Here is a 70301-nt window from a genome sequence, read left to right as displayed (position 1 = left end):
TGGAGAGCATCATCCGGGATTAAGCATTCAGTTGTTAGAGACAAGAAAGCTGTGATTGGGGAGGCGACGTCAAGATAACCGAAGCTGAAGAAAACCATGGGAGTCTGTGATTTCTCAGATGGTTGTTGGCAGCTGTCCTACTTGGCTTTCACCGTCATCTTGGCAGAGCCTAGAATAACTTGAGAGGGGAGTTTCAGTTGGGCCACTATCCAGATCAGATTGGCCCACTGGCGTATCTCCATAGGGGATGCACTTAATTGCTAATTGATGTAGCACAGAGCCCATCCCACTGTGCGCAGCACCATTCCCTAGGCAGGTGGTCCTAGGCTGTATAAGAGTGCTAGCCATGGATGAGACTATACGTGAGCAGTGAGCAGCCGTCCTCTGTAGTTTCTTTCCCAAGCTCTTACTTGATTTCCTACCCTGACTTTTCTTGACGATAAAACTGTGATGTGGAAACATATGCCGACAAACCCTTTGTTCTCCCAAGTTTTTCTGGTCAAAGTGTTTTATCACAGCACCAGACAGGAATTACAACAGTAGTTGAAGCCAAGGTAAGGGACAGAAGAAGGAGGCAGTAAAAGCCAAGTCAGGGACTACCTCTCACACTAGGAAGAGTTGGAAGTCTGAGTTAGTTTGAAAAGCTCCAAACACTTTGCACTAATAATACGGGGAGACCAAGAAGATGCTTGTGCTGCCTGAAGGAGATGGAAGTGGATGTACACTTGAGACCATGTGAGAGAGAAATACATGATCCAAGGTGAAATGTGTACAGAAGAGAGAGAGAGAGAGAGAGAGAGAGAGAGAGAGAGAGAGAGAGAGAGAGAGAGTTTCGAACCTGTGGGTGCTGGCATTCAAAATGTCACAGTGAATAGTCAGCTCGCATGTAGGCGTGTGTGAAAGACACAGACTAGGGTGTCCCCGGATAATTGTCATGAGTTGCACCCTGTGTTTGCCGAGTTCTGAACTGCATGGTTCCCTCCAGCATGGCTATGGGTACATATTGTAGGATGTCACAGTGCTACCGAAGTCATCATGAGTGTAAGAGGCCTTGGTATCTCCCAAAGGAGTATGGCATGTAAAGGTAGGGTGTGCAGGTAGGTGAACTTGGAATCCTTAAAGAAGTTGGTCATCGAGCGACTTGTCTCCGCCATGACAGGGCTGTGTGACCTTTGAGGACGTGGCTGTCTACTTCTCCCGGGCAGAGTGGGAGTTCCTGGACGATGCTCAGAGGCTACTGTATCTCGATGTGATGCTGGAGAACTTTGCGCTCATAACCTCCCTGGGTAAGGCCCTGGTACCCACCCCCGTGTGCTCATTTCCCTCTTTTCTCCATCTCCAGACCATTCTGCAAACAGGCTACGGGCCCTGTTGCCTTCCCCGCTTCCTTGGTAGATGCATTATGAGTGCCAGCACTGAGCTGGGTACATTATCCTCAGCAGCCCAAACAATTAATGCCCCCCCAAAAGATTCATTGAATGCTCTAGGCAACAAGAGTCCCGCAATCAAAGCTATAGTTCCCACTTGGCTTAGTCTCTCCTTGGCTGAGTGACTCTTCACACCCATATTTATTTATTTATTTATTTATTATGTATACAGTGCTCTGTCTGCATGTACACCTGCAGGCCAGAAGAAGGCATCAGATCACATTATAGATGGTTGTGAGCCACCATGTGGTTGCTGGGAATTGAACTCATGACCTCTGGAAGAACAGTAAGGGCTCTTAACCGCCGAGCCACTTCTCCAGCTCCTACACTTTTCTTTTTTGTTGTTGTTGTTCTTGTTTTTGGTTTTTGGGTTTTTTGTTTGTTTGTTTGTTTGTTTTTTGTTTTTGCTTTTGTTTTTGTTTTGGGGGTTTGTTTGTTTGTTTGTTTGTTTGTTTGTTTATTTTCGCTGCTCCACTTTCTTATCTTTCTACCTGCCATCTCTTTACAGCCGCCTCTTCCAGGAATTGGCAAGCATTGTCATAACTGATATCTGTGTGGACCATGAGCTCTTCCCAGACCTTCTTCTAGGCTATTATTTGCAAGACATTTTCATTCCCAATGATCTTCCGTGTACTGAATTGCTCTAGACCACTTCTAGTCACTCATGCATCCTGTTTTTCCTCAAGACTTGCATCATGCTGTTCACATGTACTTACACAACTGGGATTACGGGGAGACTTCTGGTTTTCTCACAGGGTGACAGGCAGTAGGGGTCTCACGGGAAGCGTGGCCCTCACGAGTGGCAACTAAGGCAGAAAATAACATCAGAGTTGTGTCTAGATCTCCCCCAGAAACCTGTGATACAGCAGTGTTTTGACATGCCACTAGCCATGTCCCATTTCTGTCTTTTCTTGACCATATTCAGTCTTTGCCTGTAGTGACAATTCTGGAATTTTGCTTTCTCTAAAAACAGAGAAGCATTATAAAAATATGTTTTCATTTTAATCCCAGATGTGGGGATATGGGCCTGCCTCACGGTAGGTGACTGTGATTGGCCTCATGCTCTAGCGGAGGCATGGTTTTGCCAGCTGTGGATAGTTTCTGTGCTTGTGCGAAGTTTGGAATTCTGGGAACTTTTCAGAGGTCATATAAATGCTAGATCCGTCAGGCAGTGGTGGCACACACCTTTAATCCCAGCACTTGGGAGGCAGAGGCAGATGGATCTCTGTGAGTTCGAGGCCAGCCTGGTCTACAAAGTGAGTCCAGGACAGCCAAGGCTACATAGAGAAGCCCTATCTCAAAAAAAAAAAAAGAAAGAAAGAAAGAAAGAAAGAAAAAGAAAAAAAGAAATACTAGATCCCTGATAGGCATGGTGGGTGGTTGCTGGTCATTCAGGGGAATTGTTTGTGGTCTGGTAGTAGTCCCAATCAAAGAAGAAACAAGAAGAAAAAGTTAGATTCAGAAATCTCTCTCTCTCTCTCTCTCTCTCTCTCTCTCTCTCTCTCTCTCTCTCTCTCCCTCTCCACCCCCCCATCTTTCTTTCTCTCATACGTAGTGATAGAAAGTGTAACCAGGAAGAAGTGTTGGAAAAGGAAAAACCCAAAAAGTAGCAAAGTCCAGCTACGTCTTCCTGCTCCACCTATTCCAACCTTTCTTCTCCGCAAGCAAGTATCATTTGCCCCCCTTGTCAGTATTTTCTAACACTCATCTCTGCTTAATGTACCCTGTGAGCATTTATTGTGGCATAGCACCACAGACTTCCACAGCTGTAATTCTCTAGACCTCAACACGTAAAGCATGGTACAAGTCTACTCTTGTCAAAGGAGCACGTCCAACGGGTGTATTGTTGAACTGTATGGTGATGTAGGCTTTTAAAATATTTGTGAAGATTACTTGCATTGTGTCTGACCAATGAGGAGGATGTTTGTGGGGGTGTTTGCACAATGCTAAAAACCAATTCTGCAGTGCAGCAGGCACTGCGGGGCTGCATTTTTTATTCTGTCAGGCATATGAAGTGTGTCTCATATTTTTTAAAGGCTCAGTCTCTTTGCTTCGAATCCCAGCTGCAAATTGGATGCCCAACATATTCCAGTTCTGCCTATGCAACTAGAAAAATTTAGGGTTTAGCCGGGCGGCAGTGGCGCACGCCTTTAATCCCAGCACCCGGGAGACAGAGGCAGGCAGATCACTGTGAGTTCGAGGCCAGCCCGGTCTGCAAAGTGAGTCCAGGAAAGCCAAGGCTACACAGAAAATTTAGGGTTCTCCCAACACGTCTCTAGCTTAATAATTTTCTAGAAAAAAAAACACACAAAACATAGAAAAACGCTGTCGTGGGGCATGCAATTTAAGAATTTCAAGAGAAATAGCTCCATAGGCAAAGATCTGGGCAGAGGTCCAGCAAGATGGCTCAGCAGGTAAAGACATCTGTGACCAATAGGGTGTTCCAGGTTTGATTCCTAGGCCCCACGTGGTAGAACTATATAGCTAACTCCCAAAAGTTTTCCTCTGGCTTCTACATTAAAAAGTGGAAGTGGGGATAAAGGGAGAAGGAGAGAGGGAGGGAGGAAATATTATTTGGGATGAAGGTTTGGCAGCTTTCTGTCCTCTCTGGACACACCACTCTTGCAACAGCTCACTATAGTCATCAACCCAGAAGTTCTCTAAAGATTTATTTATTTATTTATTATACATAGTGTTCTGCCTGCATGTACACTTGCAGGCCACAAGAGGGCACCACATCATGTTACTGATGGTTGTGAACCACCATGTGGTTGCTGGGAATTGAACTCAGGACCTTTCCAGCCCCGGCCCCAGATGTTTTCTAAACCAGGTCATGTGGTGGCTTTTATGAAGGTCTCATAAATGGCATAAAGGCATGATCGATCTAATCATTGCTCATAGCCGATTAACCGGCTCCACTCCTCTCCTCTCCCAGGGAGCAGTACCGGGCTGAAATTAGAATCTTTCTGTCAAATCTTGGAGTTTTCCAAGACTTGTCCACAATGGGACTCACACACAAGTGGTTCTAGGATGTGGTTAGCCCATTAGCACACAGAGGCATTTTAGGATTAACAGTGGGCGCAACTAGGCTACTCAACAGAGAAGCAGTGGAGACAATCCACCATTTATAAGTTGTATTCTGTATAAGTTTTAACCCTTGAAAGCCTGGCTTTAACTTACTGTAGGCCATCGTTTTAGTAGCACGTGTACTAGAAATACTAGAAGTATGTAGTCGTGATGTGCCTAACTCAGTATCAACCTTTAAACGGGGACTTCGTTGGGTCCATTCTGTTGAGCCAGTTTTGTATCTAAGACCATCTAAAGGTGTTACTTCTTCTTCTTCTTTTTTTTTTAAGATTTATTTATTGCATTTATTGCATTTATTTATTTATTTAGTGCTTTCTCTGCAGAAGAAGGTATCAGATCTCATTATAGATGGTCGTGAGCCACCATGTGGTTGCTGGGAATTGAACTCAGGACCTTTAGGAAGAGCAGCCAGTGCTCTCAACCACCGAGCCGTCTCTCCAGCCCAGGTGTTACTTCTTAAACTAGCATGAATAATTTTGGTGGACTTTGGAAAGGAGTACGGCGTTGGTGGTTCAGTGTCTGGCCCTAAGACAGAACACAGGAGTATATTCGTGGATATATAGAGAAATGTAAATTTTTTTAAGATTTATTGATTTATTATTTGTATAGTATTCTGTCTGCATGTGAGCCAGAAGACCAGAAGAGGGCACCAGATCACATTATAGATGGTTGTGAGCCACCATGTGGTTGCTGGGAATTGAACTCAAGACCTTTGGAAGAGCAGTCAGTGCTCTTAAACTCTGAGCCATCGCTCCAGCCCTAGAAACATGATGCTTTGCGATGCTTTGCTTTGCTTCGCTTCGCTTCGCTTTGCTTTGCTTTGCTTTGCTTTGCTTTGCTTTGCTTTGTCTTGTTTTGTTATTCAAGGCAAGGTTTCTCTGTGTAACAGCCCTGGCTGTTGTGGAACTCTCTTTGTAGACCAGGCTGGCCTCAATAAAAACATGATTTTTATTGTTTCTAGATTACTTTCCCCTCTCTGTATTAGTTAGTCACTCTTATCCTGGGTGTGGTGGCACATGCTTTTAGTCCCAGTACTTGGTAGGCAGAGGCAGACAGATCTCTATGAATTCAAGGCCAGTCTGCTCTACATAGTGAGTTCCCGGACAACCAGGCCTATGTAAAGAGATCCTGTCTCGGGCTGGAGAGATGACTGCTCTTCCTAAAGGTCCTGAGTTCAATTCCCAGCAACCACATGGCAGCTTACAACCATCTATAATGTGATCTGATGCCCTTTTCGGGCTTGCAGGTGTACATGCAGGCAGAACATTGTATACATAATAAATAAATAAAGAAAGAAAGAAATGAGATCTTGTCTCAAAACAAACAAGCAATTGGCCACTTTTAAAGGAGTGAATGAGACCGTCTTCTTAGCTAGAAGCATTTATTTTTTTAAGGAGGTTAAAACATCATATATGGAGAAAAATAATTTTTTAAAAAGCATCATTGATAACCCCCACTCATCGTTCCCATGACTTTCAAACACATTTCTCTTCTTTCAGATTCTTGGCATGAGTCAAAGTATGAAGAAAAACCTTCTGTACAAAGTATTTGTGTAGAAATATCACAAGCCGGAACTCCGAAGGCAGGTTTACTCGCTGGAAAGACTCTCCCCGGTGACATCTGTGTTCCTGTCTTGACTGACATTTTGCATCTAGATGAACTACCCGGACAAAAACTGTCCTTTCTAGAAGCCTGTTCAGTCCTCCGGGGCCAAAAGCATGAAAACGCCAAGAATTCATTCAAGGGACATGGGGATGGTGACTCCCTTAAGAAACACTGCATAACCCATGAGTCGGGGAATCCCATCACCTGTAGAAAAGTCAGAAAGGACTTCCCAGCTAGATGGGAGCTTCTCCAGTCCTGGAGCAGTCCCAAAGATGAGAAGCCAAGCGAAGTCACCAAGTCTGTGGAGGCTAACAGTAGAAAAATTCACTTTAAGTCACAAGAATCCCAAAAACCTTCCAGCCACAAACTCAAGCTTGTTCAGCACCCGAGGGTACGCATTGGAAAAACGGATCCTGAGCTTAGCGCCTGCCGACAAGGCTTGGAAGATAAATGCCCATTCTCGCCAACCCAGAGAGTTCACACTGAGGAGCGGCCTTATCGGTGTAGTGAATGTGGCAAGTCCTTCAGCCAAAAGGCCACGCTTACCACACACCAGCGACTTCACACTGGAGAAAAGCCATACGAATGTGGCGAGTGTGGGAAGTCGTTCAGTCAAAGCTCCAACCTCACTGAACACTCTAGGGTTCACAGCGGAGAAAGGCCCTATGAGTGTGGGGAGTGCAAGAAAGCCTTTGGTTGTAAGTCCAATCTTGTTCGGCATCAGAGAACTCACACGGGGGAGAGGCCCTACGAGTGTGACAGGTGTGGGAAATCGTTCAGGCAAAGCTTCAGTCTTGTTGAGCACCGTAGAACTCACAGCACGGCAAGGCCGTATGAGTGCAGCCGGTGTGAGAAATCCTTTAGCCAAAAAGCCACCCTCATTATACACCAGAGAGTTCACACCGGAGAAAGGCCATATACGTGTGGGGAATGTGGCAAATCCTTCAGCCAAAGCTCGAACCTTATTGACCACTGCCGAATTCACACTGGAGAAAAGCCTTACGAGTGTGGGGACTGTGGGAGATCCTTTAGCCAAAGAGCTACCCTCATTAGACACCAGAGAGTTCACACCGGAGAAAGGCCTTATGAGTGCCAAGAGTGTGGGAAACTCTTTAGGCAAAACTTCAGCCTCATTGAACACCGTAGAACTCACGCAACGACAAAGATTTATAAGTGTGGCCAGTGTGGGAAATCCTTCAGCCAAAGAGCCACCCTTATCAGACACCAGAGAGTTCACACGGGAGAGAGGCCTTACGAGTGCGGGGAGTGTGGGAAAGCCTTTGGGTACAAATCCAAACTTGACCGACATCAGAGGACTCACACTGGGGAAAGGCCCTATGAGTGTGCCGAGTGTGGGAAATTCTTCCGGCAGAGCTACAGTCTTGTTGAGCACCAGAGGACACACACTAGAGCAAGGCCATATGAGTGTGGCCAGTGTGGAAAGTCCTTTAGCCGGAGGGCCGCCTTTATCAAACACCAGAGAGTTCACACCGGGGAAAGGCCTTACACCTGTGGAGAATGCGGGAAAGCCTTCAGCCGAAGCACCAGCCTTATTCAACATTGTAGAATTCACACTGGGGAAAGGCCCTATCAGTGTGACCAGTGTGAGAAATCGTTCAGGCAAAAGTCCGTCCTCATTCAGCACCAGGTGGTCCACACTGGAGAAAGGCCTTATGAATGCACCAACTGTGGTAAATCGTTTAGCCAGCGTTCGAGTTTCTTTCAGCACCAAAAATGTCACAGCGTAGGGAAGACTCAGGAAGGCAAAAAAGGTAGGAAGCTCCTTAACCCTACGTCCAACACAGCCCCCCGAAAATGCACATTTTAGAAAGGCCTTAAAGTAACAGGTAATCTTTCACTCTTAACTGATGAGCTGAACATTTTGTTTGTTTGTTTGTTTGTCTCCTTATGCTGCTCTGGCTGTCTTGGAGATCACTGTGTTGACCAGGCTGACCTCAGGCTCACAGAGATCTGTCTGCCTCTACCTCGCAGAGCTGGAATTAAAGGCATGCGCCACCACACCCAGCTAAAATGAGTTGAACGTTTTGTTTTGTTTTGTTTTGTTTTGTTTTGTTTTTCAAGACAGGGTCTCTCTGTGTTAGCCTTGGCTGTGCTAGACTTGGCTGGCCTCAAACTCACAGCCATCCACCTGCCTCTGCCTCCCGAGTGCTGGGATTAAAGGTGTGCACCACCGCGACCGGCATGAGTTGAACTTTTTGAGCGTGCCATCTGCCACCATGTAAACGTCATCGTCATCATAAACATCTGGAGGGGTAAAGTGCCCCCCAGGCACACGGGAACTGCCCTTCAGCAGTTCTCGATAGTCTCCCTTGCCCAAATTAAATCACTGCCACATTCTTTCACTGATAGCTTCCCAGTCTTAGCACCATCAGCATATATGTACGTGTACCTCCAACATGCCTGCACTCCCCTAAAGCAAATTCTCCATAGCCTGCACCATATAGGTGACATATTTCCCTTTTCTGACTAAATATGTGTGGGTCTGTAGTTTGGCTGCTAAGCAGTAGGTTTGTGGGGGAAGGCTTGCCTTCATTTAAAATCTTAGCCTAGCATTACTGTGGAGAAATGCTGAGTGAACATATCAACTGGCAACAGAGCGCTGTTTAGCCAATCAGCTGGCCAGAAGGACAGGAAGTGGAAGGCGGGACTTCCTGGAGGGGGGAAAGGAGTTAGACGGTTGGAAGAGGATGGTGGGAACTTGACAAGGACCAGCCCAGGGGTCATAGTGGCAAGTGCTTGGAATATATGTATGTTATAAGGTTTAGAGTAGTTTGTTTAGTTTACAAGGAGATTAGAATCAGTTCAGACTCTGCCCAGCAAAGTGCTGGCAGCTTTAAAGTACGTTTCAGTCTCCCTGTGTCAGTTATTTGCTTTGTAGGCCGAATGGATACAAATTGCTGTAACACATTACTCTTTGTAGTTAAGGTTGCCCTCTCTCGCTCTTCTGACTGTGCATGGTTCTAACCGATACTTGCACACTTCAGCTCACTAACCAGTAGCTTTCTGGGTCACATCGGTCTGCTTTGTGCACTAATGAAGATGTTATTCCCTCATGTACTTTTAAACACCGGGTACTGCTTGTTGCCTTCGATGAGCAGACTCCTAACATAGGCCCAGTTGCTATGAAAAGCAGGACCGGTTTTTTGTTTGTTTGTTTGTTAATGAAACCCTCACTTTGTGTACCACAGGACAGTCGTGGAGTTTAGTTTACATGGCCAGCCCAGCAGCTCCTTGTATTTGCTCCCACTGTAGGAGAGCAACACTTGCTCTACACCTAGTCTCAAATCCCAGTGACCCTGTATCTTGAGCAAATCACCGGCCACCACATCTTTATGCCTTCCGCTTGAAGCCCTTGGGAAGACATCCTTAAACTTGCAATTCTCCGCCTTGCTTCTTGGACGTCCCCATAAGTCTAGACACATTATACAGACAAAAATACAAGGGAGTTGAATGAGATTTCCGTAAAGAAGGAAGAGCTGATGACCTTTTTTTTGGTTGGTGTCTAGCTTTGGTTTCGTCTGGCATATGTTGTTCTTCTTGCCTTAGATTTTATCAGCCCCCACTGTTCCCCTCCCCCCCCCCAGCTGCTGTAAATCTATCCTCCCCTGGGTTCAGGGAAGAATGGAAAAAAAACCAACGGACTGCCAAACAGGGCTTCCAGAAAATCGAAGATTAAGCCTTTTCACTTTTAGCCACGTTTAAAAGGATTTCCTTATGTAAAATTGAAATATGCTTACCTGTAAATATTAAAAGTGTGTATGTTTTAAAAGTTGATTACCCATCTAAGCCCATAAAGACACTGTGACCTCAGTAACCAATATTCAGAAGTTATTGTGTTTCTGTATAATTCCCCTGTTGTCCCAGGCTTTCAGGTACACAACGTTTTCCTTTTTTATTTTCTGATTTTATGTGTATAAGCATTGTGCCTGTGTGTGTGCCTGTGCATCACATGCATGCCAGGGAGAGGGCATTGGATCCCCTAGGATTGGAGGTGTGAGTGGTTGTGGGCCATCACGTGGATGCTGAGAAACTGAACTTGAATTTTCTGCAAGAGCATCGAATGCTCTTAAGCACTGAGCCAACTCTTCTAGCCTGATCTCCGTGTTTTAACTGGATTGTTTGTAGTCTTTTTAACTATTCTGAGCAGCGTCATAATATGCTACGTTTAAAAAAAAGGGTTTTACATAAATGCAGGTAGTTTTATACGGACTGAAGAGTTTGTATTAACGTATTTAGGGACATTTTTCACAATAATTGAATAGGTCATAAACTTGAAAGAATGAAGGAGGGGTCACATTGCAGCATGTGGGAGGAGAAAATGGAAAGGGGAGTGGTGTAATTTCAATAACAAAAATAAAGTAAAATAATCATTTTTTAAAAACCAGGATTTTAAATTTTGTTTTATATGTACGAATGTTTTTGCTGTACATTAGTATGTTCACCAAGTGTGTACCTGGTACCTGCAGAGATCAGAAGAGAGCCACTATACGGGTGCTGAGCACCAAACCCAGGGCCTCTGTAAGAGCAGCAGGTGTTCTCAACTGCTGGGATGTCACTTCAGCCACCATAATGCATTAACTTTTTCTTGTGTTGTTGACAATAGGTGATCACTTTTAGGTTCATTAAAGTTACTGATATGAACCATTTTTTTCTGAGAAATATTATTTTATCGATGTGTCCTTCTTTATTCATATTAATAGGCAGGTAAGTCATTTCCAGTTTGGTGCGGTTAACAACCGAAAGGCCACAAAGATTATGTACGTGCGGTTTTTAAATCTATCTGTTTATCTCCTTTGCTGTGACTTAACACCCTTGTAACAGCAACATCAGTGTGTGCACACTAACACGGTTGTCCATTCTTTTGTTTGTTTGTTTGTTTGTTTTAAGTTTGTCCACCCTTGACAAAGGTAGTCCTTTTGACATGGGGAACTGCATATAATGCCAGCTCATTTGGGGTTTGGTTGCATTTCTATGATATTCTAGGATAACGTATGTTGACATTTTCATCTGTTGTGTCACCTGTATACCTTTTTTCATAAAATGTTAATGCCATTTGTCTACATGTAATGGATATTGACTGATAATCCCTTTATTTCTAAAAAGTAAGAACCATATATAAGAAATGTAGTAGAAAAAAAAAAGAAATAGAGTAGAGTAGAACTGTACTTGGTTTTGGGTCATATGAATAACTTTGATAAATGAATTAATTGTTTTGAGATACTGAAAGAATGTTTCTCAACATTTTATAATATAATAGTAACAGCATAGGCATATTAATTTTTAAGTTTAAAATGCATTATTAACATTTTCAGCAAATTCTTGAATCTAGCAATTCAGTAAAAACAAACCATTCTTATTATCAGTTTTCCTGATGTGTGTGTGTGTGTGTGTGTGTGTGTGTGTGTGTGTGTGTGTGTGTGTGTATCATCCTACTGTGGACTATAATGAAATAATCACAAAGTGACAGTTTGGGGGATTCATACCCTTTTCTATTAGAAATAGCCTAACTTACAAACATGTTGACATGTGGGTGTATTTCCAGCACGAAGAGGATCATGTAAGGACTTCAAGGCCATCACAAGCAACATAGTGATACCATCTCTAAACAGGTAAAACAGACCTAACGAAATTTGTTTCACACAAATTCTACCTCTATAATGTGTGCTATAGGTGCCTTGCCACATGCTTCATTTTTCTCATTGCTATGATAAAATACCCGACAGGACCTACAGGAGAAAGGGATGGGTTTGTTTTGTTTTGGTTTGGTTTGGTTTTTTTTTTTTTTTTTTTTTGGCTTACAAGATTCAGAGGATTTCAGTCCGTTACAACAAGGCGTGGCTGAGCGGCTCTGTGAGAACAGGAGCATCTTGGGGATGTCCAGGCAGAACAGTATCATCTGGGCATGGCAGGATCATTGCATTCATGAATCCCCCAGCAGCTACACCTACCTGCACAAGGTTAAGCCCCTCAGTATCCCTGCATGAAGGGAGAGGGGCTTAGTAAACCCCACAGAAGACTTATGGCCTGTTGATAGTTATTGGTAGGAGAGAGTCGGATTTTTTTTAGAAGCGTGTCCTCTGGTAGGCCAGCCATGCTCCAGTGGATGGCCCTACACCCAAATGTGTGTGTGTGTGTGTGAGTGTGTGTGTGTTCAGTACAAACTAGACTCTGCGAAACAACTCAAACCTTGTGTTCTAACCTCAAATGATACAGCATGCACGCGCACGCGCACGCACACACACACACACACTAAATAAAAAATGTACAGTACATTCCCAGGAGGTCTTCTCGTGGCCAGTGAGCCTGCTTCCTCCAGCCTTGATGCTGAAGGCCACTCTTGGCCTAGGTCCCAATTCTTGGCCACTGTCTTAGGGGAAAGACACTTGTTTCCATCACCCAGCAGGATGAGCTGTGGAGAGTGCAGTGTGTTTCTTGACCCCATCACCTTGTACATGGAATGACTCTCACTTCAGTCCTGAACCCTCAGTGTGAATTCCTACTACCCCACTTCCAGGAATAAAACCTTAAACATGTCTCCCTTTGCAGCCATGACCAGAAGATAGAGACATTAACTTTTTTTTTTCCCCTATGAGTTGAGAAAACTGGAACAAACCAATGGGAGTGTTGTGTGTCTCTCTAGTGCCCAGCTTAGCCTGAATCTGATCCTTGGATCTCGTATTCTGTCTCAGCCAAGCTCAGCGACGGAGGTGGAAGTAGAGATTGCAGCTCTGCTAGGCTGGACAGGTGCCAGGGCAGGCTCAGGTGGAACAAAAGGAGCCACATTGTAGCTGACAACAGCAAATTTGTCAGCCTGGCCATTTAGGCCTGTGAGGTGCCTCTACGAGTGAAGATGGCTGCAGCCAAAACAAACAACCTGAGTCAATCCCCAGAACCCACACGAATGTGAGACACCTCCTTATGAGCTGTTTAGCCTCGAAGCCCCAGAGTTATCCAAGATTACATGCTTCTGGCCCCAAACTCTGAGATCCGCCTGCCTCTGCCTCCCAAGTGCTGGGATTAAAGGTGTGTGCTATTACGACCAACTGGTTTTGTTTTAAGGAGGGTCTATCTATCTATCTATCTATCTATCTATCTATCTATCTATCTATCTATAGACCTGGCTGGCCTGGAACATAAACTCAGAGATCTGCCTGCTTTTGCTGAAATTAAAAGCATGTACCACCCCTCCCATTGGAGTCATTTATTTAAAAAATATTAATCTGTGTGTATTTGTGTGTGCATGAATGGCATCTGGGTGTACAAACCTGCTCCCACAGCAGTGCCTTCTTTCTTTGCCAACATAGACCCCCTGCGCTAAAACATAAGACAGACAGTGGAAATGCCAAGTCCCCTATGTTGCATATATTAAATATTATGCTGCATCAGTGAGAAAGGTGCTTAATACAGCCCTCATAGCTATCAGACCTCCTTTGAACTGTGTCTATTATAGCGCAACCGTCTTGGTATTTTAAATTTTCATTTTCTGTCCACTTTTTTTTTTTTTTAATTATGTATGCCAGGTTCTGCCTGCATGTTCACCTGCAGGCCAGAAGAGGGCACCAGATATCTTCATAGATGGTTGTGAGCCACCATGTGGTTGCTGGGAATTGAACTCAGGACCTCTGGAAGAGCGGACAGTGCTCTTAACCTCTGAGCCATCTCTCCAGCCCCACTTCTTTTCTTTTTTTTTTTTTTTTAAAGACAAGGTTTCTCTATGTTCCCTTGGCTGTCCTGGAACTCCATGTAGATCAGCAGGTTGGCCTCACAGTCACAGAGATCTACCTGCCTCTGCCTCCCAAGTGCTCGGGATAAAAGCTTGAGCCACATTACCCCCGGAAATAACTGATATTTTCATTTCCATTTGATTTTAAGAATTTATAAATTTTCCTCTTGATTTCTTCAATGACCCACTGGTCACTCTAGAAGTGTCCAATCACCTTTTTTTCCCCCTATAGTTTCTAGATTTTCTTTTTTTGCGGGGCTGAGAGGGGGTAAAAATGGGGTTTCTCTGTATAGCACCCCTGGCTGTTCTAGAACTCACACTGCACGCTGGTCTCAAACCACCTGCCTCTGCCTCTCAAGTGCTGAGATTAAGGGCCTGAGCCACCACAGCCAGGCAGCTTCTAGATTTCCACTTGCTGTTGACATATTCTCTCACAATGATATGAGTAGGTAGAAGTAGTAGTTTGAATGTTTTATATTTGCTAAGACATAACTTACAGCCTACAATGTGATATATTATGTAAAACACTCCGTGGGCTACTGAAAGATGCCATCAATGGTTGTTGCTTGCAATATATTTTTATGTGCATGGGTATTGTGCTTATGTCTGTCTGTGCACCATCCACATGTAGTACCCATAGTGGGCAGAAGAGGGCGATAGATTCCCTTGGCATTTCAATTACAGGAACACTGTTCGTTGCCATGTGGAACTGAACCCAGGTCCTCTGGGAGACCCCTAATCCTAACTACAGAGTCATCTCTTCAGCCCATTTGCAAGAGTCTGGAGATCTATTACAATTTAACTCTTCACTTTGGTTTTTTTTTTTTTTTTTTTTTTTTTTTTAGGTGACTGATGTTCTCATGACACTGAGATAATGAAGCCACCCACTATTGATGTGTCTGTACTTACTTATCTGTTCATGTCTAGCTATGTTTATTTTAGAAATTGTTAAAAAGGAACACCTCATGACTTAAAGATGTCAAGATGTGAGGGAGACCATATGCTGCTCTTGCAGAGAACCCAGGTTCCATTCCCAGCAAACACTGTGGTTCATATAACCATCTGTAACTCCTGTTCCAGGGATCCAAAGCCCTTTTTGGGGGGCCTCATAGGCATCAAGTATGCACTTAGTATACATTTATATGTACAGCCAAAATACTCACATATTAAAAAGGGGTGGCTGAGAGATGGCTCAGTGGTTAAGAGCATGCCTGCTCTTCCAGAGGTCCTGAGTTCAATTCCCAGCACCCACATAGTGGCTCATAACCATCTATAATGTAATCTGATGCCCTCTTCTGGCCTGCAGGTGTACATGCAGGTAGAGCACTGTATACATAATAAATAAATAAATCTTTTAAAGAAGAAGAAGAAGAAGAAGAAGAAGAAGAAGAAGAAGAAGAAGAAGAAGAAGAAGAAGAAGAAGAAGAAGAAGAAGAAGGAGAACCAAACACCTAAAATATACAGGCTGCACTCCTACATGAGAGCATAAGGTGCAGCCGGGCATGGTGGCACATGCCTTTAATCCCAGCACTTGGGAGGCAGAGGCAGGCGGATCGCTGTGAGTTCGAGGCCAGCCTGGTCTACAAAGTGAGTCCCAGGACAGCCAAGGCTACACAGAGAAACCCTGTCTTGAAAAACCAAAAAAAAAAAAAAAAAAGAGAGAGAGAGAGAGAGAGAGCATAAGGTGCTACACAGAGTTTGTCCTCTACAAAATGAGGGACACTTAGGCACATGATGGTCATGAAGACTGTACAGCAAACAGTCATTTATTCCAGGAACTGAAACACGCAGTGAAAAGAAAAGAAAATGTCTGATTTTTAAATCAAGGACACTTTGATCCTCTCCCATTCAAACTCAGTAACATGGAAATTCCACTCCACACTGGTGCAGCCAAGAACACGGGGCCACCTCTTCTTGTTAAGTTCCCCAGGAAACATTAACTTCTTAGGACTTGGAAGGTGGCAATAATCCTCATCTGGTCGCAGTGATCTTACTTGATGAGTAACTTGCCAATGACTGGCTCCCTCACCATGGCTACCCTTGGGACTTCTGTTCAAAGTCAGGTTCACAGGGGCTGGAGACATGGCTCAGTGGTTAAGAGCACCGCCTGCTCTTCCAAAGGTCCTGAGTTCAATTCCCAGCAACCACATGGTGGTTCACAACCATCTCTAATAGGATAGCCAGGCGTGGTGACAGGTGGATCACAGTGAGTTCGAGGCCAGGCTGGTCTACAAAACGAGTCCAGGACAGCCAAGGCTAACACAGAGAGACCTTGTCTCAAAAAAACAAAAAGCAAAGTCAGGTTTACTCTTAAGGCTGAACAAGACTGGCTGATGGCTGCAGCGTTCTCTCCCGTCTCTGCATTCACAAACCTATCTGGGTTCACAAACCTATCTGGGTTGTGTGTTTGTGGCTAAGAGGAGCCGACCTTTGCTCACAGGCTTTCCCACAATCCCTGGGTCCACGATGCCTCACGGCACTGCGGCCTCCTCCGTTAAACACGGGGGAAGTGTGGGGGAAGGCTTCCCTACACTAGGGAACATTCTCTTGCGTGCAGATGGGAAGATCACGAAAGAGATTTCTCACGTTCACTGCACTCGAGACTTCTTTCGGTGTGAATCTTCCGGTGTCTAGAGAGTCCGGTCCTATAGCAGAACACTCTCCCGCATTCTTTGCACTCACGATGCTTGGCTGCCGTGTGGAATCTCCGATGTTTAAGCAGGCTGTACCTCACAGTGAAGACTCTCCCACACACACTACTACACTTAAAGGCTCTTCCTCGGTTGCTAACTTACTGGTCTGTCACAGGTGGCAAGTTGTTGTTGTTGTTTTTTTAAACAACACTTCCCAGATTCATGACATTCAGAAGGTCTTTCCCCAGCATGAGTCAGACATGATAAACAAGGCTAGATTTCCTTTTCCGAAACGACTTTCCACATTTTATTTATTTTTATTTTATATATATATTCCCCCTGCACTTCTACGGCTTTTCTCCAGTGTGAACCCGGTAATGATATAAAAGGCTGGACCTGTTCATGTACGATTTCCCGCACTCACTGCACGTAAAAGGCGTTTCTCCTGTGTGAACCCGCTGGTGAGCAACGAGAGGGAGGAAGCAGTTATGCCTGAAGGTTTTGCCACACTCGCTACATCTGAAAGGCTTTTCTCCCGTGTGGACCCTGAAATGCTTAACGAGAAAGGTCTTTTGGCTGAAGGATTTCCCACACTCGCTGCACTCAAACGGCCTTTCGCGAGTGTGCACCCGGGCGTGGTAAACGAGGCTGGATTTTTCCTTAAACGCTTTCCCACACTCGCCGCAACTGTAAGGCTTCTCTCCGGTATGAACTTGAAAATGGCGCGTAAGGTTCGATCTGGTCATATAGGACTTCCCACACTCACTGCACGTGAAAGGGGTTTCTCCTGTGTGAACTCGCTGGTGAGAAACGAGGGAGATATTATGTTTGAAAGCTTTGCCACACTCGCTGCACCTGAAAGGCTTTTCTCCGGTGTGGATTCTGAAATGCTTAGTGAGAAAGGCTTTTTGGCTGAAGGACATCCCACACTCGCTGCACTGGAACGGCTTCTCTCCCGTGTGTATCATCCGGTGCCGATTAAGGTGAGATGTGCTAGTAAAAGTTTTGCCACAGTCACTGCATAGGCAGTTCCTCTTCTCACCCTGCGCGGCCTCTCCGCCCTCGGTGCTCTTGGTGGCCGGCTCCCCAACAGTGTAAGTCACCTGATGCCTGAGAAGACTTGAGGGAGTCTGGAGGATGGTCACATTGTCTGTGCTAAGTAGGGGTATGTCGGCACAGCTCAGCATTTGCTCTTGGAGCCTGGATGAGGCGAGGTCTCCTGCAGACAGACTCTGCTCAGAAGGGGACGCTTCACCCTCCACTTTGATCCAGCAACCTGAACACAAGAGAAATGCCGATGAACGGCACGCAGACTGTCGAGTGGCAGGCGACAGCACATGTTACTAACAGTCATCTGAGGATTCTCACACAACAAGGGGGCCAGTTCGGGGCAGTAAGGGCCCCGTTGCCAAGCTGAATTTGTCAAGTTTATAGGTTCTAGGGACCTCAGGGGCAGCAAGACCACAGGCACAGAGTGAAGTCATAGGGAGGAGTGCTAGGAACCATAACCCTGTCCTCAGCAAGTGGCTCTCTGCATGTCTCCGCCCTGCAGGATGCAGTGCAGAAGGCTGTCCAGGACCATCAGACATGGTATCTGAAGACCCTGCATTTCAGGACTGCCCTGGGAAGAGCCACACTAACCCAATAAAGGACAACCCGCGCCTCACAGTGTTGCCAGGGAACAGGCAAAAACAAAACAAAAAAATGTACCTGTCCATAAACATGGAGTCAGGAATCTCAGTGCAGGCACAGAGAGATCTCCACAAGACCTCGCCTCAGTTACGTCAGGAATCCCAGAAGTTATAAGTCCTAAAGTAAAAGGATAAAAAAATCATGAGCTGTGTACTTGGACCGAGTGATGCAACGCACACAATCGGCAGGAACAAGGCTTAAAGGGAATAACGCTGCTAAAGTGTCTTGAAAACAAAACAAAACCACAACAAAAAAGTCCCACCCAATAGTGAGCCCACCTACCAGTGCCACAATTCCTGCCACATGTGGACACAACCTGTATCACCTAGAAGTACCAGAGTCACAACAGTGCCAAGGATTTACAGTGTCATCGGGTCACAGAGAAGCCCTCAGGATTAAGACTCCTTGACTCTAGGCTGGACGTGGTTGTGCAAGCCTTTAAATCACAGTGCTCAGAAAACAGAGCAGGACCGTCTTGCCGAGTTAATGGGAGAGCCAGGCCTACATTAGAGTCGGACACAGCTAGGGCTCTTAGATAGACCTTGTCTCAGAGTACACACAACCCCCAGAAAAACCCTAAGCCCAGACTGTGCGCTTTTTGCTGCAATTGAGAGCATCAGGGCTACGGTGAGACAAGGCTGTTGTGAACCTGTATTTTATACTCCAGGACAGGGGAAGAAAGACGTGGTGTTCAGGGGCCAGCTTTGAGAAGGATGCAGCTCAAACAAGAAAGATCTAGCGGGGGGGAGGGGGTGCTTACCCAGTGAGGACACGAGTGTGAAGATGTCCGTCATCACAGTCTGGTACAGGAGCCTCTGAGAGTCATCAAGCAGTGTCCATTCCTCCCAGGAGAAGTACACAGCCACGTCCTCAAAGGACACGCAGTCCTGCATAATGAGGAAAGCTGAGTTTGAACGCAGTCTCCTTGACAGGGACTCTTGCCATCCTCAAGACAGTCCCTCCCACTTAGCCTCCTACTTCAGAGGGTACCAGGCTCTGAAGCTATTGATACCCAGTCTGTCCTCCAGGTCCCACCGACCGCTGTGTGCAGCACTCAGCACAACAGGCGAGTGGACATGGTGCCTTAGTTACGTTTCTATTATGGTGAAGAGACACCACGACCAAGGGGCCTTATAGAACAAAGAGTTTATGGGGCTTACACTGCAGAGGGTGAGTCCATGACCCTTACAGCTGCAGGCATGCACGGCTGCAGGCCATGCACTGCACTGGAGCAGCAGCTGAGAATTTACATCCTGATCCACAGGTACCAGGAAGAAAGAAAGCTAACTGGAAAAGGCAAGGGCTTTTGAAACCTACAAGCCCAACCCCAGGGACACACCTCCTCCAGCAAGGCTGTACCTCAAATCTCCCCAAACTGGTCCACCAATGGGGACCAAGGATTCAAGCCCGGTAGGGGGGCATGCGCATTGAGACCACCACAGCTGGAGTCAATCCAAGCTGGAAGGATTCAGAGAATTCACATGGGCTCCTCCCAACCATCTGTCTCACACAGACCATATCCGGGTCACTGTTGCCACTGTGTCCCTGGCACGAAGGCCAGGAAGCCATCTCCACAGCAGCATACACGTCAGTCAGCACACTGAACCTCCATTTCCATCTCCCTATGTGGGCCCCACCCTCAGCCACCTTGCTCCCCAACCTCCCACCTGCCACTAAGTCCAGTGGTCCTCATGCACCCCTGAGGATCTTTCAGCATTCCCAACCCATCCCACTTCTAGGCATCCCTCCCCTTTTGTCATCACAGGAACCTCAAGACCTCTGCATCTTAAGCCAGGAGCTGCCACAGATGGGAATCTGGCCATGTCATCCCTGCCCTGGGTGTGGGGACCTTTCATTCTGAGCACCTGCCAGGAAACCCAATGGAGGACAGAGAGATTCCCAAGCAAAGAGTCCCAGGACACCACAAAATCTCAGGGGTCACTTAGGTGCCAACTGAGGAGTATGATTTCTGGGCTCCCTCCCTCCGCTTACCTCTTCCTGGTTGGCAGGTTTCACTGAATACTGGGAAACCTGTAGAAAAACAAGGCTGTAAGGAACAAGCAAGGGTGTTGGGGTCCCCAAGGTTCATCCAAGTCTCGCCTCATGCATGCAGTCAGGTACACCCAACTGCCCCCTGGTCTCCATCCCTTAATTGTGTCCTTTACTAGCTGACCTTGGACAACAGTCATCATCACCATCACCATCATCATCATCACCATCATCACCATCATCGTCATCGTCATCTCTTCAGTTTTCTGCCTGAGGATAAGAACGGCAGCCTGTCTTTGACTACTGTTTTACTGCTGTGAAGAGACGCCATGACCAAGGCAACTCTTATAATACAAAAGAAAGCATTTAGCTGGTTCCTAGCTTAATTTTGGAGTGTTTGTCCATTGCAGTAGGAATCTCATGTCTGTATGGAAGCATCACCTGTCAATAAAATGCTAACAGCCTATCAGCTGAGGCAGGAAGTAAGGAGGTGGTATTTCCGGGGGGAGGGGCAGGAGGAGGGAGAGAGAAAGATGAACTCTAGAGATAGAGGTGGAAGATTCTCCCCAGGATTCTGAAGAAGATGGACGTATGAAACTGAGCAGAGGTAACCCAGCCACGTGGCAGAACTCAGAACAGAGTAAATGGGATATTAGTTATGAGCAGGTCAGGGAACATGCTTGGCTATATTGGCCTAGGCTTCTGTAAATATACTTAAGCCTCAGTCGCTATTTCTGGAACCAGGGCATGGGTGAAAACACAAGTTACAGAAAACCCTTATCTATAGTCCATGATCATCATGGTGGCATGTAGACAGGCATGGCACTGGGGCAATAATACCTGAAAACTTTGCATTCTGATCTATAGGCAGCAGGCAGACACACACACGCACGCGCACACACACACACACGCACACACACATACACGGATACACACGCACACACACAAACACATGCACACACACATACACACACACAAACACACGCACACACACATACATGGACATACACACACACACAAACACATGCACACACACGCACACACACATACACGGATACACACGCACACACACAAACACACGCACACACACATACATGGACATACACACACACACATACACGGACACACACACACACACACACACACGCTGGATCTAGTGTGGACTTCTGACACCTCAAAGTTCACTCCAAGCCACACCCTTCCTCCAACAGTACCATATCTCCTAATCCTTTTAATCCTTCTCAAACAGTCCCACTCCCTGGTGTCTAAGCGGTCAAATATTTGAGCCTAAGGGAGCCACTCTCATTCAAAGCAACACAACTCCCTACTCCAAAAAGAGAATCATAGTGTCAAACTCAGTCCTGTGAGTTCAGTACTTGGTAGGAGGGAGCTCTTCCCTGTGAACGTGACTAATGCTCCTGTCAAAAGTTTCACAAACACACGTTTTCAAAATGTATGGGTTTATCTACCCACATTTAATTAAGACTTTGGTATTAGCCAGGCATGATGGTGCAAGCCTTTCTCCAACATCTGCAAGGTAGAAGCAAGCTGACCTATGTGAATTTGAGGCCAATATGGCCTACACAGGCCAGCTTAAAGTCACATAAGTCTCAGCATGGGAGTGGGGATGGGACGTGATAGCTAACACAGTAGACTTTACTCAAATGCCAAATGCCAATACATAACTGTAAAGTACTTTAAGTAATATATTTTTTTTTAATCCATGCCCTTCACAGACACTCCCCCAGGGTCTATTTATTTATTTATTTTTAATTTTTCTTCACAGCTACACTTGGCTCAGCAGCAAGTTCTGACAGCTGAGTTTTTAAAATTCAGGATAGTTGGCTCAACTGTTTAGGGCACTTCCTCCTTTTACAGACAACCAGAGTTCAGTTGGCAGCCCTATCCCCAAGGAGAACCCACAAGAAGGCAGATTCCTGTGAATTTGAGACCAGCCTGGTCTAAACAGTGAATTCCAGCCACGACTAAAAATAAATGAAATAAAATAAAATGAAAATGAAACAAAAGGCCCTTTAATCTCATCACTCAGGACTCTGAGGTAGAAGGATCTCTTTGAATTTGAGGACAGCCCGGTATACACAGAGTTCCAGGGCAGCCGTGGCTATATTGAGAGACCCTGTTCTAGAGGGGAGGTGTGGAGGAGGGGGGCAGGACAAAGAGGAGAAAAAAACTTAAAAAAAGATTTGAACACTCCAACCCTTGCATGAGTCCACAGGATTTACCCAAGGATTCTTTGTTTTGTTTTGTTTTTTAGTTTTTCGAGACAAGGTTTCTCTGTGTAGCCTTGGCTGTCCTGGACTCACTTTTTTGACCGGGCTGGCCTCGAACTCACAGTGATCCAGCTGCCTCTGCCTCCGGAGTGCTGGGATTAAAGGTGTGCACCACCACTGCCTGGGGCTTACCCAAGGATTCTTAAGTCTCTATCTACATCCATCTTAACCCACCCCATCCCAATATTTCCTGGGGACGCTTGGAAACCCGAATAGATAGAACCTCTCCTCTGTTCAAATCTTCCATGGCCACTAGCAGTCTCCACAAACAAAACTCAGCACCCTAGGTGTCTCCACAAACAAGACTCAGCTCCCTGGGTGCACTGAGCCCTTTTCCCCTATACAATGCCAGCAGGGGTCACTCCAGGGCTCCAGTCTCTGAGCTCAGGCCCGCCCACAAGCCCGGGGAGGTACAGCCCACCAGACGCGGTGAGTCAGAGGGGACTGCTCAGATGTCAAGAACCATTATCTCGTCCACTTGGCATCCTACAGTCGGGGGGGACATGGGCGCCTGCCCTGTTGGCTCCCGACCCACATCTCAGCGCTCTAGAACTCAGGTAGGTGGGCGATCGCGAGGCACTCACCTGGGGCAGGGCTCCACCCGCAGCCTCCACAATCACCATCGGACTCCACAGGATCGTGGGGCCCTGGGACGCCGCCATCCCTGCTGGAAGAAGCCTGGATCAGATCACACGGGTCGTCGCAAACGTCAGATCGGTCTCCCTGACGGGGGACAAATGCTTCTAACGTTCTGGGTTTCCTCCCATGGCCAACGCAGATGAAACCTGTTTTCTGTGAACCAGACTGACAGATCCAGAAAGTTTCAAAGAAGCTCCTGCAGGCATAAGCCAAAAGTCCCGCCCAGCGTCCCTTTGTCGTCACCAAAACGCCCATTTCATTGGCTGATCTTGGTGCAATGTCTTCTGGACAATGTAGTTTCAGACGGGATCCAGCGCCAGGAAATGGGCGCACCTGCCCAAAGAGAGCAGGCGACTCAGATTGGTGGGAGGAATGTTGTAAGTATAGATGTACCAACATTTCCTTGATCTACAAGGCCGGACTTGCTGACCCAATCCTAAATTACAGAACTGCAAGCAGAGGCAGGTGGATCTCTGGGATTAGAACCCAGCTTGTCATAGTGAGTTCCAGGCCAGGCAGAGAACACTGGGGAGAGTCCCGAGTAAACGAGACCCTAAGACGAGCCATTGTAAGGAGAAGGGGGCAGGAAAAATGGGAGAGAAGCCACCTACCAAGAGGGGCGGCCTGGGGCCAAGAGACTGGCATAGCCAAAAATGGCCGAGTTACATAAGGGCCAGAGGCGCTGGGAGGAGGAAAGCCAAGCTGGGCTTGAGAGCTCAGGGAAAGGGGGGCGTGGTACGCCAGGCAGCGGGGCCCCGTAACTGTGGAGACAGAGGGATGCTGGGAGAACTTAGCAGCCAGTGTCCGCTTTGACATGTTAATGAACACCTCAGCCTTGGTCTTTGTGTGAATCATTCTTGCGGGTTCTTTTTGTAAATAAAATGCAGGAGTTACTTTGGAGGAAGAAAGGACATATTTATAATCGAGCATTCTTTTCGCCACTGATCTCTAGAATTCACTCTTCTCGTTTTTTTTACACGTCGCCTATAACGTCGTCACAAGTAACTTCTCTGTGGTGCACCCCCATGCTAAGGGAATTTGGAGTTGCAAAACGGGATTCATTCAGCTCAGGAAATCACCTACTGTGGCACTGAGGGTGCGCTTCAGAGGGAATGGCTCGACTCGAGCCGCAGCTTCCAGGGAAATGTGGACACTGGTGCACAGGTCACCGTGACCCTGTCTATAAGGAGTCCCTTCCCGTTAACTCCTTACATGCTGATTCCACCTTCCATCTCTGCAACTGTCCCGACCCCCGTGACGGCTTGTCTGAACTACATTACCCAGAACAGACTGGGCAGAAAGGCAGGAAAGTTGGTGGGAGGCGTTGGTGCATGCCTTTAACCCCAGTGGATCTTCGAGTTTGTGGCTAGCTTGGTCTACGGTCTAGTACAACCAAAGCAACACAGAAAAAAACCTGACTCAAAAAAGAGGAGAAAAGGGAGGTTTCCAGAGATAGAACCTAGACAGGTGTGGTGTGTCTGGTTCTGTGCCGTGGGTAGAAACCTCCCTGTTAATGAACCTCTTTGGGGCAGTCAAGTCAGCTGTGCTGGGGACTCTGAATAAGGTGACACATAATCCCTGGCTTACCTGATTGTTGCAGCACCCTGGGGTGGGTCTTGAACCTGGATATAGAGCTAATGTTCCTAATAGCGATCCAGTTTGCATAGTTCCATTTTTATTTATTAAATTTTCTCTTTTGTTTTTTTTGGGGGGGGGGGGGGTGTTTTGTTTTGTTTTTTGTTTTTTGAGACAAGGTCTCTGTCCTGGACTCGCTTTGTAGACCAGGCTGGCCTCGAACTCACAGCGATCCGCCCGCCTCTGCCTCCCGAGTGCTGGGATTAAAGGCCTGCACCACCACGCCCGGCTTTAATTTTTCTCTTTTAAAGATTGCGTTTGCTGGGGTTGGAGAGATGGCTCAGTGGTTAAGAGCACCGCCTGCTCTTCCAGAGGTCCTGAGTTCAATTCCCAGCAACCACGTGGTGGCTCTCAACCATCTATAATGTGATCTGATGCCTTCTTTGGCAGATAAAGCACTCATATACAATAAATAAAATCTTAAAGATTGCATTTGCAAGCCAGGCTCGGTGGCGCACACCTGTAATTTCAGCGCTCAGGGAGGCAGAGGCAGATGGATCTCTGTGAGTTCGAGCCCAGCCTGGTCTGCAAAGTGAGTCCAGGACAGCCAAGGCTACACAGGGAGACCTTGTCTCAAAAGCAAAACCAAACAAAAAGATTGCATTTGCAGCCAGGCAGTGGCAGCCCACATCTTTAACCCCAGCACCCATGTTGTAGTTTCTGGCAGATCTCCCAGTTCAAAGCTACCCTAGACTACAGAGGGAATTTCAGGATATCCAGGGATACACCCAGAAATCCTGTTTGAGAGACCAGAGAGAGGGAGGGAAGGGGAGGGGAGAGGAGGGAAAGGGAGAAGAGGGGACGGGAGGAGAGGAGAGGAGGGGAGAGGAAAGGAGAGGAGAGAGGTGGCAAGCACCAAGGCAAAAACGATCTAGTTCTAATCTGATTTTGTTATGAAAATAATAAATTCATGAGCTTTAACTCAGTTCACAGTGTGTGTGTGTGTGTGTGTGTGTGTGTGTGTGTGTGTGTCCATCCCTGCACCTGTGCAAATCAGAGTTATAATTGGCAAATGTCAGTTTTCTCCTTCTACCATGTGGATTCAGCCGGTTAACTAGTTACTTTCTCCCTTTAAGCCATATCGCCTTCCGTGGATTCCCACCTTGCCTGGATTCCTACCTTGCCTGGATTTCCACCTTGCCTAGATTCCCACCTTGCCTGGATTCCCACCTTCCCTGGATTCCCACCTTGCCTGGATTCCCACCTTGCCTGGATTCCCACCTTCCCTGGATTCCCACCTTCCCTGGATTCCCACCTTCCCTGGATTCCCACCTTGCCTGGATTCCCACCTTCCCTGGATTCCCACCTTGCCTGGATTCTCACCTTCCCTGGATTCCCACCTTGCCTGGATTCCCACCTTCCCTGGATTCCCACCTTCCCTGGATTCCCGCCTTCCCTGGATTCCCACCTTGCCTGGATTCCCACCTTCCCTGGATTCCCATTCTAGACAAGTATGCACTAGAGCAGTGGTTCTCAGCCTTCCTCATGTTGTGGTGACCCCCAACCATGAAGTCATTTTCATTGCTACTTCGTAGCTGTACGTTTGCTAGTTATGAATCATAATGCAAACATCTGTGTTTCCTCATAGTCTTAGGCAACCCCTAAAGCGAAAAGTTCGTTCGAGGCCCTGCAAGGGCTTGCAACCTACAGACGGAGAACCACTGTGCTAGAGTATTATACCCTCTGAAGATGATTTGACTTTTGGTTGGCGTTTTGTTGTTTTTGTTGTTGTTTGAGACAGAGTCTCTCTATGTTAGGCCCTGGCTGTCCAGTCTGTAGAACAGGCTAGCCCTGAATTCAGAGATCTGGTGGGGCTTAGTTGTTTAATTTTTGTTTGGGATTGTGCGTGTGTGTGTGTGTGTGTGTGTGTGTGTGTGTGTGTGTGTGTGTGTGTAACTTGAGGGTGCTGGTAAAAAGGTGAGCCACCACACCCAGCTTAGTCATTTCTTCTTCTTCTTCTTCTTCTTCTTCTTCTTCTTCTTCTTCTTCTTCTTCTTCTCCTTTTCCTTCTGCTTGGAGAATGCTGGGATTAAGGGTGTGCACAACCACACCCAAACCCAACTAGTTGCTCTTGCAGAGGATGTTCATTTGGAGTACACACCATTTGTCACTCCAGTTCCATGGCATCTGATGCCTTTTTCTGGCTTCTACAGATCCCCCATGAGTATGCCGCATACACATACATGCAGGCTGACACCCATGCATATAAAATCAAAATAAATATTAAAACCCGATCTGTTTTTGTTTGTTCCCGTTAGGCTTGAGAGGAATGAGAGGAGAGGGAGGGTCTGGTACAGGTAGGACATCGCCCACTGGCGTAGACACCTTTATAGGCAGTTCTGACTGGTGGGTTCAGGGTATAAGGATTCTGGAGTGTGCGTATGGAGACCTGGCTGTTGGCTCTGTAGGCCTTCATGGCCTTTCCAAGGCCAGTCAAACAGCAAGAGCAGCCTATCTGTGCCTGCTGAGCCTTACACAGAGGAGGGATGGTCCCCTACCCCTATCAAACAATCCTGTGGCTCAGAGTAGTGCTCACTCCGGCCTCTCCCAGGTGTCCTTGTCTCTGGCTATGCTCCCCCATATATCTACAATAAACCTTTTCCTCCACCATCCCAAGAGCAATCAGCATCCTTTCCTATTTCTTTCTTTCTTTTCATTTACTTACCAAGTACATGGCACATGGGACTGAGTTGGACACATGGATACTTCTTTTAGTGCAGGCGTGACATTTTTAGCCCTATGTTCCAGAGGATAACATGGAAGGAGGGTCTGCTGCCTTGTTCAAAAAGCACACAGCAAGAAGCCTCAGTTAGCTATACCAACCTGTTTGGATGAGAAAGGGCTTGGATGGTCTTTGGTTATTCACAGCCTTATTTTACCACAGGTTCCGTTGTTGTTGTTGTTGTTGTTGTTGTTGTTGTTGTTGTTGTTGTTTTCAAAACAGGGTTTCTCTGTGTAGCCTTGGCTGTCCTGGACTCCCTTTGTAGACCAGGCTGGCCTCGAACTCACAGCGATCCGCCTGCCTCTGCCTCCCAAGTGCTGGGATTAAAGGTGTGTGCCACCACCACGCCCGGCTACCACAGGTTCCTTTTAATGCAAAGACACTTACCAGCCATGAAGAGACAAGAGGAGGGTACCCCCAGGAACCCACACTCCTCAGTTTCCACTTAAGTTACCTCTGGTGCTGCCATGTTCTGTCGCTCTCTGTGTGCTATTCTCCCAGTTTTTTCATCTGATTTCCACGGAAGTCAATCACAGAGTGTAAGGCCAGTCAGTCACAGCAGGGAACTGTATGAAGTGGTTCCCATTTACAGCAACCCCTGCCTTGAGATTCATAGGTATTAAAGTTTCTGTGGTATCTGGGCGGTGGTGGCGCATGCCTTGAATCCCAGCACTCAGGAGGCAGAGGCAGGCAAATCTCTGGGAGTTCGAGGCCAGCCTGGTCTACAAAAGCGAATCCAGAACAGCCAAGGCTACACAGAGAAACCCTGTCTCGAAAAACCAAATAAATAAATAAATAAAGTTCCTGTACTGAACTCCATTTATTTATTTATTTATCTATTTATTTTGGTTTGTTGAGACAGAGTGCTTCTGTGTAGCCTCGGCTATACTGGATTCACTTTGTAGACCAGCCTGGCCTTGAACTCACAGAGATCTGCCTGGCTCTGCCTCCCTGAGTGCTAGGATTTCAGGCATGTACCACCGCTCCATGGTGAACCTTTAAAAATGCCTGGAAGTGACGAATTGGGGATGCTCAGACCAATGTTAGGTGTCCATTATGTGGGGGGGGGGGGGGGACAAAAACTAGAAGCATAGATCAAGAGTGAAACAGTAGCCTGAGCCGTTGGACCTTCTACACCAAGATGGAAGTAGATGTGCAAGCTGAGAGTTGAGTATGTGCACATGGCCTCTGGGGTCATAGAGAGTGGTAAGTGAAATCTGGTTATACTTGGGCAGCATGTTGTAAAGAGCCTCATGGGTTTTAGCTGGTTAGGAGGAGTGACTCTGTGACTCTCCAGGTCAAACATCCAAGTCCATCTGTCCACTTTTTTGTTTGTTTACTGGCTTGTTCGTTCATTTGTCTGAGGCAGGGTTTCTCTGTTTAGCCCTGGCTGTCCAGGAACTCAGAGATCCGTCTCCCTCTGCATCCCCAGTGCTAGACTAAAGGCATGCACCACCATCACCCTGCTTGTCAACTTTTCTTTTGTTGTTGTTGTTGTTGTTGTTGTTGTTGTTGTTGTTGCTCAACGCTGAACACAATGGTCAGTCGGACCTTAAGTAGAAACTGGGTATCAATGGTCCCAGGGCCCTGGTCCCCTTGGATGTAGGAAGGTAAGCTTTAGTGTCTGTTTAGCAACCATGATGCCTGGAGTTTACATCCCAGCACTCACATCACAATCTTGGCTTCATCTAAACCTGTTACTCCAGTTCTGAAGGATCTGAAACCTTGTTCTATCTCCCATTATGCACAGCCAAACTCAGAGGTATAAACACTTGAACACACACACACACATACACACATCAGCTCCTTGACAAATCAATAAACAAAACACCTGAAGGATAGTCCAACATAATGGTGATGTCAAAACCTACTGAGAGTGGCTGGAATGGTAGGATGAATTGGTAGGATGTTTGCCTCGAGTACACAGCTTGCTAAGAGTTTGAGACCTATCTCTACCAACCCTAAGTAGTGGACCACTCAAGAAGTAGAGGCCAATCCATCAGAAGTTCAAATTCATCCTTAGCTACAAAGTTAGACTGACCCCAAGTTAGCTTGACCTTGACCCAAGGCTACTTGTGACCTTGTTTAAAAATAATAACAATTACACACACACACACACACACACACACACACACAGAGAGAGAGAGAGAGAGAGAGAGAGAGAGAGAGAGAGAGAGAGAGAGAGAGAGAGAGTAAAGGGATAGATTAAGAAAGAGTTCAAGGGTGTTGGCAACATGAAGGCCCTTGTACCCACCGATCTCCAGGGAAACCAAGACAATAAAACACCCAGGGTTGTCCCTTCAAAGGGAAGGATTTATAACTTGTTTTTCCAGAAAGCTGGGAATTGGAAGTGATTAACAGCCTGGTGATCTGAGTTATCCATCAGGCCAGGTTATATCAAGCTCCCACAACCAGGACCACAGGTGGTTAATAAATAGCCCAAATGACCTCTACACTATCTGTATGGCCAAGACCAGGCCAGAGCCTTCACCAGAGCCTTCAGCTAGTACAGGTAATCTATTTCTTAGAAGAAATGACATGCAATTAACTCTGATGTTTCCCTTAATTTTTTGTTCAGGTGACCTGGCTTCCAGTGAAAGTCAAGTACTGAAATTACCCAACCATTACTGTGTTGGAAGTAATCTGTTGGAAGTATCTATTAGTGTTTGTTTTACAAAATTAAGTGTACCTACATTTGGTATGTTTATAATGGTAATTTGTTCTAGATGGGCTGTTTCCTTAATCAATATGAACTGGTCTTCTCTATTCCTTCTCACTAGTTTTGCTTTGAAATACTAGAACAGAAATACTTGCTTGCTTCTTGGGTTTATTTGCATGGACTATCCTTTTCCATATTTTACCTAAAAATGGTGTCTAATTTTAATGATGAAATGTATGCCTTACAATCATCAAAAAATATAGATCCTACCTTCTAATTCAAAAAAGAAGAAGAAGAAGAAGAAATGACATGTACTCCAAAATAATTACACTTCCTTGTATACTGGGAATTATATCACACCAGCAGCAGAACTTTTCCCCTCAAAATTATAGTGTTTAGATTTGTTGGGAATGAGCCAACTGTGTTGGAGCCTTCCCTGGTATGGACGGTAGGAGAATCTTTGCCGACAGGGTTGCCCAAAGAATAGATAAGGAATTGGCAATGGGAGAGAGTGAGTGAGGCGATGGTCAAGGGAATTTAGCAGCTCTGACTGTCTAGCAATCAGGCTGCTTTTGTGGCTCTGACTTCTAGCAGTCAGGTGCATCTTTATTTATATAAGTTTTCCAGAAGAAAGTCAGACTATTGGTTTCCCAAGTGGTACAGAGTATGTGTTTACTTTTTTTGTTACATGTCCAGGGTGAAAGGTTCAGTTACAATTAGACAATACAAACAGAATAGATGTTGTTGTTGTTGTTGTTGTTGTTATCCCTATAACCCCAAAGAATCTAAAGAATGGTGAAGACACTGATTTTTAAATATATTTTATTAATTTATTCATATTACATCTCAATGGTTATCCCATCCCTTGTATCCTCCCATTCCTCCCTCCCTCCCATTTTCCCCTTACTCCCCTCCCCTATGACTGTAGAAGACACTGATTTTTAAACCTATTTTATTTGGAGTGCCTTAAGCCTCTACCTCCCTTCCAAACCCCTACCCCACTCCCCACCCCTAACCCTAGGTAGGAGAGAAAGAAGGTTAGAAGGGAAAAGGAAATGTAGGTCTCTTTAGATTTAATTCCTGCTGGTTAGCGTCATTAGGTTCTCTGGGAAAATACCAATCTCAAGATATCTAGCAGTCCAGCAATAGTAGATGGCAAATGCAGAAGCAGGAACAATGAGCAGCCTTCTTCCTCCTCTGTCAGTCTCCTCGAAGCCCTCGCTCCCTCCCCCTTTCTCTCTGGGCTCTCATATTTATACCCTCTCCCAGTCCTCAAAATTAGACTATCTCCAGCTGGCAAAGACCACACCCCTCTCCAAGATGCAGGAGACAATTATCACCTGTGGATAAACTAAGGCAGTTCCATATCCCACACTTGGGATTAAAACAAAAACATATTTACATAACATAACTGAGTTGTTAAAGAAACTAACACTTCCACAACAGAATGTCTCCCCCAAAGCAAGCACATTTAGTGTACGACAACCCAATTTTAGGCTGGTATTGTTTACTGTCTGAGAGCACTCCAGACAAACAGAATGTAGCTGAACAGGTCTTTTTATGAATAGCAAATATTTAATACCTAACTTATTTTGCTATATGTTCCTACACTACAAAGTAGAAAAGTTAATTTTAGTCAACATATTTTACTTACAAAATTTTATTCCTCTAGGGGTATACCTCGTATGATCTCCTATCTTTAAACTACATTTTCAAGAGACCTCTAAGCCTATAATAAAAAGAGGCCTTTAATCTGTAACTCATTTTTCTGACCAGTCAGAGTTTGTCACTTGTCTCTGCTTACCTTGTACCAATTATGCTCTTTGAGTTAGCTCAGGGGCAGATACTCCAGGAAGATTCCGGGAGTCTCACCTAGCTATGTACTGATCTGTGCTTAGTGATCTCCAGGGCATAAGGAAGACGTCCAAATAGTGGCCAAATGAAGTTAATTTTAGGATTTTTTTTCCTAAAAAGACTCAGACATAGTTCCCCCCCCTCAGGAAAAGACATAATTGGATCATAAAGCAGAAAGTTCCCAATAGTGCAACATGCAGAGACCAAAAGCCAAGTTACAAATAGAAGGAAAGAGATTGTAGCAATCCTCTCAGCCTTGCTGGAGCTGTGTCAAGCAGCTGTGGGTATGGCTGTGCCACACCTGAGATCAGAGTCCCTGACAGTCTTGATCCAGGTTGACAATGTCAATCTAAACTTGCAACGACTACCTGCGGGGGTCCCCCTCACAAGGGCAGTCTAAATAAAATCTGAAGGACACCAGGGTTTATTAAAAAAAAAAAAAAAAAAAAACTCATTGAACATATTCAACCCAATTTGTTGTCGTTTAAGCCTGTCATCCCAGAATTTATTGTGCAGATTCAGTGAGAGATAAGTGAATTTAACAAGGAAATAACTTTATATAAGCAAAACGAAGAAAATAAATAGTTTGTTATCTGTACTCTGTTTTGTTTTTTTTTTTTTTTTTTTTTTTTTTTTTTAGAGACAAATTTTTTGTTGTTATTGTTGTTGTTTGTTTTGGTTTGTTTTTAGGGTTTTTTGTTTTTGTTTTTGTTTTTGTATTTGTTTTTTAGGCAAGGTTCCTCTGTGTAGCCTTGGCTGTCCTGGACTAATTTTGAAGACCAGGCTGGCCTCGAACTCACAGCGATCTGCCTGCCTCTGCCTCCCGGGTGCTGGCATTAAAGGCGTGCGCCACCACCACCCGGCTGAAGTTTGTACATTGTATTAATGTTTTTTTATATTTATTAATCATTTCATGTGTCTGAATGTTTTACGTGCACATATATATTGTATATGCACCATGCACATGGCTGGTTCCTTGGTGCCCTCAGAGGTTAGAAGAGGACATTGAATCCCCTTGGAACTGGAGTTACAGATAGTTATGGGCCACTTTGTGGGTGCTGAGAATCAATCTGGGACCCTCTGCAAGATCAACAAGTGTTTTTTCTTTGCTTGTTTGTTCTGGTTTGGGTTTTTTGAAACAGGGTTTCTCTGTGCACCCTTGGCTGTCCTGGACTCACCTTGTAGACCAGAATGGTCTCCAGCTCACAGTGATCCACCTGCCTCTGCTTCCCTGAGTGTTGAGATTAAAGGCATGTGCCACCACGCCCAGCTCAGCAAGTGTTCTTAACCTCTGCACCAACTCCCCACCTCCCTACACACTGATATTTTTAGTTAGCAGCCTTCAAGTTCCGCCACTTGGAATACAGCAGGTCCCTATGCTGTTTCGTGTTACCTCACATACTTGAAAAACTTCCTAGAAACGGACTCATTTGACATTTTATGGTCAATTCACTGATGTCTTTATAGCTTCCTTTACTATCTATGTTGATCTCCCTAGGCAATATCCTCTTATCCCCAGATTCTGAATTTCCTGTAGATTTTACTATGTGCTCTATGAGTTTTGCTATGGCCGTATTTCATCCTATGTGTGGCCGGCCGGCTCCACTTTATGGCTCGTCTTAGAAGAATAGTCTAGAGTCTACTTTTCTAATGTGTTTCAAGACCATGATTTATCTATTTTTTTTTTTATCATTATTATTGTTGTTGTTGATTTTCAAGACAGAGTTTCTCTATGTAGCCTTGGATGTCCTGGAACTTGCTCTGTAGATCAGGCTGGCCTTAAACTCAAAGAGATCTGCTTGCCTCTGCCTCCCAAGTGCTGGGATTAAGGGTATGTGCCACCACAACCCAGCTACCATTATTGTTGTTGTTACTATTGTTATCCTATTTTTATTATTTTAGTTTTTGACACAAGGTTTTCCTGTATATCCCTCACTGGCCTGATACACATTCTGTAGACCAGGCTGGCCTCAATCTCCTGAGTGCTCAAATTAGGGGTGTGTACTACCATCACTACTGCTGAACAGCTATTATTATCATTATTATTATTATTATTAATTGTTGTTGTTACTGTTGTCATTATTCTTTTTTTATATTTATTATTTGGGTTTTTAAGACATGATCTTTCTATACAGCCCTGGCCTGGAAACTCACTGTGTAGACCACTAGGCTGCCCTCAAACTCACAGCGATCTGCCTGCCTCCGCCTCCCCTGAGTGCTAGGATTAGACCTGTGCCACTATACAAAGCTTTATGATTTATCTCCTGTTCGTCAGTTAAGAAGCGGGGAGCGGGGGCTGGAGAGATGGCTTAGCGGTTAAGAGCACCGTCTGCTCTTCTGAAGGTCCCGAGTTCAATTCCCAGCAACCACATGGTGGCTTACAACCACCTGTAATGAGATATGGTGTCTTCTTGTGGTGGGGAGGCACACATGTGAGCAGAATACTGTGTAAATAATAAATAAATCTTTAAAGAAAAAAAAAGAAGCAGGGAGGTTTCCCACTCATTATCTCAATGCTTTACCATTAAAATCGCACCTCATCACCACCTCTTCTTCATTGTGTGCTGTGGCCTAACCAAAAGGAGACTGATTATAAAAATAATGACCATCTGCAGAAATGACAAAAATGTTAGGCCTTTCTCTATCGTATCACGTGGTCAGTAGCAATATTGATTCCCACTTTTTCCAGAATCAACACTCACCATCCAGTTCTGGAATGTTCCAGAATGGGCAGAAATATTTCATTATCTCTTGTCTTCTGGAGACTCCTTAAGCCTGTGGAAGTTTATCATTACTCTGTGAAGAGATGAGAGTCAGGGAAGAAGAAAAAAATGATAGTGGGCTCAAAGGCTACAGAATAACATACTGTGAAGGCTTAGCATGTTTTCTATTCACATCCTGCCCACCTGTAGGGACTTGGTTCTGAATACAGAAATAGTGGAGTAGTGAGAAAACGGGAAAGGAAGGGATGCAGGTGTGTGTGTGTGTGTGTGTGTGTGTGTGTGTGTGTGTGTGTGTGTGTGTGTGTGTGTTTGTGTGTTTGGGTTTTTGCCCTGCCACGTTGGACAGACACCTGCTGGGCCCATGAGAAAAGGCAGGAAATGCAGGAGGAGGAGAATGGAAATTGCATCCTGGAATTGCGGAGATATATTTCTAGAATTCGGACTGCTTTCACATTTTTACACGTTAGATATGGCATTGTCACCATTGGCTTTTAAGTTAAGCATCCCCCCTGCAAAGGGAAATTTGGAGATGCGTACCGGATTCAGATCCTGGAATCCATCTTACTGTGGTTTTCATGATCCGGAGATGGAAACACTGGTGCGTCTGTAGACAAAGCGATGTCTGCAGGAGTCTCTTTAACTCCTTGCATACCGCTTCTTCAGCTTACATGGCTGACCAGGTTTTCAGGGTGCATGCTTTCTGAACTACATTACCCAGAAAAGACAGCGCAGAAAGGCTCAGCCAATGAAAACTGGCGCCTTCGTGGGCTTTAACTAAAAGAAAAAGAAAAAGAAAGGGGCGGAGCGGGGCAAAGCAATGGGACTCAGTGGTTGAGGCAAGTGATTGTCTTCCTGGATGCTCGCGTCAGGTCAATGAAGAACTGGTTTTTACACCTCGTTGTCCAGGAAGGCGAGAGACGAGCGAGGCTTTGTCCTCTACTACTGAGACGGGTTTGAAGTCTGAGACCATCCCGTTTGACTGGCTGCTGGCCAGTGGAGGACAGCCATGTCCAAGGACCCAGCTGTCCAGCAGAGTCAGACTGCGGTTGCTGGGCAGGGTGCCCAGGCACGGGTGCGTACCACGTAATCACGGCCCCCAATCTTTTTTGTTTGTTTGTTTGTTTTTTGTGTTTTCGAGACAGGGTCTCTCTGTGTAGCCTTAGCTGTCTTGGAACTCCCTCTGTAGTCCAGGCTGGCCCCGAACTCACGGTGATCCACCTGCCTCTGCCTCCCAAGTGCTGCGATGAAAGGCGTGCGCCACCACCGCCCGCCTCGGCCCCCAGTCTTAGAGGGCAATTAGGGCTGGGATATTAGTTGGAATTTTCCAATGGCGTAGGATTCTAGAAACATCCCCCCTAAGGAGCCTGGGAAGCTCTGTGAGTGTAAGACCTGATCAGAGTCAAGGAAGGCTTTTCACTCAGAGCCTTCTTTTTTTTTTTTTTTTTTTTTTTTTAAGATTTATTTATTATGTATACAGATCTCATTATAGATGGTTGTGAGCCAACATGTGGTTGCTGGGATTTGAACTCATGACCTTTGGAAGAGCAGTCTGTGCTCCTAACCTCTGAGCCATCTCTCCAGCCCTCACAGCCTTCTTTATTCACAGGTTCCAGTAAGTGCAAGGACTATGGAGAGGTAAGTGGAGGATGCCACAGGGACTCACATAAGTGATGTCTGGGGTAACAGTGCTTTGGGACTCCTCTCCTTCCACGGAAAATGAGTATAGAATATAAAGGTCTCTAAGTCCGGAGCAGGAGTTATACGGACAGGTTCCGTTTATGGAATCGACTCCCTTAGGATCCAGAGGTATTTTAAGTTCCAGTGATGACTGTGAGAAAAATGCCTGGAAATGAGACGGATCAGGGATGCTCCAAAGCCCGCCGGTGCGCTGGAGATCTGCTGGATGTGGTGGAAGGCAGCAAGCGGGAGTGGTACCCTAGATGAGAGGCTGTAGGCTTGAACGCTAACGTGAAAATGGAGGGACATTGTGAACAGCGATGTGTACGATGACAGGAAGTATAAAGAGATGGACTCCATGGGCTGGAGAGATGGCTCAGAGGTTAAGAGCACCGACTGCTCTTCCAAAGGTCATGAGTTCGATTCCCAGCAACCACATGGTGGCTCACAGCCATCTATAATGAGATCTGGTGTCCTCTTCTGGTTTGCAGGCAGGATATTGTATACATAATAAATAAAGAAATCTGAGAGAGAGAGAGAGAGAGAGAGAGATGGATTCCAAGCACATGTCCCAGGGGTATGGTGGGGAACGGTGACTCATATCTGGACATATCTGGTTGGCATGACGAAGAGAAACCTGTATGGATTGTCTAACATCAAGACGGAATCAGTTTCATTTGTCTATCTACCAGTCTGTGGCTGGTGCTAAATACAGTGGCCATTGCAACTTTGAGTAGAGTCGAGGGTCAACGGACGAAGAGCCTCGTGCCCTCTGAAGAGGGTAACTAAATGGGAATGACTGTCTCTGGGATGTCAAAAGTCCGAGGAGAAGAGACAGGGTCTCTCTGTGTTAGCCTTGGCTGTCCTGGACTCGCTTTGTAGACCAGGCTGGCCTCGAACTCACATCGATCCACCTGCCTCTGCCTCCCGAGTGCTGGGATCAAAGATGTGGACCACCACCACCACCCGGCTGAGACTCTTCCTTGTTAATGCCGCATTCTCTGTTGCGATAGGGTCGGGTGGCCTTTAGCGACGTGGCTATCTACTTCTTGAGGGAGGAATGGACACTACTTGATGACTCTCAGAGGCATCTATACCACCAGGTGATGATGGAAGTCTTTGTCCTCATGTCCTCATTGGGTAAGGATCTGGGGCTCCCTCTTCCACCCTCACCACCCCCCACCCCCCCACACCCATTCTTTAAGAGCGTCTGTCTGGGTGGGTGTGGCTTTTCTAGAGAGACATGTCTCTCTGGAAACATGCCTATGAACATTGACTCTTTGCCCATTGTCCTGGAGTAGGAAATACTGGTGAGAGACTTGGACAAGGCACACCACCATCTTCTCTCCCCCCCCCCCTCAGCATATTATTTTTAAAATATATTTTATTAATTTATTCATATTATATCTCAATGGTTATCCCATCCCTTGTATCCTCCCATTCCTCCCTCCCTCCCACTTTCCCCTTATTCCCCTCCCCTATGACTGTGACTGAGGGGGACCTCCTCCCCCTGTATATGCTCATAGGGTATCAAGTCTCTTCTTGATAGCCTGCTATTCTTCCTCTGAGTGCCACCAGGTCTCCCCATCCAGGGGACGTGGTCAAATATGAGGCACCAGAGTACGTGTGAAAGTCATATCCCACTCTCCACTCAACTGTGGAGAATGTCCTGTCCATTGGCTAGATCTGGGTAGGGGTTTGAAGTTTACTGCACAAATTGTCGTCTCTTAAGTACAGCAAAGGCACACAGGAAGCAGCCTGGTGTGAGAAATCTTATAGTATCGTAATAGAGTTCACACTGGTGGCCTCTCCATGGCTGGTGACATTGTAAATACTCTGTCATTCCTATGACCTGGCTACTGTTCTTGTCCTCTAAGTAAATTGGGTCTGCCTGTGGCAGAAATTGTGACGAGATTTGCTGGGTTTTCTTGCAAAACCTCTCCAGGGGTGTCTTAGAGTTTCCATTGCTGTGAAGAGACACTGTGACCACGGCAACTCTTACGGAAGCAAGCATGTGGTTGGGGGCTGCCAACAGTTCGGAGGTTTAGTCTACTGCCATCATGGTGAGAACGTGGCAGCATGCACGCAGACGTGGGCGCTGGAGAAGTTAGCTGAGAGTTCTCTATCCAGAGCTGAAGGCAGCAGGAAGAGAGCGAGACGCTGGGCCTGGCTTGAGCATCTGAGACCTCAAGACCCATCCCCCCAGTGACACACTTCCTCCAATAAGACCACACCCACACGAGGCCTCACCTCCAATATGAGTTGATGGGGGACATTTTTATTCAGACTACCAGAAGGCGTCTTTGTCAGTAGATCTCTTTCCTGTGGATTGCTGTGAGTTAAAGCATTCAGTAACACTCTGGAGTGTTAACCTTTCCCACATTTTACTTTAGGGCTCGTACCTACTGGGACCCTTGACATCACTCAGCTGGAGTCTTCAGGAGAGCCCTTCATCCCTGCACTGAGATTCTTGACTCCAAGTAAGTGGACAGGTATTTGGAGGATGGACGTTGCTGTTTTCTTTTTTTTTTTTTTTTTTTTTTTTTTTAATTTATTTATTACATTTTTTGCCTGCATGTACACCAGAAGAGGGCACCAGATCTCATTACAGATGGTTGTGAGCCACCATGTGATTGCTGGGAATTGAACTCAGGACCTCTGGAAGAGCAAGCAGTGCTCTTAACCTCTGAGCCATCTCTCCAGTCCCAACGTTGCTGTTTTCTGCACTCTAGATGGGTCTGTATGATGTGTCCTTCTGTTGGTTGTGATGTTTTGCTGCCAGGACGAATGATTATAGCAGAGTCCCTCTGTCTGCCTACCATTCGTTGCTATTATTTCTGAGCCAGGGCTGCCTCTCACCTATGAGTCCCGTGTGTTTTGCCTGCTCCCCTGTTGTACTGTAAAACAGACTTTCGGGGGGCTGGAGAGATGGCTCAGAAGTTAAGAGCACTGGCTGCTCTTCCAGAGGTCCTGAGTTCAATTCCCAACAACCACATGTTGGCTCACAGCCATCTATAATGAGGTCTGGTGCCCTCTTCTGGCCTGCAGGCACACATGTGGGCAGAATACTATATACATAATAAATAAATAAATCTTCATTATTAAGAAAAATTTTAAAAAACAAAAACAAAACCACAGACTTTCCTTGCTTATGTTCTTAGTGTGCACAGTCCACTGAACAGAACTTGAATATGGACGGGTTCTTCGGGTATCGTATTTCATGGGCTTAGACACAGCCTTCTGCACTGTGTCGAACATCTCCGTCTTTGAGTTTTTCTCGCTGTAATAAAACCGTGATCAAAAGCAATTTAGGGAGGAAAGGGACCGTTTCATCTTACATTTCCTGCTAACAGCCCATCATCAAGAATAATTCAAGGCCGAAACTCAAGGCAAGAACTGCTTACTGGCTTAATCCTCAGCCAGGCTCACCTCCTGGCCAGGGGTGGCACCACCCATAATGAGCTGGGCTCACCCACATCAATCATTAATCGAGAAAATGACTCTTGATTATTTTATGGAGGCCACTTTTTCAGTTGACGTTCTCTATTGTCATATGACCCTAACTTGTTGTCAAGTAGAAGGGGAAAAAAAAAAAAACCAACAACAATCTAATCAGGACAGTGTCCAACGGTTGAGGCTCTGCAGAAAGCCATTTTCTGAGGAAGGAGTTTAGGTCCCCCGCCACGCCTCTGTGCCACATGCAGTTCTTATGTTGTTGCCGGTCATGTTAACTGGGACAGGAATCTTTGTCGCAGGCCCTTCATCCCGTCTTGAAGTTTCTGTGAGAAATCCTGGGTGCCCGCGTAGGTTCCCATTCAAAGTCTCTAGGTCCTTTAACGTTATTTCTCTGTGTTTCCGTGGTGCCGCAAAGGAGTTGAGGTTGCAAAGACAGCTCGTGAGCAGAGGATTCTGACGGGAGAAGTGCCTAACGCAACCGCGCTCCGGCAGCAACAGCTGAGCTGCGCCGAGAAACCCTTAGGGAGAGCAGAGCGCAAGGTTCCGGGTACGAAGAGCAACAGAAGGGACCTCTCAGAGGCGGCTTTACAAAGCCCAGACAACTCGATGAACAGCCAGACTCCCTCAAGTCTTCTCGGGCATCCTGTGACTCGTCGTCCTGGGGAGCAACCCAGGAGCACCCAGAGAGGAGAGGCGGCCTGTCCCGGCGAGAAGAGAAAGTGCCAATGCGGTGACTGTGGCAAATCCTTCAGCTGTAAGTCTCTGCTTCTCCGACACCAGAGGATACACACCGGAGAAAAGCCTTTTAAGTGCAACGAGTGCGGCAAGTCCTTCATCCAAAAGGCCGACCTGAACCAACACGTCAGGGTTCACACTGGAGAAAAACCCTTTAAGTGCCGTGACTGTGGCAAAGCATTCAAACATAACCGGTCCCTTGTCGGGCATCAAAGAGTTCACACTGGAGAAAGACCTTATAAATGCAGCCACTGTGGGGACTCCTACATGAACAAATGCAGCCTCGTACGTCATTATCGAGTTCATACTGGGGAGAAGCCTTACAAGTGCAGCGAATGTGGGAGATTATTTAAGGAACAATCCAGCCTCGTGTACCACGCGCGGGCACACACTGGAGAAAGACCCTTTAAGTGCGGCGAATGTAAGAAGTGTTTCAAAAAAAACTCGCACCTCGTGAAGCACCGAAGAGTTCACAGCATAGGAAGACCTTATAAGTGTAAGGTGTGTGGGAGAGTCTTCACTGTGAGGTACAGCCTGCTTAAACATCGGAGATTCCACACGGCAGCCAAGCATCGTGAGTGCAAAGAATGCGGGAGAGTGTTCTGCTATAGGACCGGACTCTCTAGACACCGGAAGATTCACACCGAAAGAAGTCTCGAGTGCAGTGAACGTGAGAAATCTCTTTCGTGATCTTCCCATCTGCACGCAAGTGTAGGGAAGCCTTCCCCCACACTTCCCCCGTGTTTAACGGAGGAGGCCGTAGTGCCGTGAGGCATCGTGGACCCAGGGATTGTGGGAAAGCCTGTGAGCAAAGGTCGGCTCCTCTTAGCCACAAACACACAATCCAGATAGGTTTGTGAATGCAGAGACGGGAGAGAACGCTGCAGCCATCAGCCAGTCTTGTTCAGCCTTAAGAGTAAACCTGACTTTGCTTTTTGTTTTTTTGAGACAAGGTCTCTCTGTGTTAGCCTTGGCTGTCCTGGACTCGTTTTGTAGACCAGCCTGGCCTCGAACTCACAGTGATCCACCTGTCACCACGCCCGGCTATCCTATTACAGATGGTTGTGAACCACCATGTGGTTGCTGGGAATTGAACTCAGGACCTTTGGAAGAGCAGGCGGTGCTCTTAACCACTGAGCCATGTCTCCAGCCCCTGTGAACCTGACTTTGAACAGAAGTCCCAAGGGTAGCCATGGTGAGGGAGCCAGTCATTGGCAAGTTACTCATCAAGTAAGATCACTGCGACCAGATGAGGATTATTGCCACCTTCCAAGTCCTAAGAAGTTAATGTTTCCTGGGGAACTTAACAAGAAGAGCAGGCCCGCACCAGTGTGGAGTGGAATTTCCATGTTACTAAGATTGAATGTGGGAGGAACAGAGTGGCCGCAGTTTAAATAACACATTATTTTTGTTGTTGTTGCTGTTTGGTTGCTTGCTTTCTTGCCTTCTTATCCCCCCACCCCCCAATTAATGTTGCAGGTCCTGGGATAAATGATTGTTATAAGGTCTTCATGATCGTTGTGTGCCTAAGTGTGACTAGTCTTGTTAGGGACCAGCTCTGTGTAGCATCTCACGTTCCTATGTAGGAGTGCAGCCTGTATGGCTTAGATATTTGCTGTCTTTTCAGGTGTGAGCATTTTGTTCTGCATATATGTATATACACAGAGTCCATGCCTGGTGCCTATGAAGGCTCAAAAAAAAAAAAAAAAAAATTGGTATTGGATCCCTGGAGCTGGAATTCCAGATGGTCATGACCTAGTGTGTTTTGTAGAAACGGAGCCCAGGTCCTCTGCAAGAGCTAAGCCTTCCCTGCAGCCCACGTTTGAAGTTTTTAAGGAGTTAACCGGGTTCTGCTTTAAGTTCCTGTGCGTCTCACATTTCCCCCTGGAATATTTCAGATGCCAGCCCCTGCCACATCCTTCCTGACACTTTGTAAGTCATGAGGTGTTCACTCGAATCGTTGTCATAGCTGCGCTGTAGCCTATAACTGTAGTGTTGGTTTTTCATTATGTTCATGTATTATTGTAAAGCTGTGTTTAATTGTGTGGGTTTGTGTTAGCGCCTCCGTGTGTGTGTGTGTGTGTGTGTGTGTGTGTGTGTGTGGGGTCCCCTTGCAGGTCCCTGTGAATGTCTGGGTAGATCAGTGGGAATGAAACCAAGGTTATCTGCCAGAACAGCAGCTGGTCTCAGCCTGTGAGCCACTTCTCTGTGCTCCTCCTCCATGTTTTCTCTCTCTTTCTTCCTTCGCTCTTTCTTTCCCTCCTTCCTTTTCTAGATGTAATCTCACTCTGTAGTCCTAACTGGCCTGGAACTCCCTGTTTAGACCAGCCTGGCTTTACTACTCACAGAGATCCACCTGCCCCTGCCTCTCAAATGCTATCACAGCTACCAAGCACTTTTTTTTTTTTTTTTTTTGGGCTAATTTTCTTTCATTATTACCTTTTTTTCCCCCTCCTCTCTGTATGTGTGCTTATTAAACAAATGAGCAAAACAACAACAACACACACACATACCACAAAAACAAAAAACCTGGCTTCCAAGTAGAAGAGTAGAGGCACATGGCTTCAATCCAAGAACTGAGGAAACACAGACAGGTGGATCTGTGAGTTCTGAGTTCGAGTACAGCTTGGTCTATATACTGAATTCCAATTCTGCATAGTCTTTCTGTCTGTCTGTCTGTCTCTCTCTCTCTCTCTCTCTCTCTCTCTGACACACACACACACACATACACACACACACACTAGAAAGAAAGAGAAAAACTTGTTTTCTGAATCTGTTTTGAAAGTTTCTGATATTTCTGAGAAAAATATCAAGCCTATGGGTTTTGTTTTTCTTTTTTAGGTTGGGTGAGGGTCTCACTCCTGATCCCAGCAGGCCCTCAGTCCCCTGAGAACTGAGATTACATGTGGGCCAACATGCACAGCTGTTTCCATTGATCTCTCGAGGCTTTGGCATTTCTATCAACTTGCCTCTCTCTCTCTCTCTCTCTCTCTCTCTCTCTCTCTCTCCCCCCCCCAAAAGATGAAACGTCTCTAACCATAAAGGCATAGCCATATGCTATAAGGAATATGATCATGCTCATGAACAGAGGCCTGTGACGTAGGATCTCACAGTGTCTGCTCAGACTTCTGCCCGTTCATGCTTTCCCAGACTGAAGGGTCATACCCTTGCATTTTGGCCTGGGGTACCCTGGCCTTTACCTGTACTTGTGTGCTTCCCAGGGACAGCAAGTGGATCACGTGACAGCAAGTGAAAAATGAGACATTTGAGTGTGTAAAGCCTAGCGACAAGCAGGCCTTGTGGTGTCTAAAAGAAAATAAAATAGCACTAAGGCAATGGTTCTCAGTCTTCTTAATGTTGGCACCCTTTAATACAGTTCCTCCTGTTGTGGTGACCGCAACCACAAAATTGTCTTCATTCCTACTTCGTAACTATGATTTTGCTACTGTTATGAACCACAACGTAAGGATCTGGGTTTGCTGATGATTATAGGTAAATGCCTGTGAAAAGGTCCCTCTCTCCACAAAGGGGTCGAGACCCACTGTTGAGAACCACTGCACTAAGGTGCATTAATACATTACTGATCTTTTTATCAGGCAATAATAACCTCTTGGTTATAGGACATTATAGGGCATCACACAGGTCATGAATAGCTGAACCCTTCCTACAACCGGCAGAGAGAATGAGACCTAACGGGAAATTTATTAGATGACTTCATCATCACAGCACATGTACAAATTATTACACCTGATTATTTCAATTATATTGTTAAAATTCTGCCTAAGATAGAAGGTAGGTGTATCGGTCATTGGTAAAACAGACATGTGCACAGACAGACACATAGACATCCAAATGCAGGTGGTTGTAAGATCCTTGGTGGATACTGAGACTCAACTTTGTCCTCTGAAAGAGCAAAATGTACTCTTAGCTGCTGAGCCAATTCCCTAATGGTGAAACTTCTTTTAAAAAAAAATTTTTTTTGTTTTAAATAACTAGGACAACATAATGGTAAGGTCAAAATGTGACAGTGCTGAGGTTGTGGCCCAGTTGGGAGAGGGCATGTGTACTATGCACATGGTCCTGGGTTGGCTTCATGGCAGCATGAAGGTGGTGGCCACACCTTCAGGAGGTGAAGGCAGGTGGACCAGAATATCAAAGTCATCCTGAGCTATAAAAGTGGAGGCCAGCCTAGTCCATAGAGACCTGTATTAAAAAATAAAATGGGGCAGGGTCCATGTGTTGCTGTACAAACCTTTAATCTCATCATCAAAGTCATCCTGAGCTACAAAGGTGGAGGCCAGTGTAGTACATAGAAACCTGTCTTTAGAAAAAAAAAAAAAATTAAATGCTGGGCATCACGCCTTTAATCCCAGAACTTGGGAGGCAGAGGCAGGAGGATCACCTAGTCTACAAAGTGAGTCTAGGACAGCCAAGGCTACCCAGAGAAACCCTGTCTCTTCCAAAACCAAAAACAAACAAACAAAACAAAGAAAAGTAAATGAAGCAGGCAGGGTCCATGTGTGGTTGTGCAAGGCTTTAATCTCACCCATTGGGAGACAGAGGCAAATAGATCTTTGTGAGTTATATGCTAGCATGGTCTACATAGTGATTTCTAGACCAGCCAGCACTGCATAGTAAGTAAGACCATATCTCAGAATCAGAAACACAACCAGACCAAAACAACAACAGCAACAACAACCACCTTCATGAACAAGAGGGGACATGAGCAAGATTCACCTATGGATCTAAAGAATAGGAAGAGTACATGACATAAAACCTAAGGGAGGGCTGGAGAGATGGCTCAGCAGTTATGATGACCTGCTGTTCTTGCAGAGGACCCAGGTTCAGTTTCCAGCACCCACCACACTGTGGCTAACCACCACCACACAAAAGGCAGCACGTGAGGTGCACACACACACACACACACAAAACAGTCATGCACATGAAATAAGTAAACCCCCAACATGCTAACAAAAAAGGGAAATCTAAAGGAACAGAAAAACCATTCCATGAAATGGTAGCGTATACTTTTACAAATCTAAGGAAAGAAATGGACATGCACGCACAGGAGGGGTTTAGAACCTCAAGTGACAAGAGCAGAATCTTTGTGATACATCATTGTCCAAATGTAGAAATGACAAAGTGAAGATCAGTGATAAAAGACACTGGTGGAAAGCACCAATTCCCAGAGAAAGGGGGGGCCTCTCCGCCCTTTATCACAGCTCTCAGACAACCATGAACTGATACGTGTCTGGCATTGAGTGAGTGAGCACAGCTGCTAACCGAGACTACATGCCCAACGGTTTCACCTTGCATCAACATGCTCTGTTGGAAGAAAGGCATTCTGAATCCTGAGTGTTTTGTTTTTGAGACAGGGTCTCTCTGTGTAGCCTTAACTGTCCTGGACTCGCTTTGTAGACCATGCTGGCCTTGAACTCAATGCGATCCTCCTGTCTCTGCCTCCCAAAGGGCCCGTACCACCACCACCACCTGGCTGGTTGACTGATTTTTGTCCTCAGTAAATAAAGTCAGTGACAAAGAGGTTGAAAATTAGAGACGTAACACAGTATATACAGCACATGAAAGACGAAACTAACCCTGAGCAGGTAGACTTCCATCTGGTAAATTACACTTTACCTAAGATTGGATTAGATAAAACATGCTACAACATATCAAATGGAAGAACGATCTGTTAAGGACTTGGAGTAATAAACATGTACGCACCAATTAAGGTACTTGATTTTCTAAAATAAACATAGCAAGACATGAACAGATAAATAAGTACAGACACTTTAATAGTGGGTGGCTTCATTACCTCATTGTCATCAGAACATCAGTCACCTAGAGCTAAAGAAAAAGAAAATTCAAAAGCAAAAGTGAGGAATTAAATTGCAAGTGATCGCCAGACTATTGCAAATGGGCTGGAGAGATAGGGGTAGCGCATAGATAGACATATATGCAAAACAGCTATACATACTGAAATTTTAAGAAAGAATATTTAAAGCAAAAACTACTGAAGATATTTTCAACAGCACATGGAACTTGTACTAACCTAGATCACATTGTAGACTATAAATGATGCCTTTGGTTTCATTTGGGTTTTTTGAAACAGAGTTTCTCTGCGTAACAGCCCTGGCTGGCCTGGAACTCGTTTTATAGACTAGGCTTGCCTCCGAGTCAGAGATTCAACTGCCGCTGTCTCCCACATACTGGTATTAAAGGTATAAAAGATATCTTTATGTGTAAAGGCTGGAAAGATGTCCCAGAGGTTAAGAGTGTTGCTTGCTCCTCAAAGGGTCCTGAGTTCAATTCCCAGCCACCCCATGGTGGCTCACAACCATCTATAATGAGATCTGGTGCCCTCTTCTGGTGTACATGCAGGCAAACACCGTATACTTAATAAATAAATAAATAAATCTTTTAAAAATGTGTAAAAGATATCTTTAAAAAATACAACACAAGGCCGTGTGTGATGGTACACACCTTTAATCCCAGAACTCAGGAGGCACAGGCAGGCGGATCAATGTGAGTTTGAGGCCAACCTGGTCTACAAACCTGTCTCAGACAAATAAACAAACAAAAAATACAACACAGTATTATTACTTCTATCTACCCATTTCACAGTGAAATAAAACTGAATGTCAATAGTAAAAGAAAATATAGAAACCATGCAAAGAAAAGGCAATTGGACACTGCTCCTGAGTGATCAGTGGATTATTGAATAAATCAGGAGGAAATTTTAAAATTCTTAAAGTCAAATGTAAATGAAAATGCCACTTACAGAAGGACAATGTGGCTCAAACTTTTATTCCCAGAACTTGGGAGGCAGAGGCAGGCAGCAAGGCCAGCCTGCTGCTTTACATATAGTTCCAGGTAGCCAAGAGCATATGAAGGGACCATCTCTCTGAGAGAGAGAGAGAGAGACAGACAGACAGACAGACAGACAGAGACAGAGAGACAGAGACAGACAGACACAGACACAGGAAAGGAAGGAAGGAAGGAAGGAAGGAAGGAAGGAAGGAAGGAAGGAAGGAAGGAAGGAAAATACAAGGTAGTTGGGCCATAATAGATACAGTTCAAAGGAGGTCTGATAGCTATGAGGGCTGTATTAAGCACCTTTCTCATTGATGTGGCATAATATTTAATATATGCAACATAGGAGACTTGACATTTATACTATCTGGCTTATGTTTCAGGGCAGGGGGTGGTCTATGTTGGTGAAGATGACACTGCTGTGGGAGCAGGTTTGCACACCCAGATGCCATCCATGCATACACAAATATACACAGATTAATCTTTTAAAAAGTGATTCCAGGACAACTAAGGATACACAGAGAAACCCTGTCTCGAAAAACCTTTGAAAACATGACTTCAAGGCTGGGTGTGGTGCAGACCTTTAATCCCAGCATTCAGGAGGCAGAGGCAGGTGGATCTCTGTGAGTTCAAGGCCAGGCTGTTCTACAAAGCGAGTCTAGGACAGCCAGAGCTGTTACGCAGAGAAACCGTGTCTCTAAAAACCATAAAATAAAATAAAAATGAATTTGAGGCCAGCTTGGTGTATATCATGTGTTCAGGCCAGCCAAGGATGCAGAAAGAGACCTTGTCTCAAAACAAACAGCTGGGCTAGGTGTTGTTGGCCCATGACTTTAATCTCAGCACCCTGGAGGCAGTGGCAGGAGGATATCTGAGTTCAAGGCCAACTTGGTCTACCCAATTAATTTCAGGATAGCCAAGGCTACACGGAGAAATTCAGTCTCAAATGCCAAAACAAACAAAGCACAGCCTAAAGGGATATCCTGCAATCAAAGGTGTGTGTGCTGTCTTCAGCAATACTGTCCTATCCTCTAGCTCTGGTGAGCAACCAAGATGGGTGGGGGATGCTTGTAAGTTTTTGGATACCTCTGGGGCTTCCAGGCTACACAGTTCAGAAGGAGGTATCTCACATTCAGTACTGGGACTTGTCTTTAATAACCTATTGCTTCCTGCAGGCAAGATATGCACCCTTGTGCAGCACTGGCATGACTTGGGAATAGTCAACCACTCTTGTGATGGGATTTGAGGGACTCTCATCCACCAAGGAGGGAAGCCGTGCCTGGCACTGTTAACACAGTCAAAAGCCATAGTTGAGGAGGTCACAGGTCTTAATACTGTTGTTTAGCTAATAGAGCATAGAGCTGGCTACTAAATATGTGTCTGTATCTATGGACAAATGCTACTGTCTGTCTTAATCAGAGAAGCCCTTCTTCTTCTTCTTCTTCTTCTTCTTCTTCTTCTTCTTCTTCTTCTTCTTCTTTTTCTTCTTCTTTTTCTTCTTCTTCTTCTTCTTCTTCTTCTTCTTCTTCTTTTTCTTCTTCGTTTTTCGAGACAAGAGTTTGTCTGTGTAGCCTTGGCTGTCCTGGACTCATTTTGTAGACCAGGCTGGCCTTGAACTCACATCGATCCACCTGCCTCTGCATCCCAAGACCTGGGATTAAAGGTGTGCATGACCACGCCCAGCTCAGAGAAGGCCCTGCTATGGAGTGAATGCAAATAAATAAAGAGGCTCTTGTTTGCTTAAAGTGCTGATGATAAGTTACAGTTGGATGCTCAGCCCTAGGCAGGTATTTACCCTATTCCCAGGAAGGTAAGGGACACCGAAGAAGAGGAGACAGAATGTAAGTGCTAGGAGATTGGAAGGCCTGTGGAATGTGTCTTTTAGGCAAGGCACAATGACCCCAAGGGCAAAGGCACACCATCTTCTGTTGTCTACGCGGTCTTTGTACAAGAACAAGTGTTGCAGGATGTTTATTTGATCTCAGTGTGATCTGTGTAAAACCCTGCCTTTTGTTCGCCATGCTTGAGCTCCCACACACATCTTTAATCCAAGAGCTATCTGTACACAGGATTTAATAGTTAACCCTAGGTCAAGAGGCGGTGCAAGAAACCAGCTGACAGGGATAAAGAGTAGGAGGGGCTTTGAGTTGAGAGGTATTTAAGACAGCCTGTGTAGTACAAGGGGTCTTTGGTGCTTCAGCTTTTGGGATTTTAGCTCTTAGCTCTGGAGCTCCTCAGCTCCTTGACTTTGGCTTTTTGGGCCTTAAACTAGGAAGACTTTGCCCTTGGGGTTTTTGGCCTTTTCCTCCTGAACTGTCAGCCTTTTGGGCCTTCCTTTGGGACGAGAGCTAAGTAGAAAGTTCAGCTGGGTGCTTTCCCTGCCTCTCTGAGCTAGCAGATTTTCCACCCCAGCATTGTGTTTCTGAGTCTTTTTGGCAAAATAGAACATTTGAGATCTTCTTTATCTTCTTTCTCCTTTTCTTTTCTTTCTTTCTTTTGTTGTTTGTTTGTTTTGTTTTGTTTTTCAAGACAAGGTTTCTCTGTGTACCCTTAGCTGTCTTAGACTCACTTTGTTAACCAGGCTGGCCTTGAACTCACATCTATTCTCCTGCCTCTGCTTCTCAAGTGCTGGGATTAAAGGCGTGCGCTACCACGCCCGACACTTGGGATTTTCAATTAAAACAACAAAGAGAAAACACAGCCCGACATGGTAGTGCATGCCTTTTATCCCAGAATTTGGGAGGCAGGGGCAGGCAGATCGCCGTGAGTCCAAGGCCAGTCTGGTCTACAAAGTGAGTCTAGGACAGCCAAGGCTACACAGAGAAACCCTGTCTAGAAAAACCAAAAACAAACAAACAAACAAACAAACAAACACCCAACAACAACAACAAACAGGCCCACAAATAGGAATGGATGGGGGAGTTTTTCAGGGAGTCCCTACTTTTCACTGGAGAACTACTGGCTATGATAAATTTTGGGGGGAAGGCGCGCTATTGCTTTTGGTTGACTACTCACTGTGGAGCCCAACAAGCTCCAGTAAATAACTTTACATAGATGGTCACACATGTGCCCATGGCTTAACAGTGGGTAACAAAAACAAACAGACAAAACCCAAGAGGGGTTGGAGCGAGGGCTCAGCAGTTCAGAGCACTGGATGCTATTTCAGCCTTTGTGCAGAAACCAGGCTTCATCGCCCACCATGGGCACTTTATTCTGTCTTGAGACCTCTTTCCTCCGACCAGGCAAGCACCAATTCACATGAGGCAAAGGTCTCAAATAAAGAAGCCAAGCCGGGCGTGGAGGCGCACGCCTTTAATCCCAGCACTTGGGAGGCAGAGGCAGGTGGATCTCTGTGAGTTCAAGGCCAGCCTGGACTACAAAGTGAGTCCAGGATAGCCAGGGCTACACAGAGAAACCCTGTCTCGAAAAACAAAACAAGCAAGCAAACAAAAAAAGGCCAAGTTTGCCCATTTTGTGCATTTCTAGACATTAAATAAAACCAGAAGGTCTCACTATGTGGCCCTGCCTTTCCTGGAACACACTACGACAGGCTAGCTTCTAAAACACAGAGATCTCACCTGGTTCTGCATGCAGTTCTGTCATTTAAAAGAGTTCCAGCATCATCCTGAGTGAGTTAACCCAGACCCAGAGAGATACACATGGTATACACTCACACATAATTGCACACTAGCCCAATAGGGATGTCCCCTGAAAGTCTTCACTTAGCAGGAGATTGGGATAGATGCTGGGACTTCCTACTGGGACTCCAGGTGAGAGAGGTATGGGAGAATGGGGAAATAGAAGGATCCAGAAGGTCCTAGAAACCTACCAGAAGACCATCAAGGCTGGTGCATCTGGACCCAGAGGTATCTGCACAAACTACTGTACCAACCAAGGACAATGTGTGCAGTAAACCTAGAACTCCTATTCAGATCTAGCCAATGGACAGTGTGTTCTCCACAGTTGTTTGGGGAGCGGGGACTGACTCTCACATGAACTCTGGTGCCCCCTATTTGACCACTTCCCCTTGGTGGGGAGGCCTGATGGCTCTCAGAGGAAGGGGAAGCAGGCTACCAGGATGAGACCTGATAGGCTGTGATCATATGGTGGGGGAGGAGGTCCCCTTCTGTCACAGACCTAGGGGACAGGAATGGGGTGAAAGAGGGAAGGAGGGGCTATGGGAAGATACAAGTGAGGGGATAACAATTAAGATGTAATCTGAATAAGTTATTTAAATAAAATGTTTTAAAAAGAAAAGAAAAGGAGTTCCAGCAAGCCTGGCCTTAAAGCTCAGCCTCTACTATTTATAATCCACAGTCAACTCACCCAAGGTGGTAAATACTGGCGTATCTATAATTACAATAGTCTCCACACCAGTACCATGAAGTCCACGGAGACGGTCTCCTTTTCCATCTGGGCAGTTGTGTCCAGATCGCAGACATTTGATCCTGTTTAAACTACATTGCCCAGAAAACATTGCACCAACGTCAGCCAATGAAAATGGGCATTTCAGTGACTGTAATAAACCACTGGGCGGGACTTTTTGGCTTTGCCTGCAGGAGGTTCTTTGTAACTTCCTGGACCCATCAGTATGGGTCACAGAAAACAGGTTTCATCTGCGTTGGCCATGGGAGGAAACCCAGAACGTTAGAAGCATTTGTCCCCCGTCAGGGAGACCGATCTGACGTTTGCGACGACCCGTGTGATCTGATCCAGGCTTCTTCCAGCAGGGATGGCGGCGTCCCAGGGCCCCACGATCCTGTGGAGTCCGATGGTGATTGTGGAGGCTGCGGGTGGAGCCCTGCCCCAGGTGAGTGCCTCGCGATCGCCCACCTACCTGAGTTCTAGAGCGCTGAGATGTGGGTCGGGAGCCAACAGGGCAGGCGCCCATGTCCCCCCCGACTGTAGGATGCCAAGTGGACGAGATAATGGTTCTTGACATCTGAGCAGTCCCCTCTGACTCACCGCGTCTGGTGGGCTGTACCTCCCCGGGCTTGTGGGCGGGCCTGAGCTCAGAGACTGGAGCCCTGGAGTGACCCCTGCTGGCATTGTAGGGGGGGTGGGTGAAAGGGCTCAGTGCACCCAGGGAGACACTGGTGGCCATGGAAGATTGGAACAGAGAAGAGACTTGATCCAGTCAAAGTTTCCCAAGCTTTCCCGGGGACTATTGGGCAGGGATGAAATTATGTGGATGGAAACAGAGACGTCTGAATCCTTCGGTAAGTACCGTGGATTAATGCGGGGGGGTGGGGGTGGGGGTGTAGACCATAGAGGTCTTCATATGTCTGAATATTATTCATTTATTCATCTATCTATCTATCTGAATTTTTATTTATTTATTAATTTATCTATCTATCTTTCGGACAGTAGCACTTTCTCTGTAAACGAGAATGGCCTCAAACTCACAATGATCCTCTATAGTGATTAGATTAAATACCTGACCTCCACGGGGCAGTGGTGGCCCACCCCTTCAATCCCCGCCCTCCGGAGGCAGAAGCAGGTGGATGTCTGTGAGTTTGAGGCCAGTCTGGTCTACAGAGGGGGTACCATGATAGCCAAGGCTACACAGAGAAACCCTATCTGGGAAAAACCAAAATAAATAAATAAATAAACAAACAGACATAACCATCCACTTTAGGCCTCTCTGATTTTAAAGCAGCCCTCTCTTTTCTTTTTCTTTTTATTATTTATTGATTTATATGTGAAAACATGAAGCATTTGAGTAAAGTCTACAGTGTTAGCTATCACTGGTTTTTTCCCCCCCTTGGACTCACCATATGACTCTGGCTGGCCTATATAGCCTATGATAATAGGCCTCAGTCTCACAGAGACCTGCCTTCCTTTGCCTTCCAAGTGTTGTAATTAAAGAGGTATGCCTGACTAATACCAAATACTTTTTTTCTTTTCTTTCTGGCTTGTTTTTGCTTTCTTTTTTCTAGTTTTTGTTTGTTTGTTGGTTGGTTGGTTTTTTTCGTTTATTTGTTTGTTTGTTTGAGATGAGCTTTCTCTGCGTAGCCCTGCCCTGTCTGTCCTGGAACTCACTCAGTAGACCAGGCTGGCCTCAAACTCACACAGATTCATCTGCCTCTGTCTCCCAAGTGCTGGGATTAAATGCGTGCATCACCACTGGCCCCCCGCCCCGAATCTTTTTTTTTTTTTTTTTTTTTTTTTTTTTTTGTTTGGGTTTTTTTTTTTTGTCTTTTTTGAGACAGGCTTTCTCTATGTAGGGTTGAATGGGAAGACAGGTGGTGAAATTCTTAAATAAATGCATGTTAGTATTTAACTAGATGCGTGTTAAATCTTAGTATGTAGATCAAACCATACATACTGAAACAATTGTGCGTTTGTGAAACTCCTGAGACAAGCATTTCCTCATGTGCACAGGAAAAGCCTGTCCTTAGTACTTGACACACGGGGCTCAGTTTGATACAGTAATTTTCCTTTCGAGGTAGGACTGTACGTGGTGTGGTTTGAGTGAGAGCGAAGCTCATAGGCTCCTGTGTTGAAATGCTTAGTCACTAGGGAGTGGCACTGTTTGAGAAAGATGAAGAGGCACGGCCTTGTTGGAGGAAGTGTGTAGCTTGGAGAATTTGCCAAGGCCGCCGGTATTTGTCCCTCCCCATCTTCCACATCAATATCAGGATGTAAAAATCTCAGCTCTTCCACCAGGGATATGCCTGCCTGCTTCCCACCATGCTAGAAGTGGACCAACCCTTTGAAACTATAAGCAAGCCCCACTTAAATGCTTTTATAAGAGTTGCCTTGGGCTGGAGAGATGGCTCAGAGGTTAAGAGCACTGACTGCTCTTCCAAAGGTCATGAGTTCAATTCCCAGAAACCACATGTTGGCTCACAACCATCTATAATGAGATTTGTATACATAATAAATAAATAAATCTTAAAAAAAAAAAAAAGTTGCCTTGGTCATCATGGCATCATGGGGTCTCTTCACAGCAGTAAAAGACAGGCTGCCGTTCTTATCCTCAGGCAGAAAACTGAAGAGATGACGATGATTATCATGATGATGGTGATGATGATGGTGACTGTTGTCCAAGGTCACCTAGTAAAGGACACAATTAAGGGGTGGAGAACAGGGACAGTTGGGTGTACCTGACTGCATGTATGAGGCGGGACTTGGATGAGCCTTGGGGATCCCAACACCCTTGCTTGTTCCTCACAGCCTTGTTTTTCTACAGGTTTCCCAGTATTCAGTGAAACCTGCCAACCAGGAAGAGGTAAGCGGAGGGAGGGAGCCCAGGAATCACACTCCTCAGTTGGCACCTAAGTGACCCCTGAGATTTTGTGGTGTCCTGGGACTCTTTGCTTTGGAATCTCTCTGTCCTCCATTGGATTCCCTGGCAGGTGCTCAGAATGAAAGGTCCCCACACCCAGGGCAGGGATGATGACATGGCCAGGTTCCCATCTGTGGCAGCTCCTGGTTTAAGATCCAGAGGTCTTGAGGTTCCTGTGATGACATGAGGGGAGGGATGCCTGGAAGTGGGGTGGGTTGGGAATGCTGAAAGATCCTCAGGGGTGCATGAGGACCACTGGACTTAGTGGCAGGTGGGAGGTGGGGGAGCAAGGTGGCTGAGGGTGGGGCCCACATAGGGAGATGGAAATGGAGGTTCAGTGTGCTGACTGACATGTATGCTGCTATGGAGATGGCTTCCTGGCCTTCGTGCCAGAGACACAGTGGGCAACAGTGACCTGGATATGATCTGTGTGAGACAGATGGTTGGGAGGAGCCCATGTGAATTCTCTGAATCCTTCCAGCTTGGATTGACTCCAGCTGTGGTGGTCTCAATGCACATGCCCCCCTACCGGGCTTGAATCCTTGGTCCCCATTGGTGGACCAGTTTGGGGAGATTTGAGGTACAGCCTTGCTGGAGGAGGTGTGTCCCTGGGGTTGGGCTTGTAGGTTTCAAAAGCCCTTGCCTTTCCCAGTTAGCTTTCTTTCTTCCTGGTACCTGTGGATCAGGATGTAAATTCTCAGCTGCTGCTCCAGTGCAGTATATGGCCTGCAGCCATGCATGCCTGCAGCTGTGCATGCCTGCAGCTGTGCATGCCTGCAGCTGTAAGGGTCATGGACTCACCCTCTGCAGTGTAAGCCCCATAAACCCTTTGTTCTATAAGGCCCCTTGGTCGTGGTGTCTCTTCACCATAATAGAAACGTAACTAAGGCACCATGTCCACTCGCCTGTTGTGCTGAGTGCTGCACACAGCGGTCAGTGGGACCTTGAGGACAGACTGGATATCAATAGCTTCAGAGCCTGGTACCCTCTGAGGTAGGAGGCTAAGTGGGAGGGACTGTCTTGAGGATGGCAAGAGTCCCTGTCAAGGAGGCCACGTTCAAACTCAGCTTTTCTCATTGTGCAGGACTGCTTGTCCTTTGAGGACGTGGCTGTGTACTTCTCCTGGGAGGAATGGACACTGCTTGATGACTCTCAGAGGCTCCTGTACCAGACTGTGATGACAGACATCTTCACACTCGTGTCCTCACTGAGTAAGGACCTCACATCCTTTTAGGGCATGTCTGTGTGGACTTGGCCTTTTTTCTACAGGGAGACATAGTCATCTTAAAGTTAAGCTATAAACTCCCAGTCTTTTTCCCAACTCCCGTAGTTGAAAATACAAGTTATAGATGCAGGCTTGTTCTACAATCACCGTTTAGCTCTTAATTACAGTGAAGATGGGCTAGAGAGATGGCTCTGAGGTTAAGTGCACTGACTACTCTTCCAGAAGTCCTGAGTTCAATTCCCAGCAACCACATGATGAGTCACAACCATCTCTAATGTGATCTGATGCCTCTTCTGGCCTGCAGGTGTACATGCAGGGAGAGTATTACATACATAATAATAGATAGGTAAGTCTTTAAGAAAAAAGTACAGTAAAGTCAAACAGGTGACGATATTGTTTGGGAGCTGGGTTGAGGCGAGCTCTCCTGGAACTCACTATCTTGACCACGCTGGCTGAAATTCCCAAGAATCCTCCTGCTCTGCCTTCCATGTACATTAAGGTCCAGAGTCTTCACAGAGACCACCTCTCCCTGACATGCTGACACTGTAAATACACAACATTTCTGTGACCCACGTACGCCTCACTTCAAGGCAACATGGGTTGTATCTACATATGGCAGGAGTTGTGGCATTGGTTGGCTCATTATTTGGTGATTTTCTTGCAAGACACTCTTATGAGGATTGTTGTAACTAGAATTCTTTACTTTGGATTATTATGGGTTGGAAGATAAGTCAACCTTTGTACGGAAATATTCTGTTGTTTTATTTTAGGGCTTGAACTTTCTGGGATTCCTGACGTAACCGAGGCTGGGTCTTGTGGAGATCTCTCTGTGCCTGCACTGAGATTCCTGACTCCATGTTTATGGACAGGTATGTTTTTTTGTTGTTATTGTTTTGTTTTTTGTTTCTTGGGTGGTTTTGGTTTGGTTTGGTTTTGGTTTTTTGAGACAAGGTTTCTCTGTGTAGCCTTGACTGTCTTAGACTTGCTTTGTAGACCAGGTTGGCCTCAAACTCCCAGTGATCTGCCTGCCCCTGCCTCCCAAGTGCTGGGATTAAAGGCGTGTGCCACCACACCTGACTGGACAGGTACATTTTGCCTGTTCCCTGGCAACACTGTGAGGCATGGGCTGTCCTTTATTGTGTTAGTGTGGCTACTCCCAGGCCAGTCCTGGAACGCAGGGTCTTCAGGTACCACGTCTGATGGTCCTGGACAGCCTTCTGCACTGCGTCCTGCATCTGCAGCAGGCGGAGACATGCAGAGAGCCACTTGCTGAGGGCAGGGTTATGGTTCCTAGCACTCCTCCCCTATGATTTTGCTCCGTGCCTGTGGTCTTGCTGCCCCTGAGGTCTCAAGAACCTATAAACTTGACAAATTCAGCTTGGCAACGGGGCCCTTACTGCCCCGAACTGGCCCCCTTGTTGTGTGAGAAACCTCAGATGACTGTTAGTAACATGTGCTGTCGCCTGCCACTCTACAGTCTGCGTGCCGTTCATCGGCATTTCTCTTGTGTTCAGGTTGCTGGATCAAAGTGGAGGGTGAAGCGTCCCCTTCTGAGCAGAGTCTGTCTGCAGGAGACCTCGCCTCATCCAGGCTCCAAGAGCAAATGCTGAGCTGTGCCGACACACCCCTACTTAGCACAGACAGTGTGACCATCCTCCAGACTCCCTCAAGTCTTCTCAGGCATCAGGTGACTTACACTGTTGGGGAGCCGGCCACCAAGAGCACCGAGGGCGGAGAGGCCACCGCACAGGGTGAGAAGAGGAACTGCAAATGCACTTACTGTGGCAAAATCTTTACAAGCATATCTCACCTTAACCGGCACTGGAAGATTCACACGGGAGAGAAGCCGTTCCAGTGCAGCGAGTGTGGGAAGTCCTTCAGCCAAAAAGCCTTTCTCATTAAGCACTTCAGGATGCACACCGGAGAAAAGCCTTATAGGTGCAGCGAGTGCGGCAAAGCTTTCAAGCACAATATCTCCCTTATTTCTCACCAGGGGCTGCACACGGGCGAAATGCCTTTTAAGTGCGCCGAATGCGGGAAGTCCTACAGGAGTAGAGAAGGCCTGAAGGTTCACAATCGATTTCACACCGGAGAAATGCCCTTCGAGTGCAGCGAGTGTGGGAAATCCTACCGGAGCCGAGAAGGCCTTCTGAATCACTTCTACAGTCACACGGCCGAAAAGCCATTCGGCTGCAGTGAATGTGGGGAGTATTTTACCCAAAACTCTGAGCTCATGGAGCATCTGACCGCCCATGGCAAGCCTTTCAAGTGCAATGAGTGCGGAAGAGTCTTTAATTCAAGTTACAACTTTGTTAGGCACATGAAAGTGCACATCGTGGCAAAGCAGTACGCGTGCAGGGAGTGTGACAAGGTGTACTGCAGTAGCTCCAGCCTGTACAAACACCGGAAGGTTCACACTAGATAAATGTCTGGGTAGAGCAGCGAAGGCAAGAAGTCTCTCAGTCACCCAAGGGAACCCCTGAAACCTCAGCGGTGAACGCTTCAGAGCAGACGGTGGCATCAGGCGTCCACGCCTCCAGCCCTTGAAAGTAGAGCGGTCATTGGACTAGGCTCCATCATGAACTCTTGGGGTTCTGAGATAGGCTCTGAACACCTCTGAGCAAAAGTGATCTCTCAGAGCCCCGTGCACACCCCTACGTAGATGTCTGAGTCAGAGATGGTAGGGAGCAGCTTCAGCCGCTGGCAAACCTTCAGCCCTAGGACTGAACCTGACCTCAAAGCGAAGCTCTGAGAGTAGTCTTTTGAGGGACAGGCATATTGGGACATGATGAGGACAGTTGTCATCTCTCTGTTCCCAAGGTGTTGACACCAGGGAGCTAAGTGACAGGGGGCTCTATGCGGTTTTGGTTTTTGGTTTGTTTTTTTTTTTTTTTCTTTGAGACAGGGTTTCTCTGTGTAGCCTTGGCTGTCCTGGACTCGCTTTGTAGACCAGGCTGGCCTCGAACTCACAGACATCCACCTGCCTCTGCCTCACCAAGTAAGCTCTGTGTTCTTGACCGCACTGGCGTGGAGTGGGATTTCCATGTTACTGAGTTTGGATGGTGGAGGAACAGAGTGGCCTTGGTTTAAGGATGAGGCATGACTTCCCTTTTTACTGTGTGTTACGGTGCCCTGAATAAATGTGTTTTTCCTCTCTATAGTAGCGTGACTCTTCAGAGAGGTTTTTCTGCTGTGCTCCTGAGTTTAGGTGCCTTTTGTTTCGTTTTGTTAGATTCGTTATTTTCGTGTGTGTTTGATTGCATATATGTGTGTCTGCTAAAAACATATGTCTGTGTGTATATACCACATGCTTGCTGGTGCCCACAAACATCAGAAGAGGACGTAGTTTTTTCCTGGGACTAGAGGTGCAGATGTGGTTGTGAGCCACAGTGTCGATGCTGGCAGACAAACCCTCTGTGCTCTGAAAGAGTGACATGTGCTCCTAACCGCTGAGTCATCTCTTTAGCCCCTGATTTTCATTAGCTTTGATGGGGAACAGCTCCATGGTGCTTCTCATGAGCTCATGTTGAAGTGTAGCCCAAATGTCTTATGTGTTTACCTGTGTGTATGTGTTGAGCCCTGAGTGCGTGTGTGCCTAAGGAAGTGAGTCATTGCATCTCCTGGGACCGGAGTTACATTGTATGCCTGTGAGCTGCCCTGTGCGTGCCAGGGATGGACCCTAGGTCCTCTACAAGACAGCACGTTTTTTTTTGTTTTTGTTTTTGTTTTGCGGGTGGGGAGGGGGTTGTGTTGTTAGGCCCAGTCATAGATAGATTAGATAGATAGATAGATAGATAGGTAGATAGATAGGTAGGTAGGTAGATAGGTAGATAAGAGTTAGGCCACGACTAAAGAGATAGCCCAGTGGTTAGGAATGCTTTTTTTCTCTTCTGGAGACAAAGTTAGGCTCCCAGCACCCAGTCATGGTAGCTCACAGTGGCCAGTAATGTTGACTTCTGGGTATCCCAATTCCTGTTGCCCCTGGAGGTAAACATGCTTATTCATGCCCTTGTTCATAAATAGCCATGTAAACAAAAATAAAATCTATTGGGGGGTGGAGGTGTGTGCTTAGGGGCTTGTGAGGTGGTTCAGGAGGTAAATGTGCTGGCTGCCGAGCCTGACAACCTTCACTCTAGAAGATAAGCAATTCCTCTGACCTCCATTCCCAAACGTGAACATACATAAACAACAACAACAACAAAAAAGTAAAAAAAAAAAAAAAATTTTTTTTTTTTAAAATTAATCATGAAATGGACTGGAAAGAAAGCTCCAAGCCAATTTCCCCAGCATCTGTAAGGAAAAACAAACACCTGAGCAGATAAGACAAGCTGTAACACTTAACAGGTGCAGGGAGAAAACACATGAGAAGCCATGTTTGAATCTGACTGGAACTGGCCTGTTCGGCTATTGAGGATGTGACACAGGTTCATGAAGGCAGGAACTTAGTGCCGGAAGGGGTGTGGTTTGGAGAACCAATGAGAAAAGACAAGTTGGGAAAAGTATAACCAGTTTTTGGCAGGTAGTGGATAAGGGGATATTTTTCTGAGTAAGAAGGGAGGCTCCTTGGGGCTGGAGAGATGGCTCAGAAGTTAAGAGCGCTGCTCTTCCAAAGGTCCTGAGTTCAATTCCCAATAACCACATGGTGGCTCACAACCATCTGTAATCAGATCTGGTGCCCTCTTCTGGTATGCAGGCACACATGGAGGCAGAGTACTGGGTAAATAATAAATAAATAAAATCTTAAAAAAAAAAAAAAGAAGAAGAAGAAGAAGAAGAAGGGAGGGTCCCTGGCTGGGCTTGGTGGTGTATGCCTTTAATGTTGGCACTTGGTGGGCAGAGACAGGCAGATCTATGTGAGATCAAGGCTAGCCTGATCTACAGAGCAAATTCCAGACAGATGGGGCTCCACAGAGAAACCCTGTCTCAAAAAACAAAACACAAAACAACAACAGAGAATATCAATTCTACACCCACAACCAAACTTAGAGTTTAGATTGTAGTCCCCCAACCTCCCAGCCAAGAGGAGGAAGCTTTGCCTTAATGGGCTTCAATGCAGACTAGGAATCTTCACCTGTGGACTAAAATCTCCGTCCTAAAGAGTGGCAAAGTTGAAGCTCACCCTTTCTCAGCTAACAGGCTGGACCCCTTTATGGAATCACGACCCTGCCTTCCAGAGGCCTTGGGACAGTCAAGCGATCAGGACAGGGGTTACTGGGAATTAACGTGGTACAAGCATCCTTGACACGCTTCTGCAGTGAGGTGCCTTTGGAGAGCGAGACAGAAGAACGAGGCGCTCCCTAGCCAAGGCTTCAGCAGGTCAGTAGGTTGTCTCGGATTTTCTCTTCTACTGCCTTCCTGCCCTGGTCAATACAGGGTACTAAAAAACAGTTTGTGCAGACCTGACCAACCCATGCAGGAATTTTGAAAACAACCTCCCGCAGGCAACACACGAAGTCTGATCAGACACTATTTTAAGTCACGGAGACACCCATCATCACTAGCTGAACACATTTAATTTTTAATTGTCATACAATAATACATTGGCCATATTCTTTTCCCTCCACCAACTCGTCCCAGGTCTCACCCCCCCCCCCACCCATCTTTCCTTGTTTTATCTAAGGGGGAAAAAATCGGGCGTACAAATACACAATACCACTACCACCATCAACAACAACAAAATCCCACCGAATCCCTTTTGTGTAGTCCAATTATTCCTGAGCATGAGGCTTACCATTGGCTGTGGTATATCCAGGGCTGGGGTGTGGTGAAACCCCCCCCCCTTTTTTTTTTTAAGCTCAGCCAATCAAGATGGACGCTTCTATTGTTACAAAACGTGTTGGGCGGGGCCTTTAGCGTTGCCGGCAAAAGATTATTTTCAAAGTTCCTGGTTAGATTTTTCCCAATTCCGCGGAATATTGCTATCACACTGGGTATTCCAGGAAGGGAAATTGCCAAAGGAGAAGAGCCTTGTCCTCTGGTACCCAAGGTGTGTCTGAAGTCAGTGGCACCTTTGTGTGGCCGGCTGCTTGCTTGATTCAGTGATGTCTGTGTCCCCATCCCCTGCTAACAGGCAGAGTCTGATGGCGGCCGCTGAGCAAGGACCCCAGACCCTGGTAAGTATCACGTGCTCCGGGGTCTACCTGAATGCAAAAGCTCTGGGACCAGGGGTTGGGGTGGGGGTGGGATAGCCCCGAGGTCAGGAGCCTGCTGGGCAGGGCAGGGCAGGGCCAGGCGAGGCGGGGATGCTCGATTGTGTTGTACGCTGGCTCTATTGTGCACTGCTGAGATGCTATCTGACAGTCTGTGTGCCGCGGAGGGATTCTGACTCACCTAGATGGAGCAAGCACACAGGTTTGCAGGCAGGCCTGAGCTCTCCTGCGTTACAGAACGGGAAACGGCTCGATTTGTAAAAGAGGCCGCTGCCTACAGGTTTGCAACGGAGGAGACGTTGGATCTTTTTCCTCAAAGCTTCAAGCCTCCTGGATGAATCGGAGTGTTGTGGGTGGAGACGCGGAGAGACCTGTGATGCAGGGGTGGTGTGGACCATGGAGGTGGGGAGAAGAAAGCCGGATCTCTTGACGGATCTTAAAATCTGAGCTATCAGGATACCCTGCTGGGCCAAGCAAATAAGGAAAAAGGACTATTCTAGTTTTCCTGTGTGGCTTTTTGTTTGGTTGTTTTTGTTTTTGTTTTTCTCTGACCATCTGGAAGGATGAGGGTAGAGGTGGGTGGGTCTCAGTGTTCCTGAGCAAGTTCCAGGACAGCCAGGGCTACACAGAGAAACCATGTCTTGGCGGGGGGGGGGGTCGGGGGGGAGCTTGCTCATTCATTCCTGGTGTTCTGGGGAAGGGTGTGAGCTGGGGATAAATTCAGGAGGTCACTGGACACCAGTGTCAACACAAAGCCTGAGCTAATATTTGGGAAGGAGAATATTAAAGAGCCTTCTATAAATAGGGTGTGGTGCTGCACACCTTTAACCCCAGCCCTCTGAGGGTAGAGGCAGGAGGCTCACTGTGAGTTTGAGGACAGCCAGGCCTAAGGAGAGAGAGAGACCTTGTCTCTGAAAACATAACAAAATAAACAGAAAGTCTTCCCTAGGTGGGATCTGAGGTGAAGGAGAAGACAGATGGACCTGGATTTAGGATTGCCTCCACTGGGTCAGGTTCTGTACAGAGGTGAAGTGTAGGATTCTGGACTGTGGAATTTATCAAATAAAAAGGTATTCATTTCAACAGGATCTGGTCAAGATCCATACAGTGGCAATAAAAACAGCATTGCTGGCTGGGCGTGGGGGCACACGCCTTTACTCCCTGCACTCTGGGAGGCAGAGGCAGTCAGATCTCTGTGAGTTCGAGGACAGCCTGGTCTACAGAGTGAGTCCAGGACAGCCAAGGCTACACAGAGAAACCCTGTCTCAAAAAACAAAACAAAACAAAAAGCTATAAATATATATTACATATAATATATATAATTGATATAACATTATTGTAAACATCTAACAATTAAGAACATATACAATGTTTCAAGCCGAGGTTCGTGGTGCACGCCTTTAATCCCAGCACTCTGGGAGGCAGAGGCAGGCTGATCGCTGTGAGTTCAAGGCTAGCCTGGTATACCAAACCAGTCCATGACAGCCAAGCCTAACACAGAGAGACCCTGTCTGGAGGAAAAAAAAAAAAACCATATACAATGTTTCATTAAAGTCTAATGGGTTGATTGTCATATTTGTTGCCCCACCCACCCAGCTCTACCCCTCAGATAAGGTCACTGTAGCCCTGGCTGATCTAGAACTCATTATGTAGACCAGGTTGGCCTCTAATTCACAGAGTTCCACCTGTCTCAGCTTCTGAAGTGCTATGATTAAAGGCTGTGCCGCTTTGCCTGGTGTTGTGTCATTCTTTATTAAATGTAGTAAATAAGTCCGTAAATAAAGTGATACATTCTGAGAGCATATGCAAGTGTTTGTCCTGACACTATTGTTGTTTGTTCGGACACAGAGTGGCACCATGTAGCCCTGACTGGCCTGGAACTCATTATGTAGACAAAGCTGGCCATAAACTCACAGACATCCACCTGCCTCTGCCTCCCAAGTGCTGAGATAAAGGTATATATGCTACCACACTTGGCTTTGTGCTAAACCACTTAATAAATTTAATTATATGTGTTGGAAGCACCTTTGCTGAATACTTCACACACTGTGCTGAGTTTAAACTAATAATATTCATATATGCATGGGTATCTTGGTTTTGGGTGTTTTTGTTTTTATTTTGAAACTTGCTTTTGGGGGTTTTGTTTGATTTTGGTTTTTTGTTTGTTTGTTTGTTTTTGGTTTTTTGTTTTGGTTGTTTTTCCAGATAGGGTCTCTCTGTGTAGCCTTGGCTGTCCTGGACTCACTCTGTAGACCAGGCTGGCCTTGAACTCACAGAGATCCACCTGCCTCTGCCTCCCAGAGTGCTGGGATTAAAGGCGTGGGCCACCATGCCTGGCTTTATGTTTTTGTTTTTTTGTTTTTGAGACAAGGTTTCTCTGTGTAGCCTTGGCGGTTTTGGACTCACTCTGTAGACCAGGCTGGCCTTGAACTCACAAAGATCTACCTGTCTCTGCCTCCCAAGTGCTGGGTTACAGGTGTGCGATCCCATGCCCTATGTAGCCCCCCACCAGCCTTGAACCTGCTACACACTGCTCTTGTACTCAGAGATATGCCTTCCTATTCCTTTGCAGTGCTGGAAGTAAAGCTGTGCAACATGGTTACCATCCTTCTTATGTTCCAATAGACAGGACTGAAAACATTGCTTCCTTGCCTAAGAACACACAGCAAGAGATCCCATTGAGGATCGGAGACTAGAATATGTTTTTTTTTTTTTTTTTTTTTTTAAGTACTTTATTAAACTTCCGGAGAAAACTAGGCACTTCCAAGCTACAGTGCTGTATAAACATTTTAGGGGAGGGATAAACCTTCGTCACATTGTCTACATGTTCAAGTGCTCTGGTGCACTGCCAGCAGTGCAGGTGGAGTGGTCTGATTGACACATGTGGCTTGCAGGCTCGTGTTCACTGACAGCTGTGGACTGTGTAGTGAAAGGCCACCCAGCCTCAGCTCCTGTAGCAAGAAAACCCACAGACAGGAGAAAGGGCTTGCTCTCACTAGACACCAAGGATCACTGGGCAGGTACAATCACACCGTGAGGCTCAGTGCCACCTTAGGATGGTTCTTCATGCCCTCTCAGTCAGGGTGAGGGGACACAACCCCACGTAGTCTTCAGAGCTCACTCTAGAGTGAAAGATGTGACAATCAATGACAAGGGGAACAGGCTATGTGTCCCAAGGAGGGGGACAGGGCAAAGGTCCCCTAGAATACGTTCTTAAGTGGTTATCTAGGTAGCAGTTGGGTGCACCTTATTGTAGATTTGAGAGACAGCTTAGAAGAGCCTTGGGGATACCGACAACAGTTGTGCTTGTGACTCGCAGCTTTGTTATTTCACAGGCTCCTCCTGGTCCAGTGACACCTACCAATGAGCTAGGACACCCATGAAGTGGACAGTACCCCCCTTGACGCATCCTGTTTTGTGCCCACTTTAAGTGATCTCTGAGCTTGTAATGCTCTCCTGCCAGGGAAGATGATTACTAAATATAAGGTCCCTGAGTCCAGAACAGGGATTTTATGGAGAGGTCCTGGCTTAGTTAGGATTTCTCTCGCTGTGATGAGAAAGCAAGTTGGGGAGGAAAGGGTTTCTTTCGTTCTCCACTTCCATTTCTCTCTTCATCACCAAAGAAGTCAAAGCAGGAGCTCAAACAGGACAGGAACCTGGAAACAGGAGCTGAGGCAGAGGCCATGGAAGGGTGCTGCTTACTGGCTTGCTTCCGCTGGCTTGCTCAGCCTGCTTTCTTTTTTGTTTGTTTGTTTGTTTTGTGTTTTGTTTTGTTTTTTGTTTTTTGTTTTTTGTTTTTTTTTTTTTTGAGACAAGGTCTCTCTGTGTTAACCCTGGCTGTCCTGGACTCGCTTTGTAGACCAGGCTGGCCTCAAACCCACAGCGATCTGCCTGCCTCTGCCTCCCAAGTGCTGGGATTAAAGGCGTGCACCACCATGCCTGGCTCAACCTGCTTTCTTATAGAACCCAGGACTGCCAGCCCAGGCATGGGAACCAGTCACGATGGGCTGGGCCCTCTCCCATCAACCCCTAGTTAAGAAAATTCCTACAGCCAAATCTTAGGCATCTTCCCAATTTGAGATTCCTTTCTTTCAGATAGCTCTAATTTGTGCATCAAGTGGACAAAAGACTTCACCAGCACAGGTTCCCACTTACTGTCTTAAAATCCAGAGGCATTTAAAATTCTAGTGATAAGCCGGGCGGTGGTGGCGCAGGCCTTTAATCCCAGCACTCGGGAGGCAGAGGCAGGCCGATCGCTGTGAGTTCGAGGCCAGCCTGGTCTACAAAGTGAGTCCAGGACAGCCAAGAGAACATAGAGAAACTCTGTCTCAAAACAAAACAAAAAATAAATAAATAAAATTCTAGTGATGATTGTTATGGGAAGCCTGGAACTGAGATGGTTTGACAATGCTCAGAAATCCTCAGGTGTGCATGGTCTTTTTTTTTTTTTTTTTTTTTTTTGATTTGGTGACAGAGAAGAGGCGTGCCTGGCTCAGCAGCTAAGCACCTGGGCCTAAAATGCTAACTAGAAATGCAGGAGCAGTGAAAGAGAGAGTGAAGTGCATGCTGGGAGTGTGCATTGACGGCCTCCCAGGCCACGTGCCTTTGCATGGTGGAGTGCAATGGCACAAATGTGGTCATATGTGCTAAGATCATCTAGAGGAGCCCACGTGAATTGTCCGAAAGAAACAAAGGGGCTTTCAGTGTCATAGTGGAAGAATGGATGGACTCCTTCCGTCCACCTACCTGCTGCGTTTAGACTGCAGAGCATCATGGTCAAAGAAACCTTGAGGAGAGATTGGATTTCCGTGGCTTCAGAGTCTGGTATCCTCTGAGGGAGCAAGCTAAGTGGAAATGGCTGTCTTGGAGATGGCTAGAGTGCCGCAGAAGGAGGCTTCACGTGAACTCAGATATCCTCCTCATCTGTGGCAGGGCTGTGTGGCATTTAAGGACGTGGCTATCTGCTTCTCAGAGGAGGAATGGAGACTCCTTGATGACTCTCAGAGGCTCCTGTACCGCAGTGTGATGACGGACATCTTTGACCTCATGGCTTCCTTGGGTAAGGGCATCCTGTCTGGTCAGAGGATGTCTGGGGTGGGCTTGGCTGCTGCTTCTTCTTCTTCTTCTTCGTCTTCTTCTTCTTCTTCTTCTTCTTCTTCTTCTTCTTCTTCGTTTGTTTGTTTTTTGAGACGGGGTTTACTTAGCATCTTTCCTGTGGAGGGAGGTATTCTTCCAATGCTGCCCGGTGTTCGCTGAACCATTTCCCAATGTCCTGGAGCACAGAATATGGCTGATAATCCTGGACGTGGAACAATACCGCCTTCCCTTTCTCTCAAGTACGGAAAGCAGCATGGGACAAGGAGCCATACAGTGAGCATAACAGAGATCATCTTCATGGCTCCCGTGGCCTGGTGACACTGTAAATTACATGGCATTCCTCTGACCCAGGCACTGCTGTCTTTCTCTAAGTGGTGTGCCTTTGTGATGTTGCACTGATGTGACGGTTGCTTGTTGAGTTTCTCCCACAAGACATCCCTGCAAGGATCATTCTTTCTAGCTTCCTTTTCCTATGGGTTGCCATGATTTATACCACTCCGTTCTAGTATGCAATGTTCACTTTTTTTTTTTTTTTTTCAGGACTTTTACCTTCTGGGATCCGTGACATCACTCAGCTGGAGTCTTTAGGAGATCCCTTAACTCCGGCACTGAGATTCCTGACTCCAGGTATGTGGGCAGGTACTTGGTGGGTGTATGTTGCTGATATATGCACTCTGGATGGGTTCGTATAAGTATATTTCGTGGAAAGATAATGGCAGACTCCGTTTGTTTGTTTGTTTGTTTGTTTTTAAGATTTATTCATTCATTTATTGTGTATACAACGTTGTGCCTGCATGTACACCTGCACACCAGAAGAGGGCACCAGATCTCACTATAGATGGCTGTGAGCCACCACGTGGTTGCTGGGAATTGAACTCAGGACCTCTGGAAAAGCAGACAGTGCTCTTACCCTCTGAGGCATCTCTCAAGAACCCCAGATTCCGTCCTTTCCTGTTATCCTGAACCAGAGCTGTTCCTCTTGTATCCGTCTTTGCAACGGTCCCGTGAGGTGCAGGATTTCCTTTATTGTGTTGTTAGTGTGTGGTGTGCCCTGAGCAGTCCCTGAATTGCAGCTTCTACGGTTATCATGTCTTACCGGCCTAGATAGCCCCTTGCCCTGTGGCCTGCATCTCCAGCAGCCGAGGCTTGCAAAAAAAAGAAAAAAAAAAAAAAAATCGACGAGGAGTATGTCACGGTCTGCGCCACTCGTCCTATGCTTTGCTCCATGCTTGAGTTCTTGCTGCCCCTAAGGTCCCTAGAAACAATGATCTTGACAATCCCGGCATGGTAAATGGGCCCTTACCTCCCTGAACTAACCCCCCCCCCCCCCCCCCCCCCCTCGTTCCATGAAGAGCCTCAGATCGCTGTTAGCAGTATGTGTTGTCTGTCACTTCTGCCATTCATGGGTATTTCTCTGTTCAGGACGCTGGAACAGAGAGGAGGAGAGTGAGACATCACCCACCAAGCAGAGTGGACGGCAGAAGCAGAGGCGTGCTGAGAAACCCCCACAGAGAAAGCGGGTCAGGATCGCAGCTACGAAGAAGACCAGGGGAAAGGAGCCACCCACAGGGAAGACGGCAGAGAAGACGGCACAGAAGCCGGCAGAGAACACGGCACAGAAGCCGGCAGAGAACACGGCACAGAAGACGGCAGAGAGGACGGCAGAGAAGCCGCCAGAGAACACAGCACAGAAGACGGCAGAGAAGACGGTAGAGAGGACGGCAGAGAAGCCGGCAGAGAACACGGCACAGAAGACGGCAGAGAAGACGGTAGAGAAGACGGCAGAGAGGACGGCAGAGAACACCGCAGAGAAGACGACGTCACAAAGCACAGACAGTGAGAAGGACTTGGAGGACTCCTCAAGCCTTGAGTCTCAGGTGACTCCCAGCACCGGGAAGCCACAGAGAGGCTCTGAGAAGACGGAGGCCGTTCACTCCAAGAAAGGAAATTACAAATGCCCTGACTGCGGCAAAACCTTTATTCATAAGTTCCGGCTCATCCGCCACGAGAAAACACACACCGGAGAAAGGCCGTTCAAGTGCAGCGAGTGCGGCGGATCCTTCCGCCAAAATGCCCATCTCATCGTGCACTTGAGAATTCACACCGGAGAGAAGCGTTTCAAATGCAGTGAATGTGGGAAAGCCTTCAATTACAAAAGCTCCCTCGTTCATCACATGAATGCTCACAAGGGAGAAATGCCTTATAAGTGCAAGGAATGCGGGAAACTGTACAGGAACAAATCCAGCTTAACATGCCACCTTAGAGTCCACACAGGAGAAAAGCCCTTTGAGTGCAGTGAGTGTGGGGAATCATACAGGAACAGAGTCAGCCTCGCAAGTCATTATCGGTTTCATACCGGCGAAAAGCCGTACAAGTGCGCGAAGTGTGGGAAGACGTTTAAGGAAAAATCCAGTCTTTTTTATCACGGCCGAGTGCACAACGGGGAAAGGCCTTTCCCGTGCAGCGAGTGCGGCAAGTGCTTTATCCAAAATTCTCACCTTGTGAAACACCAGAAAGTTCACAGCAAGCCTTTCGTGTGCGACGAGTGCGGGAGCGTCTTCACTTCGGGTTACAGCCTCAGTAGACATAAGATAGTCCACGTCGCGGGAAAGCAATATGAGTGCGAGGAATGTGACAAGGTGTATTGCTACAGCTCTGGCCTCTATAAGCATCGGAAAGTTCACAATAAGTAGAGAGCGGAGGAGCAGCGAACGTAGGAAGTCCCTTAGCCGTCTAATTTAAACACTGAAACTACACTGGAAAAGACAAACAAACGTGAATGCTTCAAGTGTGGGGAGGGCGTTCTCCCAGATGCGCGCCCACGCGCGCGTGCGCGCGCACACACACACACACAGTGCAATTCTCATCAGAGAAGCTTCTTGTTGCTGATTAACTCAGAGAACCACCCATTGGATGGTGCAGAGGGTGAAAGACTTTGGATCACTCAGCCCTAACTAAATAGGATGTCATCTTCAAACCCCTCCCTTCAGGGCTCAGTGATCTCTGTGACAGGAAGCAGGAAGATCTTACAAGCCGGAAGTGGTGGATGACGCCTATCTGTCTATACGCAGCCGGACTGATAAGCCTATGAACTAACTCACAGAGTCTGGGGCAGCATATACAACAAACTCTTAGTACTGAGAAGAGAAAATGCGCAC

At 46.5% G+C, this 70301-nt stretch overlaps 4 protein-coding genes and 1 pseudogene across 4 annotated transcripts; 4 read left to right on the top strand and 1 right to left on the bottom strand.

The window, feature by feature from the left end:
- The first annotated feature begins 5830 nt into the window (after positions 1–5830).
- Positions 5831–7965, top strand: LOC127203540 (zinc finger protein 883-like). The gene has a single exon (XM_051162365.1). It carries the CDS (start codon positions 5983–5985, stop codon positions 7945–7947), a length of 1965 nt encoding a protein of 654 aa, XP_051018322.1. The 5' UTR covers positions 5831–5982; the 3' UTR covers positions 7948–7965.
- An 8436-nt stretch (positions 7966–16401) lies between these two features.
- LOC127203542 (zinc finger protein 419-like) lies at positions 16402–23566 on the bottom strand. Its single transcript, XM_051162367.1, has 6 exons — positions 23053–23566; positions 20181–20219; positions 18949–19075; positions 18207–18305; positions 17007–17772; positions 16402–16619 (listed from the first exon to the last, which is right to left on the bottom strand). The coding sequence occupies exons 1-6, from the start codon at positions 23128–23130 to the stop codon at positions 16430–16432; spliced, it is 1299 nt and encodes a 432-aa protein (XP_051018324.1). The 5' UTR covers positions 23131–23566; the 3' UTR covers positions 16402–16429.
- Positions 23567–35556: 11990 nt separating this feature from the next.
- On the top strand, positions 35557–41272 carry LOC127203539 (zinc finger protein 773-like; annotated as a pseudogene).
- Positions 41273–51983: 10711 nt separating this feature from the next.
- Positions 51984–58547, top strand: LOC127203538 (zinc finger protein 419-like). Its single transcript, XM_051162364.1, has 5 exons — positions 51984–52191; positions 54577–54615; positions 55757–55883; positions 56668–56766; positions 57412–58547. Exons 1-5 carry the CDS (start codon positions 52114–52116, stop codon positions 58320–58322), a joined length of 1254 nt encoding a protein of 417 aa, XP_051018321.1. The 5' UTR covers positions 51984–52113; the 3' UTR covers positions 58323–58547.
- A 3089-nt stretch (positions 58548–61636) lies between these two features.
- On the top strand, positions 61637–69868 carry LOC127203053 (zinc finger protein 773-like). Its single transcript, XM_051161867.1, has 4 exons — positions 61637–62010; positions 66979–67105; positions 67684–67770; positions 68566–69868. The coding sequence occupies exons 1-4, from the start codon at positions 61939–61941 to the stop codon at positions 69834–69836; spliced, it is 1557 nt and encodes a 518-aa protein (XP_051017824.1). The 5' UTR covers positions 61637–61938; the 3' UTR covers positions 69837–69868.
- The last annotated feature ends 433 nt before the right edge of the window (positions 69869–70301 follow it).

The sequence above is a fragment of the Acomys russatus genome, chromosome 19 (genome assembly GCF_903995435.1).
Source record: "Acomys russatus chromosome 19, mAcoRus1.1, whole genome shotgun sequence".
Lineage (NCBI taxonomy): Eukaryota > Metazoa > Chordata > Mammalia > Rodentia > Muridae > Acomys > Acomys russatus.
Note: the sequence above shows the minus strand (reverse complement) of the source record. Positions and strands in the feature narration are given on the sequence as shown.

Bases quoted from the DNA above. Each gene is read 5' to 3' on its own strand.
- LOC127203542 (XM_051162367.1), bottom strand. From the start codon at position 23,130: ATGGCGGCGTCCCAGGGCCCCACGATCCTGTGGAGTCCGATGGTGATT. The intron at 19,076-20,180 runs GTAAGCGGAGGG...CTCATTATGCAG, and splicing joins AACCTGCCAACCAGGAAGAG to GACTGCGTGTCCTTTGAGGA. The intron at 18,306-18,948 runs GTAAGCACCCCC...CTTTTACTTTAG, and splicing joins CACACTCGTGTCCTCACTGG to GACTTATAACTTCTGGGATT.
- LOC127203538 (XM_051162364.1), top strand. From the start codon at position 52,114: ATGGCGGCGTCCCAGGGCCCCACGATCCTGTGGAGTCCGATGGTGATT. The intron at 55,884-56,667 runs GTAAGGACCTCA...GTTTTATTTTAG, and splicing joins CACACTCGTGTCCTCACTGA to GGCTTGAACTTTCTGGGATT. The intron at 56,767-57,411 runs GTATGTTTTTTT...TCTTGTGTTCAG, and splicing joins GACTCCATGTTTATGGACAG to GTTGCTGGATCAAAGTGGAG.
- LOC127203540 (XM_051162365.1), top strand. From the start codon at position 5,983: ATGACTTTCAAACACATTTCTCTTCTTTCAGATTCTTGGCATGAGTCA.
- LOC127203053 (XM_051161867.1), top strand. From the start codon at position 61,939: ATGTCTGTGTCCCCATCCCCTGCTAACAGGCAGAGTCTGATGGCGGCC. The intron at 67,106-67,683 runs GTAAGGGCATCC...TTTTTTTTTCAG, and splicing joins TGACCTCATGGCTTCCTTGG to GACTTTTACCTTCTGGGATC. The intron at 67,771-68,565 runs GTATGTGGGCAG...TTCTCTGTTCAG, and splicing joins ACTGAGATTCCTGACTCCAG to GACGCTGGAACAGAGAGGAG.